The 72,089-nt window shown below is 42.5% G+C and overlaps 4 protein-coding genes across 7 annotated transcripts; 1 reads left to right on the top strand and 3 right to left on the bottom strand.

The window, feature by feature from the left end:
• Nucleotides 1–29,654: 29,654 nt before the first annotated feature.
• On the bottom strand, nucleotides 29,655–32,693 carry LOC133888847 (G-type lectin S-receptor-like serine/threonine-protein kinase SD2-5). Its single transcript, XM_062329219.1, has 2 exons — nucleotides 32,513–32,693; nucleotides 29,655–32,376 (listed from the first exon to the last, which is right to left on the bottom strand). The coding sequence occupies exon 2, from the start codon at nucleotides 32,370–32,372 to the stop codon at nucleotides 29,859–29,861; it is 2,514 nt and encodes an 837-aa protein (XP_062185203.1). The 5' UTR covers nucleotides 32,373–32,376; nucleotides 32,513–32,693; the 3' UTR covers nucleotides 29,655–29,858.
• Nucleotides 32,694–38,365: 5,672 nt separating this feature from the next.
• Nucleotides 38,366–40,898, top strand: LOC133889175 (uncharacterized). The gene is made up of 3 exons (XM_062329646.1): nucleotides 38,366–38,971; nucleotides 39,340–39,546; nucleotides 40,510–40,898. The coding sequence occupies exons 1-3, from the start codon at nucleotides 38,522–38,524 to the stop codon at nucleotides 40,651–40,653; spliced, it is 801 nt and encodes a 266-aa protein (XP_062185630.1). The 5' UTR covers nucleotides 38,366–38,521; the 3' UTR covers nucleotides 40,654–40,898.
• Nucleotides 40,899–41,510: 612 nt separating this feature from the next.
• Nucleotides 41,511–55,345, bottom strand: LOC133888563 (oligoribonuclease-like). Of its 4 annotated transcripts, none has more exons than XM_062328853.1 (9): nucleotides 55,131–55,343; nucleotides 54,903–55,022; nucleotides 54,204–54,314; nucleotides 52,828–52,904; nucleotides 51,988–52,069; nucleotides 51,861–51,916; nucleotides 51,340–51,426; nucleotides 50,447–50,537; nucleotides 41,511–41,960 (listed from the first exon to the last, which is right to left on the bottom strand). In XM_062328853.1, the coding sequence occupies exons 2-9, from the start codon at nucleotides 55,018–55,020 to the stop codon at nucleotides 41,842–41,844; spliced, it is 741 nt and encodes a 246-aa protein (XP_062184837.1). In that variant the 5' UTR covers nucleotides 55,021–55,022; nucleotides 55,131–55,343; the 3' UTR covers nucleotides 41,511–41,841. The 4 variants fall into 4 exon arrangements, with proteins under 4 accessions (XP_062184837.1, XP_062184835.1, XP_062184836.1 ...); XM_062328851.1 differs by having other exon boundaries at nucleotides 55,127–55,343; XM_062328852.1 differs by having other exon boundaries at nucleotides 54,903–55,031; nucleotides 55,127–55,343.
• A 12,223-nt stretch (nucleotides 55,346–67,568) lies between these two features.
• LOC133889851 (uncharacterized) lies at nucleotides 67,569–69,620 on the bottom strand. Its single transcript, XM_062330332.1, has 4 exons — nucleotides 69,351–69,620; nucleotides 68,476–68,664; nucleotides 68,071–68,167; nucleotides 67,569–67,966 (listed from the first exon to the last, which is right to left on the bottom strand). Exons 1-4 carry the CDS (start codon nucleotides 69,396–69,398, stop codon nucleotides 67,710–67,712), a joined length of 591 nt encoding a protein of 196 aa, XP_062186316.1. The 5' UTR covers nucleotides 69,399–69,620; the 3' UTR covers nucleotides 67,569–67,709.
• Nucleotides 69,621–72,089: the final 2,469 nt, after the last annotated feature.

Raw genomic sequence — 72,089 nt, forward strand, 5'->3', positions numbered from 1 at the left:
CGATTACTTTCGTGCGGGTCTCCGCTTTCCATGCGACGAGATGGTCACGAAGGTTTTGAAACTATTTGAAGTCTACTTGCATTAGCTCACGCCCAACGCTATTGTACGGCTTGGCCTATTTGCTTGGGTTGCCCGGTCTGAAGGAGAGAAGGCATCAGCCAGGGCCTTTGCCGCCGCCCACCGACTCCACACCAGCCAAAGCCGGTCTTCGCCCGGAGTGTGCAGAGCGAAGCCCATTATGGATGCTTAAACTTTACTTACCGTGCTGGGCTGACTACGCCAGCCATTGTATATAAGAATAAGTGGCCGAAGGACTGGACATAGTGGTGGTTCTACCACAAAGTGGACTAGGAAGATTTTCTTGTTTCCAAATGTGAAGAAGTGAAGGGGAACCATGCCCTGGATGTGCAGTTGAAGGCCTCTCAACAGCCGGCACTTGAGGCCTTCGCTAGGTGTGCAAAGTACATGTCCGCTCAGGATCTTATAGAAGAATTCATTGCAGCTGGAGTATGGCCCCTTAGCAGGGACTGGAGCATCCCGGAGTTCGGAGACAAGGCGCCAGAGGGACTCTGCTGCCCCCACCCTACTCTGCAAGGTTTCACAGGTATTGTGTTTTTTTTACGTTCCTAGATGCATCTTTGCTGTCATTTGCTTATCCTTCTTGCTCTTTTCCAGACCTAACGGTAGCCGAGGTCGAGGCCAGGGCTATGATGCTTCTTGGGAAGTTCACCCAGGGCGAAGCCCAACTATGCGCTGAGCAGGGTCTCGGCCGAAGGCTCAACCGAATTTTGGAGTTTAGGGATCTTGCCTACAAAGACAGACCGAAAGAGAGCGCGCCCTTACTGGGTCAAGGTGGAGAGGGCTCCCCAGTCGCTGACATCGACGGAGAACCTCCCACTGGTGGCTAGAGGTAACGAAGACATCCAGACCCTTCGCCTCAGGGAGGCAGGAAGAAAAAAGCCCTCACCCTCAGGAAGAGGCCTCGCCAAGTAGCCTTCAATGACCTTCGTGAGGAATTGACTCCCAAGGGTTCAGTGGCCCTCTGGGTTGTACCCCTCTGACAAGAGCCACCAAAGGGCACACAGGGCCCTCGCTCCTCCTAGTCGAAATCATCCTTTTGCATGCGCGTGGATCTTCCCACACTAATCCTTAGCGACGAGGAGGAGGAGCCTTCAGATTTGCGTACAACCGCTAAGCCAGCGGCGGGGGAAGCTGGGGTCGAAGGGGCCGACAATATTGAGGCGGTAGCCGACTCGTCATCCTCCTCTTCGTCCTCGAGTTTGTCCTCTGACAAGTCGTCCGGTAGCCACAGAGCCACAGAGACGAAGGCGGGAAGGGGCTTATGAGTCATGGTGGTTTAATCAACGCGAAGGCTATTGAAGCCGAGGCATTCAAGATTTCATCGTTTGAACCAAGCTCGGGGGAGGTTAGCGATGCGAAGAAAATGTTTAGCACCTTTGTCCTACCCGAGCTTGAGATTTCCCTCACGCGGAAGCCTGCCGCCAAACTCATTTATGCTTCGGACATGGCCATTGCGAAGGTATTTGTATATATTTTATTATGTTTATTTATTTATTACCTTGCTGCATTGTTTATTTTGTTACTCGTTCTCATACCCGTGCGCTGTCGCAGGCCATGCTTATTTCGCGCGCTCAACGCAAAGAGGCAGAAAATTTCGAAGCCCGCACAAGGAATGAGGAGGCGCAGAGGGACATGTTCCAGGCCCAGGCGAAAAAAGCCGAAGCCCAAAAATGTGAATTCATGCACCGAGCGAGGGAAGCTGAGACACGCTTGCAACAGCTTGAAAAGGAAATGAGCTCCCTCCGCTCAGGCAAGCAGAGCACTGAGGAAGAGGTCACGTGCTTCCGGCAAAATCTAAAGGCATCCGAAGCACAAGTTTCGGAGCTGCAAGCACTCTACACCACTGAAACAGCTAAAGCACAGCGGCTGCACGAAGGACAAGGTGAGGCGAAGGCGCTATCCAAAGATGCCCTTAATGTGCTTGGAGAGCTAGAGCCGAAGGCCATTGCAGCCTACAAAGCCATCAGCAATACCTTTGAAGAGATTTGTGCTTCGGCCATGCCTCCAACGCCTAATGTTGTTGGGCTGGGTGGGCTTATAGGATGGATCAACGAAACCGGAAGCCTTCTGCCCGTGACTCAATTATATGACAACTTTTGCGCCATGGTCTCAGCCCGGAGTTTAGTACAGTCAATTGAAATGATCGGCTGTGACCATCATGTTGCACTTCAAAAACACACCTTCCGCTACCCGACGGATATGTCTACTTCGGCCATGTTGAGGGCATCGAAGGCCACCGCACGGTCGTTTACCACTAATTATTGGTGTAGACACGGCCGCGAACTCGCCCTCCGGGAAGCGGAAATCAACCGCCAACGAGTACGTTTTTTTTGGTATAATTAATTTTTTCTTAGATGTCTGCACATTCATCAAACCTTTCTATTGCAGGCGAAGGCGAGGGATGACCCTTCGGCTAAGGCGACGACCACAGCGGCTGAAGAAACCGGGAAGGTGTGACGAAAAAGCGCGAAGCGTTGCATTGGGTCTTGACATTTTGTTATTGACTGAGGCATTCTGTAATATATATTATTTTTGTTTGTTCTTAAATGTTTTGACTATCTTCGCTCCCTGCGCAGGTCCTCCCCTCGGACATTGCGCAGATAGTCGAAGACGCTGTTCCCATCACTATGATGCGAGACAATTTTTTTGTGTCTTGATCTTGCTGGGACTCCTTCGCTGCCGCCATCCAGATATAGATTTTGAGAGGTATTGGAGGGAGAAGTGTAGGGCTTATGACGCGATGAATGCCAAATCTAAAGCGTTTTAGAATCTTTTAGCCCTTCGGTTTTAGATACCTGTAGGGCTAAGCGCAAGTCCCGTCGGATTGCACGTGGAGATGTCGAACCTCCGCATATTCTCATCGACCCAAAGCCCGAGCTGGAGGACGACAACGGCGGGCTCCTGCCCCGCCAATTTCAATTTTGTTACCGCCGAGGGCCCTCTTCGCTAATAGTGCGACATACTGAATGATGAGCAATGTTGGCCTGATCTTCTGATAGGTAGCGATAAGTCGGTGGGTGGAGAACTCGACGTTGATGATCCAAAGACTTCGACCCGAACAGACCGTCTCCCTTACAATCACTACACCACAGCTCCGTTGGTTATCAACCGTGTCGCGCGGTTGACCTCGCTAAGAATGCTCAATCCCTGCAAGCGTACCGAGAACACAAGCAAGAACGTAGAAGATGCAATCTGAAATATTACGTATAGAATTCAAGCACTCGAAGTTGGGGTTCCACAAACACTTGCGGGGCCTAGTCGGTCCGGAACAAGAGCGAAAATCTCACAACTGTGTGAAGATCAATATCTAAGCAAAACCCAACCCTAATTAGGGTGGCGGCTACTGTATATAAAAGACTAGGGTCGGCCAAGGACCTCTGGACGCGTCCCTAATGGACTCCAACACGTTACACGGCCCAACGGCCCAAAAAGATGGTGGCGTAGCACCCTGACAGATTCTGAGCATTCACTTGTTTCGACGATTCCTGTTGACTCATAAAGAATTTGGATATGGAACTAGTCCCGTTGGAAAGCTTATCTCCTTAGCTTTCCAACCATGTGTAGAACGTTGAAAAAGGAGTCCGTATGCATACTGGGCGACGATTTTAGTGCAGACTGGTCCTGGACTCCGAAACGGACTCGAACTTGATTGGACCTCCACCTTGGTTTGGGCGCCCTTGCTGTTCTTCTCCCGTGTTCCTAAGTAATAATACATCACAATTATTCAGTAGCATCCCATCCTTATCAAAATATAAAGGAACACTAAGGAACGAGCTCACCTCATGATTTAGTTGACGTGCACGAGCTCGTGTCAATGGACCTATTGTTGGAGGAATACACACTGTGTGTGTATCTGAAAGAGTGATGTCCTCATCACCGAAGGTGGGAGCACTCCGCATGTATCTTCATCCACCACTTCATCTTCTTACGTTGGATCCCCATTGGACCCAACATTTCCTTTTCATGCTAGTCAAGGCATAGCCTTTCAATTTGGCTTTAGCTGATGGTATAAGAATTTTGTTGATCCTAATATTGATGATTTTGCGGAATAAAAGATGTTGAGACAATTACTATGTTTTGTTATTATACTTGTGCTTATCGAGTTGTCTTCGACAACATCACGCGCAAAGTGTGATCTCAACAACATTGTCCCGCCCTACTATAAAGCCCTAGGGACACTTGGCAACAACGCAAGTGAAGCATCGCTCGGGAAACACCGTCCCCCCTGACTTTAGAGCTGTAGGGACCTTCGGCAGCGATGCAGGCGAAACATTATTCTGAAAATGACGTCCCCCCCCCCGACCTTAGAGCTGTAGGGACCTTCGGTAGTGATTCAAGCGAAGCATCATTCTGGAAACGCCCCCCCCCCCCCCCCCGACCTTGAAGCCGTGGGGACCTTCGGCAGAGGGGACTTTACGCTTAACGGCCCGGTAGTGCATGACTTGATTTCGTGTTGTAATTGCTATTTTTATTCCGAAGGTTTGTTTCTCCTTTGGCACGGGGGTAGGCACTCTTAGCCCCTGACTTAGCCGAGAGGTGCGCCGCCTGCTTTTAGGTCGAGCAGCTCTTCGGCATATTTTTTCTTTGAATGTTTGTTTCTCCTTCGGTGCGGGGGCAGACACTCTTAGCCCTCGACTTAGCCGAGAGGTGTGCCACCTGCTTTTAGGTCGAGCAGCACTTCGACTTTTTTTTCTTCGAAGATTTGTTTCTCCTTCTATGCGGGGGCAAGCACTCTTAGCCCCCAACTTAGCCGAGAGGTGTGCCGCCTTATTTTAGGTCGAGCAGCACTTCGGCTTTTTTTTTTCTCGAAGGTTTGTTTGTCCTTCAATGCGGGGGTAGGCACTCTTAGCCCCCGACTTAGCCGAGAGGTGCACTGCCTTCTTTTAGGTCGAGCAACACTTCGACTTTTTTTCGGTCGAAGGGTAAGGTGTCTTTCTTTGACACTTCGCATCTCAAGTTTTATAGCAGGTTCTCGGTGCACTTCTCATCGATTGATGTACTTGTTTCAAAGGCCTGCAACACTTCGACGATGAGTTATGCATACTCAACCAAAGTACATGCTTTCTTGAGGGTATTTCCATATATATTAATGTTTACAAAGGTCGCTGCCTCGTTAAAAACCTCACACCCTAACGAAGGGTTCCCCATGTGAGGAAAAGAGTACAGCTCTCGTACACTTCTGATTACATGAAAGGAAAACAAATTACATAAGTGTTGCACTGGTTCGTGTGCTTCGCCTAGTGATGCGAAGACTTCCTCCATTACTACACATAGAACTTGCTATGGTTGTCCGCATTCCAAGTATGCAAGAGCTCATCGCCATCTACAATAGCCAAGTGATAGAACTTGCTTTGCAGTTTTCCCATGGCTGAAGCATTGTTGAGTCTTCGTAGTACCAAATCCTCAGGGGCAAAGTCCTTTAAGGACACTTTCTTGTCTCTCCATCTTCTAGTCTCCTCCTGGTATTTAGTCAAGTTTTCGGCGGCATGTATTCTCATTTCCTCAAGCGTATCTTTTGATGTCAATTCTTCACTTTGCGCCAATTCATTTGCGACCCTAAATGATCTATTTTTACACTCTTCTAGAGTTATCGCCTCTTCGCCGAAGATTAGACAAAATGGTGTGAAACTGGTCGTTCTTGTTACTGTTGTTCTTACAGACCATAAGACCTTCGGTAACTCTTCCACCCACTTTGCTTTTGGCAGGCCTTGCAGATGCCTCGCGACACGAGCAAAAACGATGTCATTTGCCCTTTCCACTGCTCCATTTGACTGTGGGTGATACACAGATAAGAAGTGGACTTTGATTCCTAGGCCTTCATATAATTGCTTGAATCCTTCACTATCAAATTGCGTGCCGTTATCAACGGTCACTTCGCGTGGGACTCCGAAGTGGCAAATGATGTTCTGCCACAAGAATTTTTGGATATTTCTTGATGTTATATTGATCAGCGGCATTGTCTCCACCCACTTGAAGAAGTACTCTACTGCGACAACAACGTAACGTAAGTTTCCTGAGGCAACTGGCAACTGGCCGACAATGTCAATTCCCCACCGTGTTAATAGCCAGATTGGTGGTATGAGCTGTGTCTTTGTCGAAGGCCTGTTTGATCCCTTCGTCAAGTACTAGCACTGCATACAACTTCGGACTATATACTCCGCATCACTGACCGCCTTCGGCCAAAAAAATCCTTGCCTGAATACTTTTCCAACGAGGGCTCGAGTGCCTACGTGTGAGCCACACAGTCCTCCATGTATTTCTCTCAGCAATTTTTGCCCTTCTACCTGGGATATACATCACAGCATAGGTGCACAGACTCCAATCTTGTACAAGTCGTACCCCCACAATTTTGTAGTTCCTGGCTCTCTGGGCCCTACGCTTCGCTTCAACATTATCTTCGGGCTCATAGTAGCCGTGAAGATAAACCATTATGGGAGAGCACCAATCTTCACTTTCAATTATAGCAACTGAGCGTGCCTTCTGCGAAGAGACCTCTACAGCTGGCACATTCAACTTCTGGTAGAATGCATCTGGTGGTATTGGCAGATTTTGTGATGCAGCCTTTGCGAGGTCATCTGCTTCAAAGTTGTCATTTCTTGATATACTCTTGACTGTGAATCCTAGGAAGTACTTTTCCATGCTTCAAACTGCTGCCATGTATCTAACAAGCTCTGGTTCTTTTGTCTAAAATGTCTTGTCAATTTGGCTTGCTATTACTTTAGAGTCCGTCTTTATCAATACCCTTCGGGCACCCAAAGCTCTTGCCTTGTGCAGGCAAAGGAGGACTGCTTCGCACTCCGTGATGTTGTTTGTTGATCAAAATTTGAGTCTGGCAGCGTATCTCAACTTTACTCCCGAAGGTGAAGATTGTACTGCCGCCACACCCACTCCCGAAGCCCCCCAGGCCCCGTCACAATATGCGATCCAAACTGGGTCTGATGGTGCTTCTGCTGAGGCTTCGGCTTACGGCGTCCAATCTGCTACAAAGTCCGCTAATGCTTGACTCTTCATCGTTGTTCTTGCAACAAAAACTATCATGAATGGCGCGATCTCTGCAACCCATTTTGCCATCCTCCTTGTAGCTTCACGATTTTCAAACATGTCGTGAAGGGGTAGGGAGGTGGGCACTATAATCTTGTGAGCAGTAAAGTAATGGCGAAGCTTGCACGATGCCATTACTAATGCTTAGGCCACCTTTTCCATTTTGGTGTAGAACCTCTTCGGGCCCGCCAGGCCTCTAACACGTAGTATATCGGAAATTGTTGTAACTTGTTATTTTCTTTCCTTTCCTGCACAAGTATGACACTTACTGTCGAAGGGGATGCTGCTATGTATAGCAATAACTCAGCCTCGAGATCAGGGCTAGACAGGGCCGTGAACTTCGTTAGATATTTCTTCAGCTCGTCGAAGGCTTCTTGCTGCTCCGCGCCCCATTTGAATGGGTCGAAGCCTTTTAGCATTTTGAAGAAAGGTAAGCTTCGCTCGGCTGATTTTGCGATGAACTGATTTAGCGCTGCCAACCTGCCTACTAGGCACTGTGCTTGTTTCTTGCTCTGCGGAGGTCTTATGTCAATTATTGCCTGAATTTTTTGGGGTTCTACTTCGATGCCCCTTTTCGAGACCAAGAAGCCCAACAGCCTTCCAGACTGCACCCCAAAGGCGCATTTTTTGGGGTTTAGCTTTAAGCCCGCGCTTCGCAAATTTTCGAAGGTTTCTCGAAGATCTTCGAGGTGGTGGTCCTTTCTTGCACTTTTGACCACTATGTCATCGACATATGCTAGGAAATTTCGCCTTAGCTGTGAATTCAACACTGTTTGCACTAACCTGGTGAAGGTAGCGCCAGCATTCCGAAGGTAAAAGGGCATCCTTACAAAGCAATATATGCCAAAGGAGGTTCTGAAACTTATTTTTCCTCATCCTCCTTCACCATCCAAACCTGGTGGTACCCAGAGTACGCATCTAGAAAACTCAACATCTCACAACCAGCAGCAGAATCTACCAGTTGATCAATTCTTGGTAGTGGGAAGTCATCCTTCGGACAGGCTCTATTTAGGTCTGTGAAATCTACACACATTCTCCACTTGCCATTACTTTTCTTAACTAGCACTGGGTTTGCCAGCCACTCCGAGTGTAATACTTCGCGTACCACGCCAGCATCAAGCAACTTCTTTACTTCAGCCTTAACTGCTTCTTTGCTCTCTTTCGAAGCCTTCCGAAGCTTTTGCTTCTTTGCCTTCGCATTTGGGTTTACATTTAAAGTGTGTTGAATGATATCTCTACTGAGGCGAAGATATCTTTGTTGCTGCGAAGGAACATTATCAATTTTCGCTGATCTTCCTCTGTGATCTCTGCTCCGAAAATGACTTTTTTGTCTGGCCTGTCTGGACACAGCGGCACTTTCTTGGTCTACCCTTCTGGTACAGCCTTCACCATTTTGTGTACCTTCGGTTGGTCTTCACATTCTCCAAGATCCATCGAAGGTCCCGCCACTACATGGACACTTCACCGACCTGGAGTAATTCCCACTTTGATTCTACGGGCCACTTGTTGATCTCCGAGCACCGTTATGATGCCTCCGAGACTGGACATCTTCATACATAGATATGCATGGTGCGGTATTGCTCCGAATGTATTCTGGGCTCCTCGCCCGAATATTGCATTATAGGGGTAGTTGATATCGACTACATCGAAGGTAATGTCCTCCGTCTGGAAGTTTGACCCTTCGCCAAATGACACCGGGATTGCTATCTTTCCCAAAGCATTGATTGCATTTCCCCAAAGCCTAGTAGTGGGGACCCAACCTGGTTAAGGTCACTTCACCGCAAACCCATTTTGTTGAAGGCATCGGCAAAGATGATATCCGCCGAGCTTCTGCCATCTATCATAATTCTGTGCACTTCATTTCCTGGAATGTTTTCTGTAACCACGAAGGCGTCCGTGTGTGGGTAATCTAGAACCCTCATGTCCTCCTGTGAGAAGGTAATGGACACATTGGACCATCTTGAGTGAACATAAGTTGGCCCTACACCAACGTGGTTAACCCTTCACACATATTCTTTTCGCTGCCTCTTTGAATCTGTTTCCTGATTGGATCCTCCAGAGATTGCCAACACAACATTGTATCCACGATTTACTGTGCTCACCGACTTGTTGGTCTCCAGGGGGGCTTTAATTGCTGGTCTTGGTGGAGGCGGAGGTAGCTCTCCTTGGGAAGCCAACTGGCCAGCCGTCTGGTCTAGCTGGGCCGAAGTTACGGGAATATATTGATGTGTTGGCGCAACCATTGGTTGCCACTGGTTAGCTAATGTTGTGCCTGGGTTGCGGTTCTGATTGTTTTCCCACGCTTCGCCATGCCTGAACTGTGTGGCATGATGCACGATTCTTGCATGATCGAAGGATTGCTTCGCTAAGCTTTCTTTCATGGTCATGACCTGTGGGCACTGCTTAGTTCTATGATCAGTACCTTCGCCATGTAACTCACAGTAGAATGTGGCGGGGTCATGCAGAGCCCGTCCACCTCAGCCTCTGACACTGCGGGCTCCTCGAGTAGCCCCACCTTGCCCTTCACTTACCGCCTGGGCGACTTCGACTGGTCCGGAGTCTATCTGGTTGACTTTTTTTTTGCTTCGTTGTGTACTCGAATTCTTCGGTTTTTCTAACATGCTTCGATCGGTCTCTGAAGTGTCCAGTGCTTGCTTCCCTGGCTGATGTATTTGTTTTTAGCACTTTTGAGGCTACCATTTAATTCTTCCTCCGAAGGTGATCTAGCTTGGACCTCGTGTACTCTTCCATCTTGTTGAGGAGCTCTTGTACGCTCCCTGGCCTCTTTCGTGTAAGCTTTCCTACCAGAACCCTCCTTTGATGCCCTGTATGGCAGCATCAATGATGGTGTCTTCGCTCAGGCCATTCGCTTGACAGCAAATGTGTATGAAGTGACGCATATAGCTCTGCAATGTCTCCGTTGGTTGCTGCTTCAGTGCGAAGAGGTCACTGGCGGTAACCTTGTCCGCTTGATTTCCTTGGAAATTGCTATATAGGGTGTTGCGTAGTTGCTCCCATGAATAAATAGATCATGGAGGCAACGCGGAGTACCACGACCTTGCTATCCCTTTCACGGCCAATACAAAAGCCTTCGCTAGTGTCGTGTCGTCTCCCCCAGTGGATTCGACCACCGCCTCGAAACTTATTACAAATTCTCTCGGATCTAACTCTCCGTCAAACATTACCACTCTAGGCATCTTGAAGCCTGAAGGCCACGGCTGGTTCTGCAACCCAATGGGGAGCGGAGACTCTGGATCACCTGCGCACGACCGTCACCGAAGGTCCTACGTTGGTCGTGTTATGATTTCTGACAGATTCACGTGGTGAGCCGTTTCATCTGCACGATGCAGCATATCAATCTCTTGCATTTTCCCTAGTGTTTTTCTGGCTTCTTCTGCTCAACTGCAATATTTCGCGGCCTTCCGACTTGCTGCCAAGCTATCCAGCATGCACGTTTTCTACGCAATATGCCTCTCCAATTCTTCGGCTTCTAGCCTGGCTATTCTTTCCTCTTCTGTCTCATCTTCGTCTTTGTATTCTGCAAAGTTACCTAGGTCATCCCACTCTTCTTCAACATGTGCCTTTCTTCGCTCTTCTGCTGAAGCCTCAAAGCGGGCACGAACATTAGCTTCTATGCCCCGCACTGCTACTGCATCTTCCTGGGTGGCCACTCTATGGCTGTCTTTGTTATCGCATGGGGGCGCCACATCAACACCATCGTGTTGTTGGCGCTCACTGAAGGCTCCTTCGGTCAAAGTGTTGCTTGTTCCCGGCACCACCGAAGGGGGCATTTAGGCCAAAGCCCCGGCTGCAGCCCGACGCTCCGGCAATGTCTTCGATGCACCGAGGGGCTTCGTCTTCTTTTTAGGTGGCATAGCTTCGGTCTGTTTGATCCCCACGGACGGCGCCAACTGTTGGAACCTAAATCCCCAAACAAGGAAGGCCTTCGCCTGGAGGGGAAGCCGAAGGCTCCAGAGTGTGACATGTGTTTAGAGGGTGAATAATCTTAATTCCTCTGTCACCTCAGTTATAGTATGGCCCTATTTATAGCCCGTACTCAACCACTCCACGCTAGGATTTACAGTTTTACCCCTCAACTGCCACATTCCCGGCATATTCGGGGGTATTATGGTACTATTAAGTACATTTGCATAATTATAACTGTACCCTGAGTGACTATGTGGGCTTCGATGTCCACTGGGCACCTTCGGCCAGTCTCGTGACTGCATCGCGGGTCGCTTTTCGGCCTCTAACCGAAGGATCGCCACGACCTTCGCCCCTCCTGCCCTCTGGCGCCACGGGTCGACCTTCGGCCTCCGGCCGAAGGCACGCCAGAGCCTTCACCTACATGGGCGAGTGAAGTCGCAGATCAACCTTTGGCCTCCGACCGAAGGCCCGCCCAAGCCTTCGCCTATGCAGTCGGGTGAAGTCGCGGATCAACCTTCGGCCTCCATCCAAAGGCCCACCATAGCCTTCGCCTACACGGGCGGGTGAAGTCACGGATCTACCTTCGGCCTCCGACCAAAGACCCGCCATAGCCTTCGCCTACACGGGCGGGTGAAGTCACGGATCTACCTTCGGTCTCCGGCCGAAGACCTGCCATAGCCTTCACCTGCATTTCCTGGAACACAACTGCAACATTCATCAGTGCTCAGCCGTCGACGGACTTCGACTTACCATCCGAAGGGTACGTGAGATCATCCCCCAACTATATATATATATATATATATATATATATATAACTTGTGGGGCGTGGGTTAATTGTCTAATTTAGATGAATGCAGAGTGAGCAGAGATCCTTTTATATCAGTCGTGAGCAAGTTCAGCTTTCTTAACAAAAATAGGCATCAAATAATGAAGGGCGGACCCAGCGTTATAGAGGTGGAGTTCACTCATTTTAATTACTTTAGTGAACTGTTAACGTTTTTTTACCATAGTTTCAGTGTCAATTTTTGGGCTGGATCCATCGGAGAAATGATAGTAGGGGTTCAGCTAAACCACCAACAGGGATCTTACTGTGGTCTGAAAGCAGTCCGTCCCTCACATGTTAGCACAGTTGACGCCGATCCTCTGCATTGATACTTGCTACTGCAGAGATGCACCTTTGTGCATTAGCCTCAATCCTGTCCTTTCATCCAAATCGAACAGCCCTGTTTATTTTCGCATAAAGAAGGCAAAGAGAGGGCAGAAGCCACAGAACTAGATCCTCTGACGTTGTGACATAACGTCTTATATGCACAGTAACATGAGTCTAATGCTATAATGCGAAATGGTGTCTCTAACGTTACTATTTATAAAAATACCGTATAGATTTACTGCTCATCAAAAACACTGAACATATTTATTGTTCATCGATATACTATAGCATCACGTCTAATCCGTCGCTTCTCGATCGTAGGGCTAAGATTGAGCAAAGTTAGAGACACTGTAGCTCTCTGACTTTGCCCCCATATATCATAGCGTGAAGGAGCCATATGTAGCACCGGCAAAGAGGAGCTCATCGCAAATGGAGCCACAGCGGCCGGGGTGGAGGCATCTTCAGGTCCCTCATCACATTGCCGAGGCTGTTAAAGGCAACGGTGCCATCGACAAAGCAGGCTTGGCCGCCTCCAACAAGCCTTTGCAGCTTGACCTTGCGAATGGGAGGGCGTGGATCGCGAAGTAGTCCTTGCGGATGAGGCCAGCAGAGGCGAGGATTAGGATGAAGAGGAGAACGAGCCGGAGGTGTAGGCTGGGTGGAGAGGTTGAGGACATGGCGCTCTGTAGCAAAAAATGAAGCGTGACGAAGGTGGTGGCGACCTTGTCAATCTTGCGGCAGTGGAGAACCTCGACAAGCTCGCTGTAGCGGAAGAACTCGACATGCTCGCCGGCCTTTGAAATTGAAGCGTGTTAGCAATGTTGAAAAAAATAACTCTTTCAGATTTAATTCAATTCAATTCCTAAATATAATATGAATAGGAATATATACAAATAACAAGTTCCCCAAAAAGCTCTGACCAGCCTCGACGAGACCAAGCTAGCTTTCTGAGAAAGATTCTGATAAGATACGATAAGCCTCGATAATGTCTCTAATATAAAATGGATCGTAGTATACATATCTAGCATCAGCGTGGGATGCATAGGCCTCTGTGATGGTGATGTAGCATAAAGACGACAAATAGTGCCTAGAGGAAGCAGACTATGATGACATAGAGAAAGCAGATTGTGAATAGTCATGTCGAGCGCTTTCCAAAAACACCCTCTCTTAGTGCAAGATCCCAAAAGCGATGGTTCTAAAGACATGTTCTCCCGTTCATCAGTGCACGTCAGCGCAACAGAATAAAATAGACTACATGTGATGACGCAGCAGAGAGAAAATAGGTAAAACCCTAATTATGTGTATGCTTTGTGGCAGTGGTTGATAGATATTGCACGGTTAAGACGTGCCATGATCGAATTCTTAATCGATATGATCTCATATCTATATATATATATATATATATATATATATATATATATATATATATATATATATATATATATATAAAGCATATTTGGTACTCTCGGGAGTATGTACTTGAGCATGTGAGTATATAAGATCATCCAAGTGCTATGTATATATTTTTAGGTGGTTTGCACTTTTTTGTGAGTATATTACATTTTTATATATAAATATAAAGGTATTATTAAAAATTATTAAAAATGATTGATTTTTTTTCAATTTTTTTATATAGTTTATATTGGAGCATCTTAGAATGAGTATATAAATATACTCATAGTGATAAAGTAGTATATCCAGTTCATTTATATGGTATATCATAGTAGGAGTATATATTTTCGGAAGTACAAACTAGTTTTCCTCTATATATATATATATATATATATGAACCATTATCTCGACTTAGTTGAGAATTTAAGATTTATTTAGAATTACTCAAATATAATGGGTTGATCCTATATATTCTAACAAGCAACAACAAGAATCGAGAGGGACTGAGGCTACAAGTAGAGGATTGAAGGTAGCAATTGGAAGGTGGAGGCAGAAGAATTGGAGGATAGACGGAGGAATTGCATTAGAAGAATAGTGTGGTTCCAATGTACATTCCTAACAAGTTTCTTCTTTATCTCAACTGCTCTCACGCACACACACACGCTGCACGCCAATGGCTGTGGGCCTAATCCTATTACACGGTCCATCCAGGACACAAACTTCTTGTTGGGTCGTGAAACCCGTTTCTCCTTCTGGAACACAACAACAGCCTAATCACTCTTGGACTCCTGAACTGGTGTGGAGGTGCTGACATCCCCCTCCATAAGTTGTGGCTTGACCCCCAAGCCGGTGCACCAGGAAATCTCTGTTTCAAAGCTACAAAATCTTCCCAGGTTGCTAGTGAATTGAGGTAGTTCGGACCACTTAACCAATACCTGTGTCACTCGAGATGTACCCTTGCGGCGGTGGCGGCTCTGTAGCACCCCTTCAGGAATCTTAAATTCATTTGACAGAGATGGCAGTACTGAGGTTATCGGCTCCATTGTACCAATCACCTTTTTTAGCTACGAGGCATGGAGCACCGGATGCACTTCTGGTAGCTGGATACGATAGGCAACCGATCCAATCTTGGCAATGACATCATAGGGACTAAAGTATCTGAATGATAGTTTGTGACATACCCTTGATGCAACCGATGACTGCACATAAGGCTGAAGCTTCAAGTACACCCAATCGCCTTCCTGGAACACTCGCTCCATTCTCTTCTTGTCGGCCTGGTGTTTCATCCTCTCTTGCGCCCTGAGGAGACGATAATGCAGGAACTTAGACATCAATTCACGGTCCCGTAGCCACTCTTGAATATCAGGCATTGAGCAAGAGTCCGCTGTAACTCCAAAGGAATGAGGCTCCCTGCCATACAAGGAATGACGTTTTGCCCAAAGCCGAATGGAATCACGTATTATACCAATACTCCACTAAGGTCAGCCACTGCAACCACTTCCGAGGACAGGCATGGACGAAGCAACGTAGATAAGTTTTGAGGCACTGGTTCACTCGCTCAGTTTGGCCACCACTCTATGGGTGATACGCTGAGCTGAGCAAGAGTTGGGTGTCCGCCAACTTAAACAACTCTTGCCACAACCGGATTATGAACACACGATCCCGAATCAAGACAACAGATTATGGGATACCATGTAATTTATAAACATTATTCAGAAAATCCATAGCAACAATAGTAGTAGTATAAGGATGTGCGAGTGGAATAAACTATGTGTGCCTTGAAAACTTGTTGACCACTAAAAGAATGCAGTTGTAGTGGCTAGAGCGCGGCAAGTCCCCGATGAAATCCATAGATATCATCTGCAAGGCTTGCGTCGGTATCAGGAGAGGCGGGAGTAGGCCAGGATAGTGAACCCGTTCTGGTTTAGCCTGTTGACACACTACGCAGGACAACACCATGTTCTGCACCACTTGTTTCATGCCTGGCCATGCAAACAACCCCTTGATTTGCTTGTAGGCCACCGGGAAGCCATAATGGCCACCCATCGCACTCACATGCATTGCTTGTAAGATGTTGTTCTGGAGTGGGGTGTTGGAACCCACCCAAATTCAGCCCTTGTATCTGATCACGTCTTTCAGTTGATAGTAACCACGAGCACCTGCTACCAGTGCCAGTTCTGCTAACTGTTGTTTAGTCTTATCATCTTGTTAATACCCCTGCACCAACTCCTCCAACCAAGCCAGTTGACAGACAAAAATTGTTAGCAGTTCGATATCTTCTGTTGCGGGCCGCCGTGACAGAGCATCGGTTGCTCGATTCTCGCTCCCCTTCGACAATAGATCCAGAATGTCTGTTTTTTTATTCCACATTACTAAGTAGAGTTTTTCTTTTTTACTCACTTAGTATGTGTGGATGAAAGAATTAGAAGAACATATGTATGCTCGTTTGTCTCAACGGGCTGGGCCGTGGTCGGGCCGAGGGCGGAGGGCACGGGCGCACGTGTGAGGAACGGTGACCTGTGAATTAGGACACTTAAAGAATAATGACTTCAAAAACTTTACAAGATAAACTTATATCGATTTCTTCTAAATATGCTTTAAATTTCTCTAGTGTGTCTACTCTACTGTTTAAAAAGGTTTGCAACATACTCTAGAAAGGTAAATTGCAAATTTGTAAATACGAAAACGTAAATAAGGTAGAGAGAGAAAAGTCGATATAAGGGATTTTTATCCTGTGGTATTGATGGTACACAAATCACCCCTAATGCACGTTGGAGCTCCACAAAGGATATACTCCCGATCGTCAAGTCTCTTCCGGTCACGGCTCTTGAGCTACCAAGTCACCAAGATAAGGTCTCAAGCACGATGAGACACCAAGACAATGTCTCACCACTAACTTCTCTTCCGGTCACTTGTACGTCATCTCCACTTCAAAGCTTTAGTCACAAAAGCAAAGGCCTTAGCGTCCCCGCACAATCTTCTTGCCGCCGCTCCACACCAAATCAAAGGGTCAACAAGTTACCAGCAAGTCACCAAGACTCCAAGGCACTGGCGTACCTCTCAGTACATGGTTGGATCACTCATTGATCCACTCTCTAGGTTGTAGCACCTAGCAACACTTCCCTTTAGGCCTATGAGCACTGACCACTCTCTAATGGTGTGCTTAATCATCTTAGATGAACACTTTAAGCACTTGTATGGCTTGGATGTCTTCTTAGATGTGTATGAGGTTCTCTGGATTTTAGCACCTTCAAATGACTGAGTGTGTGGGTATTTATAGACTCAAACATGTTAACTAGCCGTTGCTCCAACGGCTTAACTTTAATGTGAACACCAAATAGTCCGGTGTAGACAGATTGTACTCATCAGACCATTTGGTGTGTACACCATCACAAACTAGCCGTTGGAACTCCACTCAGCAACTATTATGAGCACTGGATATTTCGGTGCAACCTTAACTCCATCACTGAACTATCCGGTGTATTCACCTGAGCCTGACTGCACCACTTCTTCTCTATGCGAAAAGCTCTGGTATTCACAATCTTCATCGCTGGACCTTCCGGTGTGTACAACACCTTTTTTTGAGATTTTTCACACACTCTGTTAAATACTCTGGTGAAGCCTCTGGTGTGCATATTTTCATCGCTGGACCTTCCGGCATGTTGATCTTTGGTCTTCCACTATTGCACCCTCTCTACAATAAATGCCCCGGTGTAAGCATCCGGTGTCTTCAACTCCGAGCACCGGACCTTTCAATGTATGAAAACTTGTCTGGCTTCTTCTGATAAGAATGCTCCAGTGTGTATAGCCCTTTTAGGACCGGATCTTCTGGTGTAGTCAATTTTTCTAGGCTTCTTCCAATTCAACTGAACGTTATCTCAGCTACGGTGACTTCTTCGTGTATTGCATCCATGAACCTACTAATATATATTTTTCATGGACATGTTAATCACAATAACTATGTTTTCATTAATCACTAAAATCACAATCATGGTCTAATAGGGCCATTTTCGCTACAGCACATCACTTGTGTGAATGGTCGATAAACGATCGGTAGTCGAGCGAGCTCATGCAATTCAGTGCATTGTAAAAGAATTGAGCTCCTAAAGTGTACCTTACCTAACAAGTTTGTGGCTGGGAGCATCATTGCCATATCGCCTCCCTCGTGGAGGAATTTTACCACTACTCTAAAACACAAGAGACAAGAGATTTCTATTGAGAGTCTGATCGCGTCTCTTGATGTTGAGGAGAAAACTTGAGCTAAGGATGTGCATAACAAAGGAGGTGATCGATAGTATAGCACAAATGCGGCGCAATAATCCTCTAACGGCAAGTACAAAGGAAAAAATAACAAGCCCAAACAAACCACCAACTTCAAGAAGAAGAAGATGAACAAAGATGATAAACATTACTTCATGTGCGGTGAGGTTGGCTATTGGGCCAAAGATTGTTGAGACCGCAAAAGGAAGAAAGGTTAATCAAAAGAAGAACACAAAGTCTGACAACACTGGAGATGGAACTAGTGGGTATGATAATCTACTTATTGTTCTTTTTAGTGAATCAGTATATCAGTTGGTGAATTGATACTAGGGCTAATGTACACGTGTGTACAGACAGTTCAATGTCCTTTTCTTATCAAAGATTCTTCCATCTTAATGGGGAATGAGTTTCATGCTCCTGTTCATGGTGTTGGAACGGTAGATCTAAAATTTACTTCGGGAAAGATCGTATAGCTAAGGAATGTGTAGAATGTTCCTTCAATAAACAAGAATTTAGTTAGCAGTTCCCTTCTCTGTAGAGACGGGTTTAAGGTGGTACTCGAGTCCATAAAATAGTTTTGTCGAAATATAGACTTTTTATTGGTAAAGGATATGAGTGGGGAGGCTTGTTCCACTTTTCTCTTCTAATTTCTGCATTAAATCTGTGAACCATAATTGTGGCAATATTAATGGAGATGAGGCTAGTGTTTGTCGCTCACGGTTACGTCACATAAACTTTGGTTGCATGACTCGGTTTTTCAGCTTAAATTTAATTATGAATGTTTCTATTGTCAAATGTTCTAAGTGCCAAAGTTGTGTACAATCTAAGCAACCTCGTATGCCTCATAAGGCAGTCAATGACAGAAATTTGGTAATATTAGAACTCATACATTCGGATCTTTGCGAGATGAATAATGTGTTGAAGAAGGGTGGAAAAAGATATTTCATGACTTTAATCGATGATGCATGTAGATTTTGTTATGTGTATTTGTTAAAATCTAAATATGAGGCTCTAGACCACTTTGAGATCTATAAAGTAGAAGTTAAAAATCAATTGGAAAGAAAAAGTAAAAGACTTAGGTCGAATTATGGTGGATAGTACTTCTCGAGTGATTTCGACTTATTCTGTAAGGAATATAGAATTATTCATGAGGGAACGCATCTCTATTCGCCCAAATCAAACAGGGTTGCTAAGAGGAAGAACCACACCCTGACTAACCAAGTTAATACAATGTTAGACACTGCGGGTTTATCTAAGACATGGTGGGAGAGGCCTTGTTAACTTCATGTCATGTTCTAAATAGAGTTCCTACTAAGGATAAGGAAAAAACCCCATATGAAGAATGGGAAGGGAGATAACCATCACTTTCTTATTTACACACTTAGGGATGGTTGACGAAAGTCAATGTACTAATAACTAAAAAGAGTTGAGATCTAAGATAATGGATTGTGTCTTTCTGGGATATGCTCATTGAAGCATTGCTTATAGGTTTTTATTAGTTAAATATGAGATATTTGGCATGCTAGTCGATACAATTATGGAGTCTAGATATGCCACTTTCTTTGAGAGCATATTTCCTATGAAGGATATACATAACACTTCTAGTCAAACCTCTAAGATAATTTTTGAACCTATCACACCACTTGAGTATTCTGAATAACCACTTGAGCTAGTTCCTGAGGAGGATGACAGTGAAACTCCAAGAAGGAGTAAGAGATAAAGGACAATAAAATCATTTGGTGATGATTTCAATGTGTACCTTGGGGATGACACTCCCAAGTCGATTTTAGAAACTTATGCATCTCCAGATACAGAATACTAGAAGGAGGCTGCTCGTAGCAAGATGGATTTCATTCTCGCCAATGGGACTTGTGTAAAGGCAAATACTCATGGGATTTTGAGATTTTTTGGGGATTATTAGAATATATGGGTTTAGCCTATTATATTTGTATAATTTCAAATAAATCTTAAAGACTCAACCATTTGAGGAAGATGTGTTTCTTTAGTCTCACCTTGCTAGTGGATGTGGATGGAGACTAACTTAAAAGAGTTTCTCTCCTCCACCCATCTAGCATGTGTGGATGAGAGGATTAGCAGGGGCAGAGGGCACGAGCTCATGGCACCTGCATGAATGGTTCGCTAAAATCGGGTCCAATTGCTTGCACAGGTCTGGCTTTCTTTTGTGGTTTTATTCCTTTTTGCTGCGTGGGAAAACAGATAAATATATGGAAATTGTGCCGGTCAAGACTCCGATCATGGTGTGTCTCAATCGCCCGATTCTCCTTCTATATATAGTTGTCAGCCACCGCACAAAGGGAAGACATGAGTTGCATATTTGCAATTAGGGTTTTACCAATTTCTCTCTGTTGTGTCGTCACACGTAGACTACTCCATCCTGCTGCACCTGCGTGCACCGACGAACGGGAGAGTAGGTCTTCGGAACCTGTCGCTCTTGGGATCCTGCATCGAGAGAGGGCAAATAAAGTTTTTGGGAAGCGCTCATTGCAACTACTCACGGTCTGCTTCTAAAGGGATCAGTGACGCCCTAAGAGGGGGTGAATTAGGACACTTAGAACTATTTTGGCTCCAAAAACAACATAAGATAAATCTATATCAATTTCTATCAAAATGTGCTCTAGGTTTATCTAGTGTGTCTACTCTACCAATCAAAGTACTCGCGACCTATCTAAGAAGGTAAATTGCAAGAATGTAAATGTAGAAACGTAAATAAAGTAGAGAGAGCAAACTTGGCGTAAATTTTTTTTCTCGTGGTATCGATGGCATGAATGCCACCACTAGTCCACGTTGGGAGCTCTACAAAGGATATTCTCCCGGTCGGCACCTGGTCACAGCTAGGGTTCAATTTATCGATGGTAACCGATCAAAATTCGTGGTTACCAACCTTACCGCTCCGGTCTGGTTTTAGAAACCGAACAGTAACCGAATTTGAATTCAAAAAATTCGAAAAAATAAAAACATTCAAAAAACCCTAAATAAAACTAGACACAATTCTAAGACCTTCTGTGAAAAAAAAATCAAAAATAATGTCGTTTGCATCATATTCTATAGGGAGGAAGTTTGAAACAAATGAAAAAAGTTGAAGCGTGCGGCTCAGTTATTAACTTATGTTAAGGAAAAGATTAACATGCAAACACATATTTTTCTTACTTATGATGTATCTTAAGAGGATCTTTAAAATTGATTTCACTTCATTTAGAGTTTTATTAATTTCTCTATGATTTTTACAAAGTTCACAAGCATAAAGTGAATATGTTAAGAAACAACATTGTAATTAACTTTTTCATGTCTACTATTATTTTTCCTACAAAAATCATAATATAAAAAAACTACTAAAACTGGTTTCACTAATTTTAGAGGTGTGATAGGTCACTTATGAATTAATCTAGTCGCAACACATTTACACAATCCTGTATATTACAATAACTAATTCATGAGTTCATGTATTTTTAAAACACATAGGATCATGTAAGAAGACTAACAAAATTAGTTTCATGATTTTTGGATTAGCAAAGAGTAAACTATGCATTTAACTTGGTTTAAAAAATACATTTTCTCACAGAAAATTTTCAACTTTTTTATGAGTATAAATACCTTTTTCATGTAGATAATATTACAAGGAAACCAACAAAATTTGTTTCACTTTATTTGAAGCTCAGATGAATTAGTTATTAATTTTACAAGATTGAACCAATTTTTAGGTTTTTTGTTGAACTTCACTGAAAATCGAGAAAACTGAGCGTTTACCGACAAAACCCAGCGGTTGCCGACAATGCAAAATATTCGAGAAAACCGCTCAATAAATTGAGAAAATCGCTCGGTAACCGGTCCGATTCAACAGATTACAGAGAGGCGATTCTGACAAATTTTTGACTAAATTTCAAATTTTAGCAAATGAATTTTGTCCGAATTTCGAGCGGTCATCGCGATAATCGTGAATTTTCGATAATCGCCCGAGCTCGGTAACCGACGGCTGGTCGGTAAGTTAAATATTCTCTAATGGTGTGCTTAACCGCCTTAAATGATCACTTTAAGCACTTTGGTGGCTTGGATGTCTTCTCAGGTGTACATAAACTTCTCTGGACTCCAGCACATTCAAATGGCGAGTGGGTGAGTATTTATAGCCTTAAATCCACGCACTAGCCGTTAACCCAATGACTCTGAAAAGCTGTTAACACCGGATGATCTGGTGAGAATAATAGTACTAACACTGGATCATCCGGTGAGTATACTCTCACAAACTAGCTGTTGGAACCCCACTCAAGTCTCTGTGAACATCGGACACTCTGGCATACACTTCATCTCCATCACCGGACTATCCGGTGAGTTATCCTGAGCCATCTGAGGCTTTCCTTCTTCTCTGTGTAAATTGCTCCGGTGTAAGCATCCGGTGCACATCACTTCATCACCGGACTATCCGGTGATTTGACTTCAGTTAACCGAACCAATGCAACTTTCTCTGAAAATAATGCTACAGTGTGCACAACCTTCGTCACCGGACCATCATATGCGTTGAACTTAGTTCTGCTTCTTTGCACTATTCATTATCCAGTGTATTATCTGGTGTTCATTTCATTCACACCGGAGCATCCGATGGGTTGAACCTTCGATCTTCAGTAGCTGCATCCTTCTCTAGTAATAATGTTCCGATGCATTCATTCTTCTCAACACCGAACTATCCGGTGGGTTAAGCCTTCTTATCTTTTCTTTTCGGAAATGCTCCGGTGCAACTCCCACTGATCACCAGACTATCCGGTGAGGCTTAATCTTCATTCTTCTTTTCTAGAAGAATTTCTCTAATGAGCACTCTGCTCAAACATTGGACCTTCCGGTGAGGTCTTCGGGCCTCTCTCCTATTTGACAAATATACTCGGGTGAGTTCAAACACCTAGAGCACCGGACTATCCGGTGATGCAAATCTTCTTGGGATTTCTCTAATTCAATCCAACTTTGTCCCGACTACGGTGGCTTCTTCATGCATTGGATCCATGAGACCTACTAACATATATTTTTGACAAACATGTTAATCCCATTAACTATGTTGTCATTAATCATCAAAATCACAATCATGAACTAATAGGGCCATTTTTACTACAATCTCTGTTTTTGGTGATTGATGACAACACAACCAAAGCAAGTGGCAAATAATAAATGATGCCAAATGTAAATATCATAAGCGAGCATAAAGTCTTACCACATTGCGTAGATGCATATTTTTACCACTTAGTACCCCTTTGTTGTGGCTCTCACTTTTTTCATTGTCACTATCTCCCTTGAACTACCTATGTAAGAGCTTCTCTTTTGTCAATCTAGGCCTCTAGCATCTTTTCTTCTCCCCCTTTGTCAACTTCGGTATTCCTAGATGTTTTGGTTGTTGCTATAATCTTCTCGCATTGTTCATCTTATTTTTATCTTGCTTTGGTCGTCAAACTTCTCCCCTTTTGTCAACAATCTACCAAAAAGGACTATAAACACATGTCGAACTTAAGAGAAAAACATTAGAATACATGGAAGAGATCTTCACAAATCATGATACAACAAAAGGATATCAATTGTATGAATATCACTACAAATTAATGATAACAATTGTAGGCTATGAAAGCACATGGATTAAAATTTATGAAACTCACATAATATAGTTTATCCCCCTATATATGTACATACATACGATAAGAAAGAAATATATACACAACTAGATAATATATTAAGATAGGAAGTTTAAGCTATATTATGCATGGAGGTAGTTTAAATAAATAAAAGATTTAACAATAATATTAATTGAAGTATTTAAGCATTGCATACCTCCAGACACATGTTGATTGCTCCATAAGACCACAAAAGATGTCACTAGAAACACATGTTAGTCTGAAAATCACAACCTATAGGATATACTCCCCCTAAATATGTGCATACAAGTATTGAATACTTGTGAGATATATATGCACTTGTTATTAATAACAATGGGTATTTATCCTATAAATTGGATCATGGTACATAAAAGATACCAAATGTAAAAAATAGTACCATGAAATGAATCTACAACTAATAAACCATATATATTGTTCATGGATAAACACAAGCAACCTACCATATGAAAACCTACACTGGGTATTCTAATAAATTGAAATAAACATATGCAATCCTAGACAAGACAAATGAGCTACAACAATTAATTTTTTTTGCATCGAGCTCTATTACCTCTTTTACCTTTGGATGGGGATTTGGGTATGTGATGATTATGATCTTCATCAATGCGCCTATGTTGTATACTTGGCTTATTTGTTTGAATCTTCACTTCATTTTGTAAGCCAAGCCTCTAAATCCCCATAGTTGACTTGTGCTTTGGAACCCAAATTGACTGGGGTCCCTTCATGTTGGTGATGACTTTCTTGCGCACCCAAATAGATTGCTTCCACCTCCGGTCATTTCTCCCAACTATGTGTGTAACCACCTTACTATTATCCTTCTTCTTGAGCTTGTAGTGGTTGCTCTTGGTCTTGATCTTGTAGTTGGGCTTGGTGTAGAGGTTGGAGGTGTTGTTGGAGATGTTTGCCACCTTCTTATTCTTCTTGGTCTCCTTCTTTACTTGTTTGAATTGGAATGACTTATGACCTTCTTGATGGCATTTGAAACATGTCATGGTGGATCCCTCTGCAAGCTTCTTCACTATAAAAGCACGATTATCTTGAGAAGATGGGCATATCATTTGCCCTTTAAACTTGTCAAGTCCTTCTTGAGCTTTTCAACTTCATGCTTTCGCTTATCATTTTATTATGCAATGAGATCATTAGATGGTTCTACAAAAATATTCTCAGTGCATTTCTCATTGCAAAGGGGTGAGCATGATATATCAATTAAATCGTCACAAAAATTAAAAGCATCTACCTTATGATTGAAATTAAATAGAGAGCAAATGGACCTTAGTTTGAGATTCAATGCACTCAAATTTAGCCTTATGCACATCATGCTCCTTGTTTAGCAAATTAAATTTACACAATAATTGTTCATAATTAGAAACAAAGATAGCATGAATGTTATTAAGTGCATTGAATTTCTTAAGCTATTTTGGTTGTTTCTTAAGTGTCCTTTGTTGCTCATTGACCAAATGAAGGAGTTCATCATAGGAGGGACAATCCTCATCGGGTTCATCATCACTTATATCGTTATCCATAAATTTGGCCATAAGGCACTTGTGAGATGACTTGCGCGATGACTACTTATGTGATGACGATCTTAAAGAAGAGCTTTTCTTGTAGGGGAGGATGGTGAAACTTTTATCACTTGAACTTGACTCTTCATTATCGCTCACCCATCTTCCTATGCTTGCGAATATCTTGGCTCTTCTCCTTATGTCCCTCTTCTTGATCTTGGTATTCTTCTCATTCTTGATGTGATCAATTGTGTTGATCAAGTCTTCAATGGAGATAGTATGATCAACTTTGGCATTGATCCTCTTCATATTCTTCTCTATCTTTGCGAAGAGCTTGGTCATCTTAGCATCAATTTCTTCATTACTTGATGTGCTTTGATCATCCTATTCATAGCTCTCTTCATCTTGATCACCATCATCTTCGCTTAAGCTTAACTCTTGCTCTTGTCTCCTCATCCTCGCCTTCATGTGTTGATATTGAGCTTGCTTGCTTGTGAGAGCAAGATTCTTGGTGTCGGATGAGGAAGAAGCTTCCACCCTCATATTCATTGTCATCTCATGGACGATGATTTTACCGAGCACTTGACTTAGAGTCATCTTCTTGATGTCATTGTTGTCGTAGATGATAGAGACTATCAACTTGTACTTTGGAAGAAGAGCTTGAAGTATTCTTCTCACCACTTGATCATCTTTAATTGGCATTAAACCTAACCCATTGATCTCATTCACACATATTCAAACGTGGGTACATGTCATTAACACGTTCATGGAGTAATTGTTTGATACCATTAAGCTTAGTAACAAGCATATGATATTTCTCATTGTGAAAATCATTTGTGCCTTAATGTATTTTAATGAGACTAGCTTAAATATCATGTGCATTGGTGAGAGAATAAACACGATTAAATGTATCAACACATATAGATGATAAAAAAATATTCTTGACCAATGCATCTAATTGTCTATCCTTGTTGGTGATGCGAGGTCTTATTTATTCCTCGGTGACTCTCCAAACATCCAACCATCGGACTTACAAATAACAAGTCATTAGAATTTTCACCGGGGAAGTTTGTGTCATCAAAAAGTGGAATCTATCCCAACCCCGAACGTCACTACTCACTAGGCGGTGAAGCCTAACCAGTCACAGTGAGACTAAGGCTCAAATGCCATTTGAATTGATGAAACCTTGTGAAATGTGTGAAGCTTTAACACAAAAATTAGAGCTAGATGTGAGCACTAGCTCTGATACTAATTGAAGGGATCAGTGACATCCTAAAAGGGGGGTGAATTAGAACACTTAGAACTAATTCGACTTCAAAAATAACACAAGATAAACCTATATCAATTTCTATCTAAATGTTCTCTAGGTTTATCTAGTGTGTCTACTCTACCGATCAAAGCACTTGCAACCTATCTAAGAAGGTAAATTGCAAAAATGTAAATAAGAAAACGTAAATAAGGTAAAGAGAGCAAACTCGGCATAAGTATTTTTTTTCTGTGGTATCGATAGCATCAATGCCACCCCTAGTCCACGTTGGAGCTCCACAAAGGATATGCTACCAGTCGACACCCGGTCACGGCTCTTGAGCTACTAAGTCACAAAGACAAGACCTCCACCCGGATGATCCACCAAACCACCAAGGCAATATCTCACCACTAGCCTCTCTTCTGGTTTCTTGCCGCTGCGATCACTTCGGAGCTTGAGCTACCAAGGCAAGGGTCTCCGCATCCACGCACAATCGCCTTGTCGTAGCTTCACACCAAGTCGGAGGGTCAACAAGCTTGCCAGCGAGTCACCAAGACTCCAAGGTGCCGACGTACCACTTGATACAATATTAGATCACTCATTGATCCACTCTCTAGACATCAATCACCTAGCAACACTCTCTCTATGCCTATAAGCACTAAACATTCTCTAATGGTGTGCTTAATCACCTTGAATGATCACCTTAAACAATTTGGTGGCTTGGATGTCTTCTCAGGTGTACATGAACTTCTCTGGACTCCAGCACCTTCAAATGGCCGAGTGGGTGAGTATTTATAGCCTCAAACCCACGCACTAGCCGTTAACCCAATGACTCTGAAAAGCTGTTAACACCGGATGATCCGGTGAGAATAGTAGTACTAACACTTTATCATCCGGTGAGTACTCTCACAAACTAGCCGTTGGAACCCCACTCAAGCCTCTGTGAACACCGGACACTCTGGTGTATACTTCATCTCCATCACCGGACTATCCAGTGAGTTATCTTGAGCCATTCGAGGCTTTCCTTCTTCTATGTGTAAATTGCTCCGGTGTAAGCATCTAGTGCACATAACTTCATCACCGGACTATCCAGTGAGTTGACTCCAGCTAACCGAGCCAATGCAACTCTCTCTAGAAATAATGCTCCAGTGTGGACAACCTTCGTCACCGGACCATCAGATGTGTTGAACTTCGTTTCGCTTCTTTGCACTATTCATTATCCAGTGTATTATCCGATGTTCATCCCATTCACACCGGAGCATCCGATGGGTTGAACCTTCGATCTTCAGTAGATGCATCCTTCTCTAATAATAATGCTTTGATGCATTCATTCTTCTCAACACCGGACCATCTAGTATGTTGAGCCTTCTTATCTTTTCTCTGGAAATGCTCCGTTGCAACTCCCACTGATCACCGGACTATCTGGTGAGGCTTAACCTTCATTCTTCTTTTCTGGAAGAATTGTTCCGATGAGCACTCTGCTCAAACACTGGACCTTCCGATGAGGTCTTCGAGCCTCTCTCCTATTTGACAAATATACTCAGGTGAGTTCAAACACCCAGAGCACCGGACCATCTGGTGAAGCGAATCTTCCTGAGACTTCTCTAATTTAGTATAACTTTATCCCGGCTGCGGTGACTTCTTTATGTATTGCACCCATGAGATCTACTAACATATATTCTTGATAAACATGTTAGTCTCATTGACTATATTGTCATTAATCACCAAAATCACAATCATGACCTAATAGGGTCATTTTCGCTACACCTTCCTCTACATCATCGCGTGCTACTTCGTCTACATTGCCACCGTCGTCACTGTCTGCTACGTCGAGATAAACTTCGACTACTTCATCTACGCCATTGCCTACTGCATCGACATCATGGGGCTTTTGCATCTCACATCGTCATCGGGTACGTACACTGCAATCCTATTCAAGTGTTTAATCGAGTGAACTAGTTGATATATTATTCGAATGTTTTAGTCGATACATTTCTCGAATGAGCTAGTCAAGATCCTTCTCAAGTATTAGTCAAGACTGATTGGGGTTGGTCGAATTCTAGTCGATTCTACTCGAATCTTATCGGGGCCCGTCCGAGCTAGTCGATAATTGATTATCTGCATCTATTTATATTCATACTATATCAAAAATTAAATTAAATTAAATTTAAAAGTGATATTATTTCCATCATATACGCCTTCAACCTGCCCCGTGAGTGAAGTTTGATTTGAACTTCACTCCGTAACCTTGCCTGGCGGAGCTTCACATGCAGACGAGGCCACTTGTCAGTGTCACAAAATCACATTCATGCAAGTAACTAATCATAATCTCTGCGGAGCTTCTTGAATCATCACCAAGGCGTCAATCTGCTCTCCTAATGTTTGTTATAGCTATGAATATTTGGCAATCTGGCATTTCCGTGTGCGATCAGATGGACCCAATGACCTTGACCTAGATGCAGAGGCGCTGGTGTTTGAAGAACTATAGTGCACCAGGCTCACTTGAGGAAGAGGTTTGATTCGGCGATGAGATGGTCATCTAAGAGGAAGGTGACTAGGATGCTCTGCCAGTGCTACGTGCTTGCTTGCAGAAACTAATGGAATCAAGTGAGCTAAGCAGCTAGACATGCTAACGTGGCCCGGCGTGAATTTTACCATGACTCATATGATTTTGATCCATGTATAAGAGGTTTTGAGTCTTAACGCTTTGGTGGACCACATTTTCTGGGAACTGGCTGAGTTTGCTTGATGGCCGTGCGAAAGGTTGCACTTGTCAAAGTCTTATTCTCCTGAGAAATCTGTACCTAGAGTTAGAGGAGACAGAAACTTCCTTATGTTGCTGGTGGATGTACTGTTCTATACTTATGTCATGATAGCTGCAATGCAGATATGCAGAATTACATTTCCACCGATTGCTTAGCATGTAGCATGTAGCATGTAAGCTCACATTTCCCCCATGTATATATCTTCTGAAATTATGGAAAAATAAAGTACTTTCATTTTTGCATGAACCTTATACATGTTGAGGAATAAAAAAGGTGTGCAGAAAACATAGAATAATCGAGTTTGGTTACCTAATCATACAGCCCATCATTTGAGTGTTAGAACAATTTTTGAAGAAATATGTGAAAAAATTCCCACAAAAAAGAAAGAAATATGCGAAATGGTCAAGTGAAATAAAGTAGAGAAGTTTGTTTAGTCTTTTTTTTTTGTGCATCAAAAGGTTATACAATTAGATATAACATAACTGCATAGAAAGTGAGAAACATTGTGCAACTTATGAAATGATAAGGAGGCTTTCTATCTACAATTCTACTGTGTTCCATCAATAAGCTTTGACTTCAAGCAATGTAGCATATTAAAGTTAACCTTTTGTTACTATAACAATATGTACGATTGGCAGTGACACTACCTTTTATTTTCAGATGTAAAGGTACAGTAATAACTTCACTGAAAAATGTAACATATATGTTGCCTAAAAATTATTCTTCTGGTGCCGTCTAAAACATACATCCAAATTAGAAATCAGATACATTACAAAAGTAGCCAAAGTGTATAATATGGATTTTCCTTCTGACCATTACCAACACGTTTCACCTTGGACCAGATAAGACTGATGCTGGTGGTGGAGCTGAATATGTCGATTGACTTCCTTGAACAGACAATACTGGATCTGCATTGAAAAAGCTGTAATCTATACAAGTTTCTACTGTCATGGCACCTTCCAGTACCTTGGCCACCGTTGACATGGTAGGCCTTCGATTGCTATCATTTTGCAAGCACCACATTGCGAGCTTAATCATCTGAATCACTTCCTCCTGGCGTGAGACCATCTCATCACTTTGCTTGTCAATCATGTCAATAAGCTTGTTGGTTTGAGCCTTTTCTCGTAACAAATTGATCAGCTGAACACTCTCCTCAGGCTGAGAATTATCAATACTTTTTCTTCCACTTATTACTTCCATCATAACAACTCCAAAGCTGTAGATATCTACTTTTTCAGTGATTTGGGATGTTAACCATTCAGGTGCCAGATACCCAGGTGTGCCTCTCATTACAGTCATGACCTTGCTTTGATCCCTATCTATTAGCTTGGATAATCCAAAATCTGCCAATTTGGCGTTGAAGTTCTCATCTAAGAGAATATTTTGTGGTTTAATGTCCAAATGAGCAATTTTTCGCCTGCACTCCTCATGAAGATAGCATAAGCCCTTGGCAATATCCAGAATGATCCTACACCGGGTGCCCCAGTCAAGAGGGGCATTATTATGGCGGTAATAGATCCACCTATCAAGGGAACCTCTAGGCATATATTCATATACTAGAAGCCTATGCGATTTCTCTGCACAGAAGCCTACCAGTCTGACAAGATTTATGTGTTCAATGCTTCCAATCGTCTCGACCTCTGCCAAGAATTCTTTCTTCCCTTGCCTAGCACTTTCCAAGCGTTTCACTGCTACTCTCTCTTCATCTAATTTTCCTTCAAAAACTGATCCAAATCCACCTTCTCCGAGCTTTTTACTGAAGTCTTCGGTGCATTCTCTCAACTTTTCATAAGAAAATCTCGTTGGCATGCCAGACAATTGATCAAAATCAAATTCTTCATCTATCTCTTGGTACTTCCTCCTCCTTCGTACATAAAGAGTGGCAGCAATGATTACTAATAGAATAGTACCAATACCTGCAAGTGTTGCGCCTAAAATTATCTTATTTTTGTTTGCAGTAGGAGTAGATGCAGGAGGGGAGTGGCTAAGCTGCACCTTAAGATAAGCGGAGGAGTTGTAATGAACAATCTCAGGTTGTATCGATTGCAATGAGAAGACCTTCGTTATCCACAAACAATCACCATCAGAATCATTATTGCCATACCTGAAGATAACGGCCCGGCAGGAGCAATTTTTCAGGCATGCTTGCTTACAGTCATCTCTGTTTCTTGCATTTACAAAGGTGTGGCTGGCATCAAAGTATGAAACATCAGTAAGGGTCAAGAGATCATGGTATTGCATTTCTTGACAGGAGATTGGAGTCAGTGGCCCACAACCAAGATTCGCCTTCCGTTCGTCCACTGGCGTGAAGTATCTTAAACTAGAATTACTCTGAGAGGGACAGATGCATTGCCCGCCCGTGCATATCCCGTATTCCCCGCAGACTGTTGGGAAAGCGCAGTCGTCAGGAAACATCTTGATCACATTATACACTACGGCCCACTTTGATTCTGCATCGGACCATTCGTACAGCCTCAGGTGTCCATCAGATTCAAACCTCATGTACTGGGTGGATTTAGCTGCTGGCAATGTGATAGTACTTGGATATGGCAGTGTGGACTGCACGAAGATGCTGAGGCTGCCATTAGTGAAGGTAACCTTTGTCGGATCATTTGCCGTCTTGTTTTTGTTCCCTGAAAGCGAGAAATAGAGCTGTGGAGGTGTGGATTCGACATAGGCATACAGTCCATTTGGGAGAACAGTCATGTATAGCTGATTCTGAGTCCAGTTTGTTGCAGAGGTATTTGCAGTGAGCCTCATGCCTTCCAGCATTGACTGCCCAGGGACCAACGCGTCGGTTGGATGATCAAATGACTGCCAAACTGTTGCATTCTTCTGATCAAACAGCACAAGGTTGCCGAGCTCGGTGATCGCCATGCCGGCGACAGACCGTCCCTTGCTGCCACTTGACCAGACGAGGCTGCTGTCAGCATCACGGAGGACCAGGTTGCCATCCACACCAAGCTCAAGTGTTGCATTCTCCTTGACTGGGCGAACACGATTGGCCGACCAGACCACCTGTGGGATGCCGTTGGTCGGGTTTGTGATCCTGGCACCACTGTTAGTGTAGACGATGAAGACGGCGAAGAGGAACGCGTTGCAGGGGGAGGATGCGCAGAAGAACCCCGCGGCAAAGGATGGGCCGTAAAAAGTTTTCGGTGACCGGAGGACGATGGCGCGCAGGACTGTGCCGTCGGAGTAGGTGACGCTGTGCGAGAGTGCGGCGTTGCTGTTGGTCCACAGCGTCGAGAGGTTGGCCGTCGGGTAGTCGAAACCCTGCCCCGTGGTCAACGGAGCAGCCGTTGCAAGCAGGAGGAGGAGGAAGAGATCTGAAGGAGCCATGGCACTTGAAGGGAAAGTGGAGACGGCAAGAGTCAGTTACGAGATTAGCATTCCTCGAAAAAGAAGTTATTGGCTTGACGAGAAGAAACCAGCAAGAAGCTGGGGGTGTTGCAGAGATGAGCTTGCAGAGAAGACCTCACCTGATGGCAGTGAAGTGCCTGCCCAGTCGCGGGACTCGCCGCCGGCGTGGGGCGCCTGGACGCCGGAGCTAGCAGTCAACCAGACTTCGTCTTCCTCTGTCTCCCTCTCTGTATGAAATAGTTGAGAACCATACCACGCGGTGTTTTGGTAGCTGGATTGGTTTGATTGCTTCCAAAAGATCACTGATTGGCTATGCGGTCTATGCATGTGCCGGCCTAGGCATGGTACTTGCGGGCCGTCGACGTGGAGTCTACGTCGTCAACCAACTCCTCCCTGTGTGAGCGCCCACTGTTTTCGTTGTACTGCTCTGTCTTTAAACAGGAAAATAAGCTTAGGTAAATAGGTATAAACAAAGAATTTTACAGTCTCTAACAATACACGTCAACTAATTATAAAACTGTCCATGTCCCATTTCAATCTACATAGAGGAGAGTTAATATGTGAGTGGAGAGAAAAGTTAGCTTCTAATAAGTAGCATTTCAAAATACATCTAAACTTTTAATAGCTTATTACATATAAACCGTATTAAATTTGCAAGGTATGCTATAGCTAGCCCATGTGCTACTTATAGATGATATGGATATTTTTTATAGCTAATAGTTGACTGTATTGCTGAAATGCCCTAAGGGATTAAGAATAAACAAGGCAAACTTCCGTGGCTAACTTTCCTTTCACAACAATTTAAGTATGCATGCATTTAAGAATTTTGTATGACAGGCATACATCTACATAAGTATTGTCCAAAAAATTTGCACGCATTTTTTGGACCACCATTATTCAACACTTACCTTCATTCACAACTAATGGTAGTGATAGAGCAATGATTTTTTTTTCTCACTGGGGCGTGGGGACCATAGTCAAATCTACACGATACAATCTTCTCAACATACTTAACTTTATAGCCTGTATAATTTTCTTAAGTAATCACACGAATCTGGTCCGTAAATAGCTCAGCTACAAAACTTACTACGCTAGATAATTTTTTCTTGATTTTCGGTTCATATTCAGATGTTGAAGGGCTGATACTTTTTCTCTTGATTTTGATTTCATAGTTTTCTTAAGTTGTCCCTCTTTTAAAACTTGATGAAAAAGTTAAACCGGTAGCTATCTGTTTCAAGAGAGATGTGTGCCACCAAATAATAGCAACATTCTCAATTTGCCATTAGAAAATTGATAATCCATTATATGCCGCTACTTTTATTTTTCCTTCTCCTATGTGCCAGTTCCATCCAAATGGAGTTAACATAGGACAAAAAGACCGCTTTACCTCTCTCCTTCCTTCTTCCTCACAACAATACATGCCTTGTCTTTAGCAAATCAAACAAGCCGTAATGAAAACTCCGATTTGCCACACCATTCAGTGTTACGATTGTGAACAAGTGAGCTGGCCTTTCTGTTTTCTTTCCTCAATCTGCTGAGCGAAGCAGCTGGGCTCAACGGGTTTAGAGTGCGAGTCTGTGAGAGCATGGGAGCCCCAATGTATTTGCTTGCCTAGCTTGAGAGTGTGAGCTTGATGGAGCCATCCTGATCTAGCCAACTACTGGATCTTTTTTTGGAAGATATTTGGCGTGGGTGAACCAGGAGAGGATGGAGGAGGCCTTGTCGTGGGAGTTACAACAGCCTCACCGGTTCCTCACAGCCAACTGCAGCGCCGCTCTTCGACAGATTTTTCGTGCTCATCAATTTCAGCATGGGTCCAATGAGTAAGGCGCAGCGATGACGTCAGGGGACTCTAGCTCCGCTGACTGTCCTCAATCTACCGTTCCATCTGCCGCTCCCACACGTCTAGTCATTCAAATTGCCCAATCCACACTCGCTGCCGCTTGCATCGAGCCGTCTGAGCCTGCCCTACACCCGTCGTCGCTTCCATCATGCCGTCCAAGCTCACCCCACACCCACCATTGAGCATGCCCCCACACCTATCGCTGCTTCCGTCACGTCGTCTAAGCCTGCTCCGCACCCACCGCCAAGCAAGTCCCCACAAAGCCGCCACTTCCATCACGTCGTCTAAGCCCGCCATCCCCGCACCCACCGTCAAGTGTGCTTGAGTGCGACAAGTTCTGGTTCCCCGCGCAGGTGTACAACCGCAAGGTAGTAGCAATCCACCATGTACAGGAGAACTAACACCTTCACAAAGTGCTGGTAGCGGAGATCTTTTGGATGCAATTTTTTGTGATTGTGAGTGGTTTAAACCGGTGATGATGGCTAGTCGGTCTTTTGACAGGTACCCGTGGCACGACCAGAGCTATGATGACAATGAGATGAACTACCACGGCATCTTCCATGCCGTCGGTGAGGGCTCAACAAGTCCCTTGTCTAATACCATGGCAGCACCAGTAGAGGCACCTTGACCGACTAGATGATGCACCAAAGGTGCCAGCAACAGCAAAAAAATAGCAAAAACATATGCTTCCTTCCTATATAGATTGCAAAAATAGTTGCATAGACTATACAGATGTATAGATTGCAAGCTGATAGATACATTTATGAAATTGTAGTGTGATGTACTAATGTACTGATTGCATGTTGCATAAAAAACCACGATATCTCTAAAATGGTTGAATCCAACAAAGACACAAAAATGTATATACTCCTTGTTTGTTCCAAAAGTAATGTCGAATGTAACAACATCACTAAAGTGTTCATAGTCTATGATCATTTTAGCATCAACCCACAAGATGTTTGCTATTTGTTCATCATAGTCCATTTGTAAAGCATATTAGAATGAAGGGTTATTGGCAATTTTATCTTGAAAATACCTCAACATACTTCTAGCTTCACTATATGCCATCTCACATTGACACTTGGTGCGCAAATAGTTTTTGTGATCATGACGAGTGTAGCTGAGATTAAATGATCCACCAACTTGTCAACTAGCCATCTCATGTGCAGCTTTAGGCCCAATTCCAGAGTCATCGGTTGTTTCAATTTCAAAAGCTTGTAATTCTAAAATTTTCCTTTGTGATACCATCAAGTGGAAGGTTTCTGGCAAGTGAAGGATGTGATTGTGATTTAGAACAAGATTAGTCACTTCATAGTTTCCCACCCCTCAATCTAGTACAAGACTCATGCATACTTCACAATTAGTCCTAGTTTAGCTCAAGGACACTTTACCAGATGATCTCTATTATCTTGTTTATGATAACCCTCATTTGCATAAATATACCTATATGATCTAACCTTACCAACAGACTTTCTTTTATTTGTGTACCTCTTTCTGGCCTCAAAACCTATGTGACCTCTATAGACTACCCAAAATTTCCAAGCCTCATCCACATTCTAAAACTTCATCCCAAATTGAGGCACCTAACTAGCTACCATCCTCTCTCTGAAAAAACATGAGCATTTTACTAGTACATCATATAACTCATGTTCATATAACAAGCATGAAAGTGGTATTGTTTATCCATTGGATCCATGGTGCTCTCCACCAATCCTAGTTTGCAGCTCGCCCTCAGAATCTGACCTTGCCACCATCTCCTCGCTCCCAGGCCTAGTTTCATGAATATAGTTATGGCACCAATTATATGTTAAGATTATATGGTACAACAAAGATTAGAATATCCATACCCCCTTTGCAGCCATTGGAGGTGCCCCTATCGTCACACCCAGCACATCCATTCGAAATTGCTCAATTCCCTAACCTCCTTCGTGTGGTTCCTACACCGATTAGTACCCCGCGTGGAGATTTGTCAAAGCGTGGGCTGGAGGGAGGGGTCGTACCCCTATGAAGCATCAATGCATCCCTTCTCGGGATGGCTCGACGCAACGTGGTCCAGTTAGCTGCCTAGACTGAAGCGGGCAGGGGGCGGCGATAGGAAACTGGAGATGCTCATGTAGGTGCAACCGTGTGTCACCTACGTGTTGTTACACCATATCATTTTCTAGCTGGGAGGGTACACAGGCAGCGGTCTGGAAACCTTTCACCTTGCTTCAATCGGGATGGCTGGTCGAGCTGGGTGGGTTTGCAAGCAACAGTCTAGGAATTGTTTGTAGGAGGGGCCAATCGCGAGGATCCTGATCGTGTGCGCGATGATTATTTTCCCATGAAACTGATGTATCACGTGCTGAGGCCGAGGCGAGGCGAGTTAGGCAACTGTCAGATGAAGTGTTCAGGTGCGGACAACGATAGTGCATCCAGGCCCATGCGTGCCACGGTGGATTAGCAGGATGGCCATGTGGGCTCAACATGTGAAGATGGCGGTGCCAGCCCATGTGGCATGATGCACCTTCATCGGCGGACAACACCTGGGTAGTCGGGTGGGAGCATAGAGGAAGGGGAACAAAGAAGCAAAGGGTAATTAGGTCATTAAAAATTCTAACAACAAATTGAAGGCTAACGGAGATGAAAAAAGTGGCACGTAGGAAAAAAAAATAAAATCAGTGGCATAGGAGGGACCATCAATTTTTTTAGTGGTAAATCAAGAATTTCGCAATTATTGGATGGCACACTAGGAATTCTCTCTTATTTCAAATAGTTGATATTTTGTACCAATTACATAATTAATTAATACATTTAATGACAAATCTAAAAAAGTGTTTGTTAGAAGCGTTTGCACCTGCAATGTCAACAAAACTTCAATGATATTGCCCAAACAATCCAGTCGCACAATATTACCAATGTTTTTCATATTCTTCTGCATGTGCATTGTAGACAATGATCCACTTACCAATATTAGAAGTGCGTAGTCAAACCCTTTTTCCATCATTGTATACATGAAACGAACTTAGATTGGAAATGTGAAATTAAAAGGAAATATTTACCACAGATCAATAGTTATATATGATTACTTTTACCTGTTCAAACAGCAGACCCAAGACACATGCAATTTGTTGTATATACGAATGGGCCATGTGCTCCTCAGGCCCCACTTTACTCTGATATATAGGCTGCACAAGCCCACTCCCCACCCCACAAACACACACTTTTTATAATTATATAGACAATGGAAAATATGCTATCGCTTTTAGAGTTAATTTACATTTTTAGATTTTTTTAAAAATTCTATGCTTTTAGAGGCTTCGTTATCACATAATCAACTACATATATTTATGATAACTTTGAGTGATTTAGGTGTGCGACCGCCCACAAATCAATAGTTACAAGAGCAAAAAAGTTCATTTTCTCCCCAAAGGGAAATATTAACCACAAATCAATTCTCAATTCAGGGAATCACTTATATGCAAGAATATAAGAACTACAGTCAAAACAGGCAAGCATATCCAACACAAATAGTTGTTTCAAATAAGCAGTACTCCCTCTATTCCAAAATATAAGGTGTGGTTTGACTTGTTGCGGTTCAAGATCACACTTTGATAGTTAATTTCTCTTATATTATAATGCTCATCACGATAAAATCATGATAGTAGTAAAGTACTTTCAAATATGTATCTAACGGTACCAAATTTAGATAATAAAATCTACAGAATATTAGCCTGATAGTTGGTTAAAAATGAAGAAGTTTGAATTTTGAAATACATGCGCGCCTTATAAAAAGAAATAGAGAGAGTAATACTTTGATTCAATCGATAAATTGCCTACAATCATAATTATGCAGCTGTTTCGTAACCAAATTCCCGGCACGCAAACATCTTTATAAAAGAAGTAACACGCCTGTATGCAGCCATGCTTCATTCTTCTTGTTTCCCATAGATGGTAACTCAATTGCTTCGAGATTTGAACTTTTATAGGGTATGCAAATGAGGGAAGAGAATTGTCAAGCATTTGATTTTTTGCCGTCAATTGGCCAATTATTCGCTATCATTAATATACGAGACCATTTAAATCACTGACATGTAAAACCATGTGAGTTACTGATAGCACACCCTGCCGCACTTGGGCCACCGGCCTTTGTGTGCTGCTGCGTGTAACACTTAGGCCCATTCCTTCCCTTCCATTCCCTGTTCCATCCGATAAAATCTCGGCGCTGCCGGCGGAGACGCACCGACCGACGGCGGCTGAGGCCCCAACCGCACCCGCACCCGCACCCGCACCCGCACGCGACGGGATGATGGCCGCGGCGAGAATGGTGTTCGCCTCCTGCGTCCGCCTCCTCCCTTCCTCGCCGTCGCCCCTCATCCTCGCGAGGACCCGCGCCGGCGCCGGCTCGTTCTTGGCGCTGCCGCCGTCGGCGTCGCCGGCCGCAGGATCCTACCGTAACCTCGCGCTCTTCTGCTCATCCTCCTCCTCGCCGTCTTCGGACGCTGCCGTAGCGCCGCTGCCTCCGCATGCGGTGGAGAAGGGGGCGGCGACTCCGGCGCTGGGCGAGGACGAGAAGGCGGAGCCGACCGTGGAGGAACTGGCGGGGCTGCTGGACATCCGGGTGGGGCGGGTGGTGAAGGCGTGGAGGCACCCGGAGGCGGACACGCTGTACGTGGAGGAGGTGGACGTCGGCGAGGAGCAGCCGCGCACCATCTGCAGCGGACTCGTCAACTACCTTCCCCTCGAGCAACTCCAGGTACAGTGCTACCGTATGCGCCCGTGGTTGCAAGCCATCCCTTCCAGTTTCTCATTATTTTGGTGGGGAGATGTACAGCTACAACCTCGTTGATTGTTGTGCTGCAAAGAAGACATTAGAGAGCAGGACAGGAAAAACTTAGCCCAAAGATCCTGATGGTTCACTCTAGATTTGAACACGATTATGGTCCATTCACACTGGTTCTGGACCTCTATGTCTAACATTTGGGGAATTTGGAGACCATATTAACTTGCTGCCACAAGTAGAGCATATGGAGTTGTTCAGGTTATATCCGTGTTATGAGATTACTTAAAATTGTCTTGTTTCATGGTACTGATGGTGATAACTACAACATATGATCCGTGCAGGACAGCAACGTGATTGTTCTTGCCAACCTCAAACCGAGGAACATGCGTGGCATTAAGTCAAATGGCATGCTCATGGCTGCTTCTGATGCTTCTCACGAGAATGTCGAGCTGCTCACACCGCCGGAAGGTTCTGTTCCTGGTGAAAGGGTATGGTTTGGCTCAGAAGACGAAAAGGATCATCAATCAGAACCTGCATCTCCAAATCAGGTATCACTTAACAACGCAGATTTAAGTAGTTTGTCTACCTTTTGCATGATTTGTTTGATAATTGTGTTAACGCTTGTACAATTGCACTTGATTTCCCTCAGCCTTCCTTGTGCGTTATTGTACTGTGCAATGATTTCTACTATATGTGTCTCCATAAACCCTATCGTTTCTGCTAAAATTCTATTCACTGTTCATGGTGCTCCCCACACCTCGCTCTCCCCGCCCTAGTAGATGTTTCTTGTCATAGATTATCCAGGTACTCACATTTTGTCGACGTCCATGCTACTATCCATGCCCATTTTACCCTCTCTATTTGCTCTACCATAGTAAAGAATTTGCTGGTGCCATATTCATTTTTGACTTTGAAGTAGTGTTGACATTTGCATAGGGTATTACTATAGTTCTATTCAATAATGTAGATACACCACAGGTCAGATCACTGAGTGACTTTCATATACGCCACACTTGTTTAGTGACAACATGTTCCCAGCTGTTGTGATGATCAATGCCATTAACTTCCTGAGCGAGAAGCATGATACATAGATTATAAAACACAGAAGTGTATCATTTTGGGAGGTAGACTGGAAAAAACGCAGTTAAAGTCTATGGTCCATGTGATATATTGATCGCAAAAAACCTTGTGAACACCAATAAGGGAAATAACAAAAACAAAAGATATTATATATCTTCCAAATTTTGTAGCTATTTCCGTGAGACTGAGTTACATCTGTAAGGCACTCCGAGAACAATTTATATCTTCTGGTAGATGTGAAACATGTTTAAATTTGAAAACCTTATATAGGTCCAGAACACGGGCGCTTTTTGTTAATTCCTTTGAATCCAATCAATGTAACTATGAAGCGAAATTCTTCATGCGGAACTAATTAATACTGCAAAAATAGGGGTAGTACTGCTGAACTTATTTGTGAGCAATGAGCTAATGCATCATTTTACTTTTGTCAGGTCCAAAAGAAGAAGATTTGGGAATCTGTTCAGCCTCATCTTAGAACTACGGAGAACTGTGTGGCAGTTCTTGGTGAGCATCCAATGCGCACTTCTGCAGGCACGGTTCTCTGCAAATCGCTGCAGGGTGCTAGAGTGTCGTAAATCTTTATTCAACAACCTTTTTGTCTTACTGAATCCTGTGTCATGTGTCTTCCCTGAAAATAATTATACAAGTAGTTGAACTGTCAGAACTTTGTTTCCAACTTCTGAGGATACTATTGTATTCAGAATTTTGAGATCATTCACGTTCAGTAGTTCGTACTTCTCAATGTTAAAAACTGTGTATTTCCAGGACATTGTATTTACGTTTCTTTTCTTTAACTTCAATCGGGAGATTGACGGATGAATCTCGATGAATTACATGACTAAGAAATTATATGTTTGGTTCGCGGAACGAGATGAGACGAATCTATCTTGTTTTCATCTGTTTAGATAGAGAGTAACGGGATAGAATGATTCAGAATCAAGAAATATTTTTTAAAGATTCAAAACGAAGCACTCAAAAAACAGTACAACGCAGCAATTTCACTTTAAACATGACATTGGTGGTAAATTTAAAATACTAAAATAGGCTTATTCTATCTCACCTACTAAGCATTTATATAAAAATAAAATTATCTTATCCTTAAATATATAATTATAATCATTCCATTCCACGATAACTCTCCAACCGAATACTACCTTACTCATTGGTGATGTTGAATGAGCCATCAGTCGATTTCTTCTGAAAACCCGAAGAATAATTTGATGTCACCAAGTCACCATAGCTGCTATTGCTCCGCGTTTGTGAAACGAAGAATAATTTGATGTCAACATCTCAACACAGCTTGCAGTTTGTAAAGAACGAACCAATCTTTGGAAAAGAATTCATGAGTTGTATAGTTTTACTCTACAAATAGAATTGACTTGATTGTTGACTATTGAGGAAACCTATGTTACTGTGTAAACCAAAAGCATCATCTTAGAAGCTCACAGAGGAGCGGTATTTTGTCAGTGATAAAGAGAATATGACATGCACTCCACAGTTACACCATGGTCAAATGACAGTTCGGAGTCCCAGATACAGTGTTCAGATCAAGTCCATCAAAGGTCCCCTAAAAAATAGTTCCATCAAAGGTCAATAATCATACATAAATCAAACCAAATTTTCAACTGCCCCAAAGTATGGAAAATTTACAATCCAAAACTCTTGAACACGGTTATTTTCTCCCAATTCGCTAAGCAGGCCACCAATTGAATGTGACACAATTAATTGAGGATGCCCTCATACGATCCACCACCATAGGCTAACTACTTAGATCTCCGTGATTTGAAAATGTTCTCCTTGTAGTATTGTAGCTCCTTGATGCTCTCTCTAATATCGTCCATCGCCCTATGGGTGTTCTCCTTTTTTGGAGCTGCCTTCCTTTCTGTGAACAGTCAAGCAAGAGCAAAGTCATGTGACGTGGAAATTTTTGTTTGTATAACAAAAAAAATATATTTAAACAACTTATTATTGCTAGTTCCCTTGGACATTTTGCTACATAATACTAGCAAGTCTCACGCTGATAAAGAAGATAAGGTAAAATTATCACAACACTGTTCAATGATGGTTCACCAAATGGATACCATTACACTTTGTACAAAAATGTGGAGCACTTCAGCAGATCCGAAGATGAATTGTTGATTTGAATCAATTTCAACTTTCAAACTGCTACTGAACAGTGATACTACTCGGACTGACATACATCAGATTTTTCCTAAAAAGGGAAATACATCACGAATGGGATGAATTTCTTGTCTATTCGTCTGTACTTTTCATTTCATTATTTTATCTTTATACTACCCATCCCAATTTAAGCCCTTGTTCCCTGCAACGATGAATACATCCCAACCCGCTACTAAATCATATTACAACCCAATGGGTTGACAATTTTACAAAGATCCACCTATAGTTTCCAAAATGAGCAAGATGTGTTTCAAACTAAAACCAACCAGTATTTTTAAAATGTTGGCATATAAACTACTAGCCAGTAGCTGCCAAATTCTCCATAAATTAAATGAAAATAAAAAAGTGAGTTCATAAAATTGCAGTAAAATGCTTAAGATAAAGATTGTTGTTTCAAGATAGTGATTGCTACATATCTACGTTTTCGAAGTTATTATAGTATATACCGTTGCATAGCAGGTGCAAGTGACATCATATTCTAGTGACTGTTTTTAACTACGTACATGTCATTTATGAAATGTTCTAATTCAACAATAGGATTTTATGATGCAAAATTTATGCTACTGTTTTGTGGACAGCGGAAGATTTAAAATGGAGTGAGTTATTTTCTAAAGAAAATGAATATAAGGTTGGTTTAGTCCAGTAAACAGTTTGCAAAATCTGGTATTCCATGGAGAGAATAAACAGCAATTACGATGGGCAAACGGCAAGTTTAATTTCTTTGCCCAACCCTGCCTAACCTTGCTAGTGGGCAAGGTAAGGAAGTAACACCTTGCTGGTGCAGAAGAGCCAGTTTGGCTCTCCCTAAGGCAAAGAAATCATTGCTCACCTTGCTCAAAAGCAAGTCTAGACTAGGGAACCAAACATGCATGCACACCTCTAGCCTTCCTTCGCAAGGTTAGGCAAAGGATCCTGTTATGGCTGCTGCAGGAGAGTGCTTGCTCGACGGGAAAGTGAGGCCGGTGCAGCCTCGTCACCCCGGAGCTGAAGTAGATGGAACAAAGAAGTAGGAGATGAGGAAATAGCCAAATCTTGCTTGCCTTTATTCATCTGTTGTCCCGCCCTTTAAAGGAGAGCCGAACACCATAACAACTCTGGATTCTCAGCAACCAACTAGGATTTTCCTAACTTAACTAAATTCGAAAATATCTATCGGCAAGCAACTTTACAAAGCTAATCTCTGATCCTAGCCACTTCTATTGCGGCGGCCATAAGTTTGGCCCCACATAACATCTCTCCCCCCCCCCCCCCGACCAGCTGCTCGTCAATGAGCAGGAAGACAGGATAGTCGCGCTGGAACTTGTCTAAATCTTCCCATGAAGCTGTGAACTTGGCGCACACCCCGGGCAAGGCGCACCTTCAAAGACTTCTCTGGAGTAGGCAGCATCGAACCATTGTGAGTTGGCGGCAAGGGAGGTGGAATGGACGGCGGTGTGCCCACAAATTTCTTCAGTAAGCCGACATGAAACTGAAAGTGCATCTAACCTTTATATGTGATTTTGGTAATTAATGATAATACCTATGGACTAACAATGTTATTGAGTTTATTAGTAAATTGTTCCATAGGTAATACATGAAGAAGACATATGCATCAAGATGAATGAGCTCTTAGTAATGCTCATAAGAAAAAAAGAAAAACTCATATAAGATTGGCGATAAGCGTGGATGCTAAATTACTTGTGAAGATCAAGTAACTAAAGGTATACCATTATTAATAGAATTTTAATAGACTAACATATGTGCTTTGTGCTTGAGAGTGAGTAGGGATTAGGTTCCTTAAGAAGGCATGAGTTGAGTTGAAATATTCTTTATACCAAGAGTGAAAAACAAGATTGAATTCCATATATGATAAAGTAAATTTATTGAAGATGTCAGATACAAAATGGTTTTCTATGGCAAGATAGTGAAGAGCAAGCAAGACTCGGCTGGAATAGACCATCTAGTGGTGAAGGACAAGCAAATAGCTTGGCACCAAAGGACTAAGACGGTGGTGAAGAACAAGTGAAGAGTTTACGCTAATACTATGCGAGACCATAGGAAGTTATGGGTGATTCACATCAATCACTTGAAGAATAAAGAAGAGATGGAGTAAATACGATATAGAAGTTGGCAACCCTCAAGGTTTGAAAGAAAGAAGTGGTACTTGAAGGTATTCAAAGACTCAAATTGGTTCAAACGAGTTTACTTTTGAATTTGAGTATAGGTATGCCGCACTATTAAGAGGGATGCAATGTGAATTACTTGTCGTGTCTTAATGCTCAAGAGTTTCTAATTAATCCAAAGTGAGAGTTCGCTTTAGGAATCCAATGCGGTAAGTGTGAAAGTGTTTGAATTGGGTTCGAAAGTGTTAATAGTTTGATCAAATGTGTTTGGGATTATGAATTCAATTGGGATGTATAGTCATCTGAATAAGCTTTCTATAAAGTCCAAAATCATCGAAATCGGACATCGGGATAAAAAGTTATCGCCATTTTTCAGAGAGTCAACTGTGCTGAACTCGGACACTCCAGGCTGACCCCGGATACTCCGGGTTGGCCAGAGTCTCCGGGCTGACCCGAGTCGGGTTGTCTGTTAGGGCCTAAGTGTTTCACCCGGATACTCTAGGTTCTGTTAGTTGTCCGGACCCTCCGAGTCGTACTTTGGCTAGGGCTCTCAGTTATGCATTCTAGTGCCAACCCGGATACTCTGAATCAGTACAAAAAGCTGTATAACTGTTAGTTTTTAAGGAAATGGTATAAATAACCCTTCACCTCCACCCTTATTTGCTGCTGCTTGGGCACGAAAGAAAAAACTTCTAGAGCCAAAAGAACTCCCTCCCACTCCAATATAGTGTGAGATTTGAGAGAAAAAGTGAGTTGGGTTGAGAGATTAAAAGATTGAGTGCAAGTGAGCTAAATCCCGTCTCGAGCAATCGAATTTATCGACAAGAAGTTCGCAAAGCATTTGTTCCTCTTGGAGCGTGAAGCTCCTAGGCGGCTAGGCAGCGTCAGCGAGCACCCAAGGTTGTGGTGTGCCGCAGAAAGTTTGTGAAGTCTTCGATTTTGTCTCCGAAAGGAAAAAAAATATCAAGAGTGGAAACCAAACTCAATTGTGATCGAGCTTAGCGAGGAAAAGGGCTGAGAGACTCGGCTCAAGTGTGACCAAGCCTCTCAACGGAACGTAGGAACCTCTAGTGGAGGTGTCCGAACTTCGGAAAATAAATCATATGTCTCCTCTCTTATTTTCATGTTTTTGTGTTCTTGCTTAATATTTGTGTATTTTGCTTAATCTATTTGTTCGTGTGTATTTGATTGTAGGTTCTCCGTAAATCTACTTGAAATTATCACTTGAAACACACGATTTCACTAGGTTTGAGCTAGAACCCTTTAGACGTTGTTTAATTTCAACTTCGAGTTCATTCTCTGCTGAACCCAGAGGTTCTAGATTAAACCCAGAAGATCCGGATTTTTTACAATCAGATCTGAACCCGGAGTACCCGGGTCAGCCCTCAGTACCCGATGAACAATGTTTTCAAGATTTTTAACTAGAGTTTTCTTGCATATCTTTTGCTAGTTTTGAATAATCTGTCACCCTAGGATTGTAACTTTTACACATATTTAGGGTGATTATGCACTCGTTGAGCCTAACATATTTAGGATTTTCCCTTTTGAAAATTCTATTAGTTTATTTTTCGCTGCAAGTTTAAGCCAACGATAAAAGGGGACAAATTTTTATAAAAACGCATATTCACCCCCCTCTATGCGACATCATTGCCCTTTCGTCTCTTGCTGTAACGACGCTGGCGATCAATGGCGGAGCCATAGCCAAACCCAATCGCCCACATTGAAGGACTGCTCCCTATGGTGCCTATCGTAGCCTTTCTTTGCAAATGACTGAGCCTGCTCAAGCCGGTACCGCACCTCTGCAAGGAATTCCTCCCGTTCTTCCATGGTTTGCGCTACTGCTGGCACTCGGCATTCACCTGCCTCATAAGAATGAAGAGTTGGCGGATCATGCCCATACACCACACGGAATGGAGTGTCTCAGAGAGCAGTGTGGTAGGAAGTGTTGTAGACGAACTCGGCCCAGGGCAACCATCGAACCCAGTTGCGTGGATGGTCGCTCGTAAAGCATCAAAGATACATTGTGATGACCTTATTGACCGCCTCCGACTGCCCATCTGACTGAGGATTGAAAGCAGTGCTCATATTCAGCTTGGTCCACATGGTGCGAAATAAGGACTGCTAGAATGTGGATGTGAACATCGGATCATGGTCCGAGACAATGGAGACCGACAATCCGTACAAACGAACAATTTCAAGGAAGAAGAAGGCTCTGCCACTGATTCCGCTGAGTAGGGGTGCGTGAGTGGAATAAAATGCGCATACTTTGAGAACCTATCCACTACTGTGAGAATCACCGATTTACCTACCACCTTTGGCAATCCTTCGATGAAATCAAGCGCGATGTCCGCCCAGATTGTAGATGGCACAGGAAGAGGAAGCAGAAGGCCGGCAGGGTGGAGATGGTTAGTCTTATTGCGCTGGCATGTGATGCATCCATTGACATGCTCCTAGACTGCAGCTCGAGCATTTGGTGTGTGAAAATCCCAGCGAAACCTGTGTAGCGTTTTCTATATTCCTTCCTAGCCCTCCTCGTGAGCTGCCCCTATCAGCATTGGGAGCAGAGGTGAGGACGCCGACACAAACACCCATCGGTTGAAGATGACGAGCCCGCCCTTTAATTCCCATGGCAATCCCCGTTCACCCTTTTCAATTTTCTCACGCAACACGGATAGGGATGGATCCAGTGCTGCGGCCGACTTGAGTTCCGTCGTGACATTGAAGCTCGGCGCTGAGATCGCCTAAAGGATAGCAGTATCGTTGTAGCGGCGAGAAAGTGCGTCGGCCGCACGGTTGAGGCGCCCTGGCTTGTATTCGACCGTGAAGTCGAATCCTAGCAACTTGCTGACCTAGTGGTGTTGAGGAATTGTTGCTAATCGCTGATCAAGCAAGAGTTTAAGACTGTAGTGGTCCGTCTTGACAACAAATTGACGTCCCCAGAGGTATGGCCTCCAATGTCAGACTGCCCGGACCAACCCTATGAGTTCGCACTCGTACGCCGCCAAAGCACAATGTCGTGGTGCTATGGCACGACTGAAGTATGCAATTAGGCTGCCGTCTTGGTGTAGTATTGCACCAAACCCTGTCCCCGATGCGTCGCACTCAACCGTGAGCGACCGCGAGAAATCTGATAAGGCCAGGACTGGTGCTATTGTTAGGGCGGTTTTGAGTGCCCAGAATGCGTCATCCGCCTAAGAATTCCAACTAAAGCTGTCCTTCTTGAGTAGCTACGTCAATGGTGCTGCAATCTCGCTGAATTCCTTGATGAATTTCCTGTAGCACCCCGCGAGCCTGAGGAAGCCACGAAGAGCTCTTGGAGATTTAGGCGTCAGCCAGTCGACCACCGACTGCACTTTGCTGGCGTCCACTGCCACGCCGACAGCCGAAATCATGTGCCTAAGATATGTGACCGACGGCTTGCCGAAAGAGCACTTGGATCGCTTAACGAAGAGATGGTTGGCACACAGGGTACTGAGAACAACACGAATATGGCGTAGATGATCAAACCATGTAGCGTTGTAGATCAATATGTCAATAAAGAATACGAGCACAAATTGTCGAAGGAACGATCGAAGAACATCATTCATTAGCGCCTCAAATGTTGTCGGGGCGTTGGACAACCCAAATGGCATGACCAAGAACTCGTAGAGTCCCTCGTGGGTGCGGAACGCCATTTTCATCACATCATCCGGGTGCATCTGTACCTGATGGTACCCTGAACGCAAGTCAAGCTTGGTGAAGATGACTGCGCCGTGCAATTCGTCAAGGAGCTCGTCGACCACCGGGATAGGGAAGGTGTCCTTCATTGTACGCTCATTGAGAGCTTGATAGTCCATGCACAGGCGCCATGACCCATCTACCTTCGTTACCAAAAGCACCGGTGATGAAAAAGCCGATGTACTTCGCTGGATAAGGCCTTGGGCTTCCATAAAACGGCATTGCCTCTCTAACTTTGTCTTTCTGCAGCGCCGGGTAGCGATAGGGGCGCATAACCACTGGGTCTGTCCCAGGACGCAGATGAATATGGTGATCATGCAACCTGGTTGGTGGTAGCCCTGTGGGTTCAGCGAATACATCTTGGAACTCGTCGAGGAGCATGTCGAGCATATCACGTCCCGTATAGGAGCATAGTTGTGGACTGGCGGTCCCTGGCACGCCTTGCCATTGAACTCAGCGATCCTGGTGCTAGAAAGACATAGTTAGCCGCCCAAAGTCCCACAAGATTGGACCAAGCATGGCTAGCCATTGTGTGCCAAGCACCATCTCATATCCGCCCAAAGGAATGACATAGAAATCCGCCTCAAAATGCCGGTGTCAATGGCGAAACAAGTGCATCGGAACACGCCAGCACAAGGCACCCGCTCGCCGTCCGCCACCGTGACGAAGAGGTTGCTTCTTGACCGGAATTGCAGCCGTGATTGCGTCGCCACTGACTCCGAGACGAAATTATGTGTGGATCCCGAGTCCAGAAGGGCTGTCACCGTGGCCGCACCGGTGTAGTAGCACACTTGCATCGTGTCTCCTGTTCTGATGCCGATGATAGCATGCAGAGAGATCCGCGGGGCTTCTGTGTCAGGCTCGAGCGGCAAATCCGTGTCCTCGTCGTCGTCCGCCATTTCTAGAAGGAATAGCCGTTTGCAGGAGCGGTTGTGGCCCCGGGCGTAGCACTCTTCACAGTTGAAGTAGAGGCCGAGGTGACGCCGTTCCTCGATCTCTTCCGAGGTAAGACGCTTGATGGTGCGCCTTGCCACAATGACTATCCCGGTTCCAGCATTGGCCACTCCCGTTGCGGTCGTCGGCACTATTGTAGGAGCGATGGCCACAATCGATGGCGGGGTCAGCAGGAGCGGTGGCATGGACCTGAATGACGGCCGATAGGCGCGAGGTGCCATGGCCACAGCTTGTTCGTGCCGTTCAAACGAGCAGGCCAAGTTCATGGCGATCTCCAAGGTGAGAGGCACTTGCATCTGAATGTCGAGGCTCATAGGTTCTTGAAGACCCACGGTGAAAAGCAGAACCTGTTGATACTCAGTGAGAGGCCCTGCCTGAGGGAGGAGGGCCAGGAATCACTCCTGATAGTCGGCCACTGTGCCTGTGCGGCGGCACGCCGCCAATTCACCGAGAGGATTTGAGCATAGTGGAGGTCCGAAGCGCAGGTTGACGAGCTCGGCGAAGCGTGGCCACGACGGAATTCCTTCCTCCCGTTCGACGTGCATATACCTTTGTTGTGCAGTGTCGGTGAGGTGAAAGGCGACGAGCCAAACTTTTTCCTCCTCGACGGTACGTTGGCCACGGAAATAATGTTCACAACGGTTGAGATACGGCAATGGGTTGCCCTGTCCATCAAACTTGGGAAGGTCTAGCTTATGGAAACACGTGTGGTCCATGGGACCGTCACGCGCTCGCTAAAGGGGATCACTGCTGCGGCCAACGAGAACGATCTTGCTTGAGGCGGTTGATGGCGATGTTGTGCGCACGCTGTTGTTGATCAATGTTGCGGATTTGTCCTTCCGGTGTCTCCAGGCGGTCAAGCTTGGCAAGGATGGCCTGCATGAGCGCCTGGGTTCCATCCGTGTCGCCGCTGGAGCCCGAACTGCTGCCCGGCATGTTGGCGACTAGCACAGGAACACCTGATCCTGATACCAAATGTTATGGCTGCTGAAGGAGAGTGCTTGCTCAACGGGAAAGCAAGGCCGATGCAGCCTCGTCGCCCCGGAGTTGAAGTAGATGGAATGGAGAAGAAGGAGATGAGGAAATAGCCAAATCTTGCTTGCCTCTATTCATCTGTTGTCCCGCCCTTTAAAGGAGAGCCGGACACCATAACAACTCTTTCTCAGAAACCAACTAGGATTTTCCTAACAACTTAACTAAATTCGAAAATATCTATCGGCAAGCAACTCTACAGAGCTAATCTCTGATTCTAGCCACTTCTATTGCGGCGGCCATAAGTTTGGCCACATAACAGATCCAAACATAACCCAAATGAACAAACCAATCTGGTGGACAGGAGTGAGAAAGATACAAGCACAGGATGGAAACAAGAGCATCGGCAATGCTATTAGTAAGTATTGGAGAATAGTTCTACCTTTTGGGAACCAGCGGATGCACAAAGCTGTTATACTGCTCACATCAACTATCACATGAGAGAATATGCCTGCAAGTTGTGGCATATACTTCTAGGAAAAGAAAACAGAAATGTCAAGAAAGAAGTGTCTAAATAGTAAATGGAAAAGTTATCCAATAATCCTACCCACTCAAGGATATGTCGATCGACTGTAAGTAATGAACCAACAGACTAATAGACAAGCTACTAGAAAACCATCTATTTTTCTAGAAAAAAAACTATACATTGTAATGAGAGCTAGATAACAGGCAGGCACTGTGCCAGGTATTTCAGAATTGCTTCTCAGATAAATTAATCTTACTACTGTTCCAGATTCAGACAGAGATCACCTTTGTTTGCCTACCACTATTTTTTGTACACAATAGTCTCGATTGAATCACCTTCCATTTGATAATAAGCTATGTACATGTATAGAAACTCAGTTATTGTCATTGACATAGACACTGAATATTATATCAACCGAATTTCTTGTATATCAAATGGAGAAAATAAAATAACCTCTACAGAATGACTAAAGTGAACAATGATAAAATTGGTCTTCAAGCCAATGATATCCATTACATGTACAATTAATATGCAGGCAAGGGTAAATCAGACAAAGTGTAAGATTAACTCGAGTCGTGAGCATATGTTTACTTTTTCCAGTTTTATCTCGCACAATTCTCATTTCCTTGTTCGTTGTAAAAAAAACTGCATCAAAACGGAAACACTATCTTGTCTCACTCCAGGTATCACCAGAACAACCAACTCCATATATCACCAGCTTGTGCCCCAAAATTGCAGTAGCTCAAATCAAATCATAGGAGACCATTTCAGTTTTAGCAGAAAGATAACTGTATTTTTCTCTTACTAACCTTCAAAAATAGAAAATCCATATAGACAGAATTCCCAGCAATCAATGGAGTAGCTGAACCTATATACCTCCTAATAAAGTCTAACACCTGAAAATAGCTAACACAAGAAACCTTGTTAAGAAATGTTTATTGGATAGATGAACACCAAAGAAATGGGAACAGATAAAGGACATTTCTCAGAAGCATAATATTGCAAGTAATAAAAAGAAAACAACAGAAAATACCTTACACAATAGTAGTACTAGTACCAAACAACTAATAGCATCAAACACGTCTCCCACATGAGCACACACACAGGCATACATGCACAGGTGTGCACACACACCAGGATAGGTTTTGGTGCATAAATTAAGATACACAATATAACATGCAATCCTAGCGAACAAAAAAGATTTGAGCAACCAACATGGTGTGGGAAATACAGACAACAAAATGACGAATTAATTTTTTAAACTAATTTAATTATATCAGCACTTTCAGAGAGTTCAGACTTCAGAGATACCGAAGAAGGAGTAGCATACGTGTTTCTCTGCATCATGCTCTGAAATCTCACTATTTAGTACTTGTTCCACCAGTCCTAAATTTGGATTCATGAGCAACAGATTTCAATTCACAAGTAGGCCACTTTGAGAAAGATAAGATATTTACCACTTGCCACATGATGGATTTTACACCATTCATTCATGTTATCTAAGTGTTCCTTACTCTGTCTTATAACCAAGTCTGGACCCTGCAAAACAAAAAAGTATCATTAACTATGTTGAGCAACATGTCTGGGGATGAGATGCCAACAGAAGTTACTCACAATTAATATGGTTGGCAACAAGCAAATGATAAAGCAACACTAATAACTACCACTCAATAAGGTAATCAAATAGCCAATGTCAGTGGTGATCAAATTGCAACGACAATTTCAGATTAACGATTTAGATTGCAATGTGAATTTCCAAAACTTAACATTTAGGATTAAAAGGATTCGTAGAATATTAAAAGATCGAATTAAAAGACTATGCATATTAAACACAACAGCAGGAATATTAAACACTTTCCAATAACCTAATATTGCTATCAAACTGTATTTAAATTCATAATCTAATTGTTCTTTTTTTTTTCTTTCATAGACTCTTAAATTGAAGACTTGTCTGGCTAGTTTGTAAGAAAAAGATCACATTAACACTCACAGAGTCATGATGCGATTGGCAATCTTATTTAACTGGTTTGAACTACTTCAATGGTCATGAGTTTGGATAAAGCAGTTTCAGTATATGCTGTTACGAGTCAACAACAACTCTGCCTGCTGATTAAGCATCAAAGATTGTTCTCCTTCTCCAAATCATCCTTAAATAGATTAGACATAATATCCTAAGAAGGTCCTCACTTGCAAAACTCAAAACCAAGAACCACATACTGCTAAAAACGTGTTTCTAGCAAATCATAACATTGTACATAACATCCAAACTAATTGAAATACTTTGTTTCAATAGCAACCTCTATTTGTTTGGTAAGTTTACCATCTGTTATAATGCAAGCAATCTCCAGTATGCGATCTTTTGTGATATCCAGACCTAAACAATCAGAAACCAGTATGTGGCCAATCAGTCATTGTTTTGACATGGTGTAAAATCAGTACAAATTTGAACAGAAGCAACACAAGTATGGTTTAACATATCTACAAATCAATATAGAGAAAAACAACGAGTGAATTCCCACAAACACCGGAACACGGAAAAAAGCTTTTTCTTCGCTAACTACCAAGGAAAACAGAAATGAGCTGTATATTGTTTAGGTGGTATAGATATCATACACTGTAACAACATGACTCCATACCAACTATTATGCAGAAGTGCAACGGTTAAAGTGTCTTTTTTTTTGTTCAAAAAAATGAAGTGTCTTTTTTTTCTCTTTAGAATGGGTGGCATATGTGGATGCAACATGCTCAGCTTTACTCGCAGTTTCGCACAAATAAAATGAAGTAACTAATAAATTGCGTATACAGTTAAGGGCCAAGCACATATGCCACTAGGGTTTTCGGGTCTTGTTCATTTGCAGTTGAATTCGAGCAAACTCATGCGGTGCTACTGCAAACATTGGAAATAGGGTTTATCATCTACTCTGACAACAGTCTCCTGTGATAAATTATCGTTCTTCCCCTACCAAAAAGTAGAACAAAAAAGGATTTCCATGGTTGTTGTCACCAAGCAGTTGAGGAGCACTGACAAGACCGGCACAGCAAGCGGCTGCATGAGCTCCAGCAACCAAGCCTCGAAGCCAAGATGGGGACGGCTCTGTTAGACACTATTCTAAAGGCGGTCACCTAGTCGTGCAGCGCCTAGGCGCTAGGCGCACCCTGCCGCCACCTAGTGCCTAAGGCTTTTCAGAACCCTGTTGTCGGCGAGCACACACTACCCCTACTCACCGCAAGTTAGTGGCACGAGTTTCCAGTTGGGCGTTGTGGTTTCAGCAATGAATTGCATGCGTGCCACTGATTTGGATTTAGTATTGTAAACCCTGATATCATCCATCCCAGCTTAATAAGTTAATGGGCCTGAATGCTTGATTTGCTAGAAATAAGAAGCATAATTTTGACAATACAGAAAGCAGTATGTCCAAAGCTTTATGGTTCCCAGTTTGTTCAAAAATTGCATCTTCCACTTCAATAAGTTAAATCTATTTACCAACTAAGACTTACCAGTGAAATCTATTACAGCTTTTGCGTATGAAAAATGAGTTAGGACTACAGATTTCAAGTAGTGAAGTATGAAACCTTTACAGTTAAGGACTAAATAGCATTAAGAATGTCATGCCAAATTTTGTGAACTCAATCAGATACATCCGGTTTACAATAGGAGGGATGAAAGACTCACCAGTCATTTCCAAGTCTATCCACACCAATGGCATATTGTAATCACTCGATGATGAAGCAAGGTTTTCTCCATCATAATTTACAACCATTGCTTTATTCTGGCTACCTCTCTCTGCATAATGAATGTGACTATTAAATCTAATCAACCAGAAAATAATTAGCAAAATGTAGCGAGCCAATTTGAAAGAAAAAAAATGTACTTGTCAGTTCTGATTTGAATTAGAACACCCAGACATTTAGTTGTCATTTTACTGCATGGTTCAATTATTCAGTAGAGTACAGGACAGATTCACCTGGACTTTCATGATTCCACACTGACCCCAGCAGGCCAGGATGGAGCCTCCTAGTTGTGAGGATATAACTACCTGTTTATTCTCCTGAAATGTGATTCGTCCAAGTTGTTTTGCCTGATACGGTTATATTGAACTTCTATAGTAAAACTTTGTAAGCAGATTAGATTTCTCCTGAAGGTTTAGCCTATTTGGAGCATGGTGGCTAAGACAATCACTAATAGTTAAACAAATGATGCTGAAGCGATCAAGATTTTTAAACATTATTGGACGAATTCATTTACAAGCTGCGAAACATAGTGAAGAGCAACAAGGCCTCCGATGTTAGACTTACTTATGCTCGCTACAGTGAGTCTTTGTTAGGAGCGTGTTAATCTATGAGCTGAGAAAAGGGGAAACGGCGCTCTTACCAGGCTTTCTTGTAGCAGCGTCAGCTTCTGTTTTGCTGGATGTTAATTCCTCCACTTCCACCCGGTCGTCCTCGGCGTCCAGATTGAGGACAGCAAACATGTTCGCAAGCTTACTCATTTCTACCAAATCTCCCCCGAATCAAGATCATCAGAAAGTGCAGGTAAATCAGTATAAAACTTCTTGGCATCTGGGGAACGAAAAGACAGAGAGATGATGTCCCTACTGACAGCTACAGGGAGGTGGTCAAGACGTTCCACCGCCGCTGCTTCCGCTCCGTGAGATCCGCCGCGGCCGCGGAGGTGGAGGGAGGAAGGCGCCGGAGGTGAAGGCGGCGGCGAGGAGCTGTGACCTGTGAGCTTGAGCCCTACTCCGGAAAGGGAAAACGGGACGCCGTTACGGAAGGAAATTTTACAGAAACCTTCATAAAAAACCTAGAATGCTTCCTTCGTAAGTCCGGGAGTTGACAATTTATCCGGACGTTGTCATCACCGCTGATCATAGAACTAATGATGTTGACTATACTTTATTCAAATGATAAATTTAAACTCTTTCTAAATAAAAATCAATTTACATCTCATATCCAAACTCAACTCAATGAAAAAAAAAATAGACACGACTCTATCCACGTAATGATGTTCCTCCCTCGTAGTCAGCTCCCTCGAGTGACACATATTCACCACTTCGTCGCCTCTCTCTCCCTCTCCTGCATGGAGTTTGATCCCATGGAGAGAAGCTCGATCCTGTAAGGATGAGCATGGATCCGAGTAGTAGGGCCTTCATTTTGGCTGCAAGGAGCTTGATCTCGCTAGTGGAACATCCATTTAAGTATATGTCAAAGAGCTCGATCTGGCTCAGAAGAACTTGAATCATAACAGTAGGATGCTGATCTGGGTGGCAAGGAGCTCGATCCCGGTGATAGGGCATCGATTCTAGTGGCGAGAAGATCGATCCTATGGTAGGGCATCAATTTGCACTACGAGAAGTTCGGTACTAGCAGAAAGACGCCTTTATAGGCGGTAGAGCTTTGATTTAGGTGGTAACTAGTTCATTCCTCACAGGATAGCTCGTGAGATGCTTATTCTGATAGGGCTCTATCACCCCTAATAAGATCCTATTGTAACTTCCAAAAAGCTCGATACTTAAGTCATCGTGCACAACATCTACACCCGAGGTTGGCATGTTACAAATAGTTTTTTGACATGTTGCAATTGGTGTTCTGATTTGTTGCAACAGCGAAGAATGTGGCTGATGACTGTCTCCTCTTTCTTCTGTCCTCTCCTTTTCTTCTGTTGCAATTCGAGCACCCTTTTGCATATATGACTTATTGCAAATATTTCAACTTCTTTTTTGATATGTTGCAATTATAGTTTCTCAATGTTGTCACCTATGTTTTTCTATGTTGCATTATGCTATATTTGTTTCTTGATATTTCTGAATACTACATTTTAATATGTTGCGCTACTATTACCTTTATGTTACATTGGGTATTTCTGAATACTACATTGGGCAGTTTTCATTTATTGTATTTTTATTTTGGTTCTGGCACTTGTTGCACTAAGCCTTTCGATTTATTACAGTATTTATTTATCTCTGTTATGGTTAAAACTTATTGCAAATGTGTAGACAACATTCCATATTTTAGATCAAATAGATATGTATATAAGATATCGAATTTTGATATAGGAATGAAAGTATCCGTTGGATATCAGATATACTAAAATAAAATTGGATATATCCGAAGACTATTCCACAACTATTTAAGTCTATCTGTCAGAACTTATAACTTTTCATACGGAGTTAGATAAAGATGATCTTTATATAAAATTGTAGCTCTCGATAAGATCTACAAGTTTGTAGTTAATACTTTTTTCATTTAAAATTATTAATATATTTAAATAATTAATAGAAGTTTCGACCAGCATATTAGGCACTTGTAGCTTTTCCAATTTCACTCTAACATAACTCCTTCTATAGGAATATATTGTTGATTTACTTATTAGACCTCCAATATAGTTGAGTTTTGAATACGTGGAATGGTCAAACAATTCTAACATATTCGATATGTATGGTTATTTTTACTCAATATCCGAATAAATATTCGTTACCGATATTGTTGTATCTGACTTATCACATATTCGATTCATATTTGTGATAAACTATCCGCATTTGTATCTGCATCCGACTCCATCCGTATTTAGCTCTGATTCTGATGGAAAAAATATGAGAGCATATATGATCATCCATTCGTATCTGATCTGATTACACCCCCTACTAAAGGATCACTGCCTATAGCTTGCATTTCACAATGTAAATAGCATACAACATACATCTGATATTTGTTGCAACCAACAATATTGTTTCTATCACCATTTTGTGCACCAAGTTACTGGACTTCTCAATGAGATGCATATTTGACAAAATCAGAACTGCCAGTGCCACAATATTGTGTTAAAGTTATAATTTGCTGTGGCGATGAAAAGTGGTTAATTACACAACTCTTAACCTTTGAATCATAGCATATAGTTCCCTTACAAAGCAAAATGTTGAAATTCTGGAACTAAAGATAATACAAGGGTGTACAAGACTGCATTCTCTCCATGATCGACTCCACGTAGTCCAAAACTCTGAAAGTTTGCCAAATAGGGCAGACTGCATACTGCAATCTGCATCCCAATTCAATGCCGACAAGTTATAGGCCTAGCTAAAGGGGTATGCTACATAAGATGTTCATACAGTGTATCGGTCTGTCGACATTCCACGTGCCGATAGGTGACGCGTCATGACTTGTCGGCACATGGATTGTCGACAGGTACCACGTTAGGCCTATTAAGTGTTTCTCCGACTAGATCAGACAACCACTGGAGAAATGTGCATTTATTGTGGATATTGATGGTTCATGTTATGAAATTATGACAACTAATCTCGTCGAGGTTTATAATTGGGTAATGAAAGGGAATAGATCACTGCCGTTACTAGCAATTATGGAGGGAGTTATTCGTGTAACACAGCGGTATCTCCGAGAGCATTACAATAAGACCACGCTATATATGGCCAACCCGCGAGGGGTGTATACGGCTGTGAGGAACAATGACATCCTAAGAGGATGATGAATTAGGACACTTTAAAATCTAAAATAAATTGATTCCAAAAACTTTATAAGATAAATCTATATCAATTTCTATCTAAATATGCACATAGGAAAGAGCTTCATAAATCATGATACAATGAAATGATACTAATTGAAAAGATATATCAATTATAAGGATATAATTTATTATACCAATTATGAGGATATGATGCGTTGATATCAATTAAAAAAGAACGAATAATGATCATAATTCATGAAACTCATATGACACAATTTAAACTCCCTCTTTATATGTGCATACGTATAATAAGACCCACTTGTGAATACTACCTGTAGGAATGTAGCAATATATGCGCATCTAGACAATAAGTAGATGTAGAAAGTTTAAGTCATATCATGTATAAAGGTAGCTTAAATGTAGAAATGAATTGACAATGATACCAATTGAAACATTTAAGCATTGCATACCCCGGGGACGTGTTGATTTCTCTATGAGACTACAAAAGATACATCTAGCAACACATATTAATTTCAAAATCACAACCTATAGGATATACTCCCCTTAAATATGTGCAGACAAATTTTAAATACTTATGAGACATATGTACTTGTTATCAATAACAATGGGGAGAGTACCCTATGGATGGTTCATAGCACATAAAAATTATCAATTGTAAAACTAATGTCATGAAAAAACTACAACTAATAAATCATGTATGTTGCTCATAAGAAAGAGAGAAATACAAGCAACCTACCATATAAAAACTAGATATTATAATAAATTAAAATATGCACGTGCAATCCTAAACAAGATAATAGTTCAAAATATGAACAAAAGTCTAGCTACCATTACCTTATGTACTTGGCTTATTCGATTGAACCTTCACTTTATCTTTGCGAGGCAAGTCTTTAAATCCTCATAGCCGCCTCGGGCTTCAAGTATTCTTTGAAATCCAAACCGACTAGACCCCTTCATGTTGGTGATGACTTCCTTGGGTACCCAAATAGGTTGGTTCCACCTTCAATTTTTTTCCCAACCATATGTGCAACCACCTTGCTATTGTTCTTCTTTTTGAGTTTATAGTGGTTGCTCTTGGTCTTGTTCTTGTAGCTAGACTTGGTATAGATGTTGGAGGTATTATTGAAAGGTTCATTGATTTTTTCCTCTCCTTGGTCTCCTTCTTAACTTGCTTACATTAGAAAGACATGTAGCCTTCTAGATGACTTTTGAAGCATATCACGGTGGATCCCTCTGCATGCTTGTGTACCATGATATTATGGTTATCTTGAGGAGGTTGTACATGGTTCTTGTCCTTTAATCTTGCCAAGTTCTTCTTGAGCTTTTCGACTTTTTGCTTAAGCTCATCATTTTCTTACGCAATGAGGTCTTAGATGGTTCTACAAAACATTCTTAATACATATCTTATTTCAAATGGGTGATCTAGATAGATCAGTTAAAGCATCATAAGGAGTGCAAGCATCTATCTTAGGATTAAAATTAAATAGAGAGGTTGATTGCTCCAAAGAGATCTTAAATTGAGATTCAATACACTCAAATTTTGCCTTAAGCTCATCATGTTCCTTGTTTAGCAAATTACATTTGCTCAATAATTATCCATAATTAGAAACAAAGGTAGCATAGATGTCATTAAGTGCATTGGATTTGTTAAACTCTTTTGATTATTTCTTAAGGACCCTTTGTTGCTCATTGATCAAATAAATGAGTTCATCATAGAAAAAAATCCTTATTAGATTCATCATCACTTACATCGCTATCCATACATTTGGCTATAAGACACTTGTGAGATGGCTTGCGTGTTGACTTGCGTGATGATGACATTGAGAAAGAGTTTCTCTTGGAGGAGTGGATGGTGAAGTTCTCATCACTTGAGATTAAATCTTCATCTTCACTCACCCATCTTCCCATGCTTGCAAATGCTTTGTCTCTTCCACTTGTCTTCCTCTTGCTCTTGGTCTTCTTCTCCTTCTTGATACGATCAATAGTTTTGACCAAGTCTTTCATGAAGATTCGATGATTAATCTTGACATTGATCTTCTTGATGTTCTTCTCCACTTGAGAGATGAGCTTGGTGACTTCGGGGTCCATTTCTTCATCATTTGATGTGCTTTGCTCATCATCTTCATTGCTCTCTTCATCTTCATCTCCATCATTTTCACTAGAGCTTGACTCTTACTCTTGCCTCCTCATCTTCGTCTTTATGTGGGGACATGGTGCTTGCTTACTTATGAGAGCAAGATTCTTATTATTGGATGAGGAAGATGTTTTCACCCTCATATTTATGGTTATTTTATGGGCGGTGATCTTACCGAGCATTTAACTTGAAGTCATCTTCTTGATGTCATTGTTGTCGTAGATGATGGAGACTATCAACTTATATTTTGTAAGAAGAGCTTGAAGTATTCTTTTCACCACTTGATCATTGTTAATTGGCATCAAACCTAGCTCATTTATCTTATTGATAAGAATATTCAAATTTGAGTACATGCTATTAGCATTTTCATGGGGTAGTTATTTGATGCCATTGAGCTTAGTAATAAGCACATGATATTTCTTATTGCGTACATTATTTGTGCATTCATGTATTTCAATGAGACTATTCCAAATATCATGTGTATTAGTGAGAGAATAAACATGATTAAATGCATCAACATTTAAAGATGAAAGGGATACTCTTCGACAATGCATCTAATTACCTCTCCTTGTTGGTGATGCGAGATCTCATCCCTTCCTCGATGACTCTCCAAATACCTAGACACTTGGCTTGCAAATAACAAGACATAGAGTTTTTCATCGGAAAAAATTTGTGTCAGCGAAAAGTAAAACACTATGGGTATCCATCCTAACCCCGAACGTCACAATTCTAGGATGTTAAGCCTATCAAGAGCACAAGACTCTTATACCAATTGTGAGGAACGGTGACGTCCTAAGAGGGGATGAATTAGGACATTTAGAAACCTAAAACAAATTGACTCTAAAAATTTCACAAAATAAAATTATATCAATTTCTATCTAAATATGATCTAGGTTTATCTAGTATGTGTGAGGGTTGGTAACGTCATAAGAGGGGGGTGAATTAGGACACTTAGAAACTATTCGACTTCAAAGACTTCACAAGATAAATCTATCTCAATTTCTATCTAAATGTGCTATAAATTTATCTAGTATGTCTACTCTACCGATCAAAGTGCTTACAACCTATCTAAGAAGGTAAATTACAAGTAAGTAAATGCAAAAACATAAACAAGATAGAGAGAGCAAACTTCACACAAGGATTTTTCCCGTGGTCAGCACCCAGTCACGGCTATTAAGCCACCAAGTCACAAAGACAAGGTCTCAACCTGAATGAGCCACCAAGGCACCAAGGCAATACCTCATCATAAGCCTCTCTTCCGATCCCTTGCTGTCATAATCACTTCAGAGCTTGAGCCACAAAGACAAGGGCCTCCGCGTCCCTGAACAATCGCCTTGCCGCCGCTCAAGACCAAGTCAGAGGATCAACAAACTTGCCGGCGAGTCACCAAGACTCCAAGGTGCCGGTGTACCAAGAGATACAAGCTTGGATCACTCCTTGGTCCAATCTCTAGGCAGCAATCACCTAGCAACATACTCTCTAGGCCTATAAGCACTAATCACTCTTTAATGGTATGCTTAATCGCCTTGAATGATCACTTTAAGCACTTTGGTGGCTTAGATGTCTTCTCATGTGTGCATGAACTTCTCAGGACTCCATCAGCATACCACACCTTCAATTGATTTAGTGGAGAGGTATTTATAACCACAAACTCGTGGACTATAGGATATACTCCCCTAAATGTGTGCATATAAGTATTGAATATTTGAGAGATATATGCACTTATTATCAATAACAATGGAAACTTTTTCCTATAAATTGGATGTGTGGCACATAAAGAATATCAATTGTAAACTAATGTCATGTATGGAACTTATCACTAATAAACTATGTAGGTTACCCATTAGATATAGGTAAACGCAAACAGTCTACCATATGAAAACCTACACTAGGCATTGAAATAAATAGAAATAAACGTATACAATCCTAGATAAGGCAAATGAGCTACATCAAATGAAAATATTTTGCATCTGGCTCTATTACCTCTTTTACCTTTAGATGGGAATTTGGGTATATGATGTTCATGATCTTCATCAATGCATCCAAATCTTGTACAGTTGGCTTCTTTACTTGAACTTTCTCTTCTTGTGAGCCAGGTCTTTGAATCCCCATAGCCGCCTCTAGGTTCAAGTCTTCTTTGGATATCAAATCGATTGGGGCCTTTTCATATTGGTGATGACTTCCTTATGCACCCAAATAGGTTACTTTCACCCTAATCTTTTCTCCTAACCTTGTGTACAACCACTTTGCCATTGACCTTCTTCTCTAGCTTGTAGTAGTTGCTTTTGATCTTGTTCTTACAGTTAGACTTGGTGTAGAGATTAGAGGTCTTGTTAGAGATGTTTGTCACATTTTTCTTCTCCTTGCTCTCCTTCTTGACTTACTTGCATTGTAAAGACTTGTGCCATCCTTGATGGCATTTGAACCATGTCATGGTTGATCCATCCATAAGCTTCTTCACCGTGAAAACATGGTTATCTTGAGGAGGTTGGACATATTCCTTGCCCTTTAATCTCGTCAAGTTTTTCTTGAGCTTCTTGACTTATTGCTTAAGCTTATCATTCTCTTGTGCAATGAGGTTGTTTGATGATTCTACAATATTCTTAATACAAATCTCATTGCAAATGGGTGAGCTAGATAAAATAATTAAATCATCACAAGAAGTGTAAGCATCTACCTTAGAATTGAAATTAAATAGAGATATATATCACTTTAAAGGGATCTTAGTTTGAGATTCAATGCACTCAAATTTAGTTTTAAGCTCTTCGTGCTCCTTATTTAGCAAATTAAATTTATACAATAATTATTCATAATTAGAAACAAAAGTAGCATGAGGGTCATTAAGTGCATTGAATTTCTTGAGCTCTTTAGATTATTTCTTAAGGGTCATTTGTTACTCATTGATTAAATAAAGAAGTTCATCGTAGGAGGAGAATCCTCATCGGATTCATCATCACTTACATCGCTATCCATACCTTTGGCCATGAGGCACTTGTATGATGACTTACGCGATAATGACTTGAGGAAGAGCTTCTCTTAGAGGAATAGATAGTGATGCTCTCATTACTTTATCTTAAGTCTTCATCATCAATAACCTATCTTCCTATGCTAGCAAGTGCTTTGGCTCTCCCCTTTGCCTCCCTCTTTTTCGATCTTGATCTTATTTTCCTTCTTGATGTGATCAATTATTTTAACTAAATCCTTCATGGAGATTGAGTGATCAATCTCGACATTGATCTTCTTGATGTTCTTCACTTGTGAGATGAGCATGGTGACTTCGGGATACATCTTTTCATTGCTTGAGGTGCTTTGCTCATTTTCTTCGTAGCTCTCCTCATCTTCACTTGAGTTTGACTTTTACTCTTGTCTGCTCATACTTGTCTTCATGTATTGGCATTAAGCTTGCTTGCTTGTGAGAGTAAGATTCTTAATGTCGGACGAGGAAGAAGCTTCCACCCTCATATTCATTATCATCTCATGGGTGGTAATCTTGCTGAGCACTAGACTTATAGTCATCTTCTTGATGTTATTATTGTCATAGATGATGAAGACTATCAACTTGTACTTTGAAAAAAGAGCTTGAAGTATTCTTCTCACCACTTAACCATCTTTAATTGGCTTCAAACTTAACTTATTGATCTCATTAATAAGAATATTCAAACAAAAATATATATCATTAACATTTTCATGAGGTAGTTGCTTGATATCATTGAGCTTAGTAACAAGCACATGATATTTCTCATTGCACATATCCTTTGTGCCTTCATGTGTTTGAATGAGACTATTCTAAATATCATGTGCATTGGTAAGAGAATAAATACGATTAAATGTATCAACATATATAGATGATAAAAGGATACTTTTATCCAATGCATCTAATTGTCTCTCGTTGTTGGTGATGCGAGGTTTCATACATTCCTTGATGACTCTCCAAACATCCAACCATCAGGCTTGCAAATAACAAGACATTAGAATTTTTCAACATGAGAAATTTGTGCCATCAAAAAGTGAAGCACTATAAAAATCCATCACAACCCCAGACATCACTACTCAATAGGTGGTGAAACCTAATCGATTACAAAGAGACTAAGGCTCAAATACCACTTGTATGGACGAAACCTTATTAAATGTGTAAAGCTCTTAAACAAATTGAAGAGTTAGATGTGAGCCCTAGCTCTGATACCAATTGTGAGGATCAGTACCGCCTAAGATAAGGGTGAATTAGGACACTTAGAAACTATTCAGCTCTAAAGACTTCACAAGATAAACCTATCTCAATTTCTATCTAAATATGCTATAGGTTTATCTAGTATGTCTACTCTACTGATCAAAATTCTTGCAATCTATCTTAGAAGGTAAATTACAAGTAAGTAAATACGAAAACATAAATAATGTAAAGAGAGAAAACTCGGCACAAGGATTTTTCCCGTGGTGTCGATGGCATGAATACTACCCCTAGGCCACGTTGGAGCTCCACCAAGGATATACTCTCGGTCGACACCCGATCACGACTGTTGAGCCACCAAGTTACAAAGACAATGTCTCAACTTGAATGAGCCACCAAACCACCAAGGCAAGACCTCATCATAAGCCTCTCTTCCGATCCCTTGCCGTCGTAATCACTTCGAAGTTTGAGCCACAAAGACAAGGGCCTTACTGCCGCTGAAGACTAAGTCGGAGGATCAACAAGCTTGCTAGCGAGTCACCAAGACTCCAAGATGTTGGTGTACCAAGAGGTACAAACTTAGATCACTCCTTGATCCAATCTTTATGCAGCAATCACCTAGCAACATACTCTCTAGGCCTATAAGCACTAATTATTCTCTAATGGTGTGCTTAATTGCCTTGAATGATCACTTTAAGCACTTTAGTGGCTTGGATGTCTTCTCATGTGTGCATGAACTTCTTATGACTCCAGTAGTATACCACACCTTCAAATGACTGAGTGGAGGGTATTTATAGTCTTAAGCTCATGAACTAGCCGTTGCTCCAACGACTCAACTTTACTATGAACTCCGAATGATCCGGTGACAACAATAGTATAAGCACCAGACCATTCAGTGTGTACATCAGTGGATACTAGCTGTTGGAACTCCACTCAAACTTCTTCTAAACACCAGATTCTCCAGTGTATACTTAAATCCATCACCGAACCTTCCGGTGAGTTTATCTTGAGCCATTTGATCCTTTACATCTTCTTTGTGTAAATTGCTCCGGTGAAGCCTCTGATATGCATCTCTTCATCACCGAACCATCCAGTGAGTTATCCTGAGTCAAACCACGCCTTTGTAGCCTCTCTGTGTAGAATGCTCCGGTGCATTCATCTGGTGTTCATTCCATTCACACTAAACCATCCGGTGAGTTAAACATTCTCTTCTTTCCCTGAAAATGTTTCGGTGCAACTATCTCTGTGATCACAAGACTATTCGGTGACTTCATCCTTCTTCTTCAATAGCTGCATCCTCTGTGGTAGGAATGCTCCGATGAGATCATCCGACCATCTGATGGATTGTTCCATTTTGCCTTTTGAGCATAAACACTCCGGTGAGCACACGAGTCTTAATATTGTACTATGCGGTGCCTTCTTTCTCCTCTACTGAGAATACTCCAGTGATTATAGCTTTTAGTATACTAAACCATCCGGTGAGAGCAAATCTCTTAGGACTTCTCCAATTCAACCAAACTTTGTTCCAGCTGTGATAACTTCTTTATGTATTATATCCATGAGACATACTAACATATATTCTTGACAAACATGTTAATCCCAATGACTATGTTGTCATTAATCACCAAAATAATAATTATGGCATAATATGGCCATTTTCGTTACAGTGTGTCTACTCTACCTACTCTAGCAAGGTAAATTGTAAGTATGTAAATGTGAAAACGTAAATAAGGATAGAGAGACAAACTCGGTACATGAGATTTTTATCCCGTGGTATCGATGGCATAAATGTCACCCCTAATCCACGTTAGAGCTCCGCAAAAGATACACTCTTAGTCGTCAAGTCTCTTTCGATCATGACTCTGGAGCTACCAAGTCACCAAGACAAGGTATCAAGCACGATGAGCCACCAAACCACCAAGGCAAGGTCTCATCACTAGCCTCTCTTTCGGCACTTGCCGCCGTGATCACTTTAGAGCTTGAGCTACTAAGACAGGAGTCTCTGTATCCCTGTAGACGTGTCTTGCCATAGCTCCACACTAAGTTGAAGAGTCCACAAACTTGAGCCATCAAGCTCCAAGATGTCGGTGAGTCACCAAGATTCCAAGGCGCCGACGTACCACTTGGTACAAGCTAGGATCACTCCTTGATCCTTTCTCAGCAAGAAATACTCTAGTGTTACCCAGTGCAGATCACTGGACTATACGGTGAGATCCTCAGCCTTCCCCACTTCGTCAGAAATATTCCAGTGAGTTCAACACACACAGCACCGGACTATCCGGTGAGGTCAATTCTCCTGGAACTTCTCGAATTCAATCAAACTTTATCCTGACTATGATAACTTTTTAATGTATTATATCCATAAGACTTACTAACATATATTTTTGACAAACATATTAGTCCCAATGACTATGTTATCATTAATCAACAAAATCAAAATTATGACCTAATAGTGCTATTTTCACTACAACGGCGAAGATAACGTTTTACATAAAAGAAAAGAGCGAAAATGATCAATCACACAAAGTTCATATTGTTGATAACCGTCAACACGTCTTCGAGATGAAGATAAACCATATATCCCATGTAATATTTACTAACATATGTAACCTTCGCGTCGGGTACTATAATAATTGTGCTTCACAACTACTATTATTTAAAAATTTAAATTTTATATCCTTCTAACGCTACTTCACTAAAAAAAATTAGTCACACAATTTTACATCAACTAAATAAAGAAATGTCAACAAAAATACATCGAATCAATATTAACAAAAAATGAATCAATCTGTGATGCTATTTGGACAACTCTTTTAACTTCTTTGATATGATCCACATTGAGTTCTGACAGTGCCTCATTAAATATATGATATTATCCTCATTATTAATAAAAACCTTTCAATAAATACATTATATTGTCCTAATTATTAATAAAAATCAATTAAAAAAGATAGTTATCAGGTTATCGGCAAATAAAGCGCCGACAGACCTATCGGCTATCCACTATCGCGACATTCTTGTCGGTGTCTACCTGGATGCCCGTCGATACGCAAAATGTCGACATGTGCCTAGAATACCGACATATCCTGTCGGTATTTCACGTACTGATATGTATCTATTTTTGCAATTTTTTGAATTTAGCTATTATTTTACATTTTTCCAATAAATTAATATTATTTAAAAAAATTCTTCTCCTAAATGGTTTCTCACGCTAAACATCATACTAGTTCTTTGGTCACTTCATTTCCGCATTGCATGATTGGATGGAAACAATATGCTGTTCAATGCCCTTGGCTTAGTGGTGACATTTTCCTGTATAACCGCTGTTCGTGTGTATGCTTCATTACTAGCATTTCTGATCTCTCTGTTTTTCAAAAAGAGTGAACAAGAATGAAGACAATCAGTCGACGGGGAAGCCGAGAAATTTGTTGATCAGTGTGGCAACTTGCTTGGCATCTCCTGGGATGTAAGGTAGGAGAGTATTCAGGTCCATCGCCTCGATAGTCTCTTGCAGTGTTTGTGGACGGGCACACAAAAGGTGCTTCCTGTCAGCTAGTTCCTCCGCTAACTCGCTCTGGTGATTATCCATAAGATCTTCATTCACGACAACAATAAGAGGTTTGCTGAGTCGTAGTGTCTCAAATATGCTTCCGGAACCTAACAGAATAAAGCTTGTTACCAACCAATATATATAGGTTAAGAATTCACAATCAAATAATACATCTGCTTCAAGTGCTACCATTGTACTACTTGACCATTACCTGCATGACTGATGACTAAGGATGCTTCTCTTATGTAGTCAGCAATGCTTGGTGAAAAGGTCAAATAATCAACTTGAAGAGTTGAATTTCCTGAGACCTGAATTCAATAAGAACAAATGAAATTCATTACTTTTTCACAAAGTTAGGACTAAAAGAACAATTTGTCAAGACTTCTGAGCCTAGAGTAACAAATTTGTCAAGAAGAACATACACCAAACCTTCATCCTGCCTTCATGAAACCACTACTGAAAAATAAATATATGAATTGTACAAACACAAAATGTAAGAACAATATACCATCTAGGGTACCAACTACAAGATCTCTAATCTCAACTCAACTGATACAGTTGATCAGTACTCCTTAGATCCGCAGAACTTATCAAGAGTACAGAGAGGAACTGTTACCTTGGATGGGATGTATGTCCCTTTGCCCATTTGAATCAGAAGATGAGTGTATCCCTTCTGCAGTAATGCTTCTTTCACTTCTTCAGAATCTACTGCCTTGACAAGAGCATCGAAACATGTAGTCCCTACGGTGACAAACACCATACACCTTTCTCTACCTCCCATTTCTCTCAAAGTACACAATGAACTCTGTTAAAAAGTGTATATGTTAGCATGCAACATAGCACCTACAAGGAAATCAATATGATCTCATGGTGCTAAGCCTCAAAGAAGGCAAGCAGTTTATTTGATATGCAAATGGAGTAGTTAGAAGAAATTGAAGGTTCAACATTCCACAAATGTTAGTCCAACTGATGAGCATGAAATGGCCAACGATTTTCTTGCATAATTAGTCAAACTGTCTACCAAGGAAAAAAACTGGAAAAAAATGAAGAACTTCAATGCTGGTACAAGTTGACCTACAATTCTTAGCACAAGTTTACATCTGTGATAATGGCTCAAATGTTGTAAATAAAATGCATAGTGAAGTATATACTGAATCGGCTGGATCGAACACGAATAAACTAAAAGTAGCAGAGATAATTGCTCAATGTCTATGAGTCTATCCAATTGCACCTTCAGGTATTAATCCGCATGGAAGCAAAGACATTTCCCTTGGTGCCAGAAACTTGGACAGAAACCTCGTAATCGCTCTACACAGATCAACATACAATATGTACCAACACGTCTAATACATCAAAATTAAATACATAGAGGGGAAGGCAGCAGCGAGCGGCGGCTGTGTGCGGGGGAGCAGTGGGAGGGGAAGACAGCGGCGAGCGGCGGAGGTGTGAGGCGGATGGGGATGGAGGTGTTGGGGCTGATGGCGCACTCACCCTCTCGTCTCCCGAATCTGGAGGGATCGGGGTCGGCGTCGGCCGCATCGGCGACGGGGACGGGCGATGCGTCAGCGGATGCAGCGAGCGTGCGTAGCGAAATGCGGGAGCGACCGTGCGCACGTGGGGCCAGGCGAGGCGGGATCGGTGTTGGGGGCGGACGCACAGGTCGGGCAGACGCAGACCTCCTCACGCGACAGCCGAGGGGATCGGCCACTGAGGCACCAGGGGGGTGGACCGGAGCCGCGACGACCGGCCAAGGCCAGAGAGGGGGGGGGGGGGGGGGTCGACGGCGAGCTTAGGACCGGAGCCGCGACGACCGGCCAAGGCCAGAGAGGGGGGGGGGGGGGTCGACGGCGAGCTTAGGATTGTCTTTTGTGGAAGCTGGTGGTTTGGTTTGGCGATTCAGTCGAGCATTTGATGGGCACGGTTTGTTGGGCCGAGCCTTCTTAACAGGCCTTCCTCTTCATTGACCTCCCGGCCCATGAGTCTTCAGGAATCCGATAAATCCTAACTCTAATTAGAGGTTAACGTCTAGGGGTGGAAACGGATCGAATACGTATGGAATTAAATTTGGATAGTACGATTTATCATATTTTAATTTGAATACGAATACGGATCCAGATACTTCGAATGCAAATACAAAATGGATAGTCCGAATTCGAATTCGCATTCGGATATCTACTCAATCTTCGAAATTCATGTTTGGAATTTAAATTTTTGATAAAATTTGAATGAAATTTGGTAAAAATTGACTAAATTTGTTCTAATTTGATTGGGATAGAATTTTAGAAATTTGGTTAGAAATTCATGTCAAAAATTTAAACTTTTGGCCAAATTTGACTTGAATTTGATCAAATTTGACTGAAATTTGATCAAATCTGACTAAAATTTGTTCCAATTTGATTGGGCCAAAATTTCGCTTACCTCTAAAATTTTTAAAACTTTAGCAAAATTTGGTTCCCTGGTTGGCGGATACGGATACGAATCGAATATATCTCGAATTCGGATATCCACATTTGAATCTAAATCTCGAAAACGAATTCGGATGTATCCATTTTAGTATCCATTTCAGAAACAAATACGAATACGGATATCAATATTCGTGTTTTAACAGATACGGATATCGGATAATTCGGATACACAGCCATCCATTTCCACCCCTATTAACGTCTAGTATGGCAAATGGCGGACACCCTCTTTGGGTGACACATGTCCCTCCCCTGCCGTGCACCCGACTGCCTGTGAGTGACACGTGGTGACACCGGATGGCTCCTCGTTGAGGGGAAAATTCTATTATGGCACGAGGGCGCATGGCTTATCAGGATTGTTCATTTGCATTGAAATTCATACAAGAGGGTAGATGATCGAGATAGATTGTGCGTGTGCAAGAGCATACGAAGTTGCATCTCTCTCCTCCTGGCTGAAAGTTGGCGATGTTGAGCACTACCATTATTTGGTTAGGATTAGGGGTTCGAATGGGATCCTTTGGCTGGCAAGCTCTAGAGAGATGGTCGCAGATAGTGAGCCACCTTGTAGTGGTGGCAGGAAGCGGGGTGGCTATGCAAGGCAGCGGAGGCTCCACCGGATGGGTGGTGGAGGACCGCTAGTCGGTGGGGTCGACGGCGGGGGCAAGGATTCACTATGATCTGGGGAGGGTAGGATTAAATCAGAGGTGGAGAGAGGAGGGTAGTGTGGCGAGGTGGAGTGTTCGTGGTCGGCCATCAGCAACAGATGCAGTGGTGGCAGCTTCACGAGGTCCCCATAGCACTGTAGTAGGGTGGGTTCATGCGGCAGAGGACAAATAGGTGGCGTTGGGGTGCCATGGCGTTAGGGAGGAAGAGGGGAGAGAGAAAGAAGATGACCCATGTGCTGACACGTGGTAGACGGTGAGACTGGCCACGAGATTGACTTGTGGAGGCCGGCCTCAGAATAATAGTAGTAAACATTCTTTAAAGAATTCAGGCACTTATAAGGTATGGTTGCCTAGCATTCACTTGAACATGAGGGTTGGCCGGGATCATCACGCATGCCATCACAGGAAGAACGCCCAAACATACAGTTTCTTGTAAGAGCTATAATATGGATCTTGCGACAAAATGGCGTTTACAGGCCCTTACAAAATAACGACCTTGCGACTCAAACCATTTCTAGTAATCGCAGAGATGCAAAGCTTGAGTTTGTGCTTCGACTCTTCCCCTTCCACGCTGGGCAAAGACAATCCAGGACAAAAGGAGACAGCAGGCTATACACAGCTACATCTGGAAGGCATGAGTTGCCCGAAGCCCCAAACACATACGTAACTATGCGCGTGACCATTTCATCTCCAGTGCCATTGGCTGTAGGGTATCCATCCTCTCCAGTAAATGGTGCATACAGATCACACATCAACGACGTAGCTGCAGCGAATTCAAGCAGACAAATCCATCCTAGGCTATTCCTCACCTTCACTCAGTAATCAGTATAGGTTGGTCAAGAATCATTCAGTAATCAGTATAGGTTGTAATATAATTTGGGGTAGTTTGACAAATACATCTGACATTCTTGCGAGGGTATGTTTTATTAAGTCATCACGAAATATATGATTTGAACTGCACATATTGTTGTAGCAGGAACAGGAAGAAGACTCAGTGAACACTCAGGATTTTGGCGCTGCGCAAATACGTTACAGCTTTTCTGTTCTGTTCTCTTCTTTATTTAAACAGCTCATTAGCTCAACTGACTAACCGAACGATCCTA

The sequence above is a fragment of the Phragmites australis genome, chromosome 13 (assembly GCF_958298935.1).
Source record: "Phragmites australis chromosome 13, lpPhrAust1.1, whole genome shotgun sequence".
In the NCBI taxonomy this organism is placed as follows: domain Eukaryota; kingdom Viridiplantae; phylum Streptophyta; class Magnoliopsida; order Poales; family Poaceae; genus Phragmites; species Phragmites australis.

Coding starts and splice junctions, on each gene's coding strand:
- LOC133888847 (XM_062329219.1), bottom strand. CDS start 32,372: ATGGCTCCTTCAGATCTCTTCCTCCTCCTCCTGCTTGCAACGGCTGCT.
- LOC133889175 (XM_062329646.1), top strand. CDS start 38,522: ATGATGGCCGCGGCGAGAATGGTGTTCGCCTCCTGCGTCCGCCTCCTC. Junction 38,972..39,339: donor TTCCCCTCGAGCAACTCCAG/GTACAGTGCTAC, acceptor TGATCCGTGCAG/GACAGCAACGTGATTGTTCT. Junction 39,547..40,509: donor AACCTGCATCTCCAAATCAG/GTATCACTTAAC, acceptor TACTTTTGTCAG/GTCCAAAAGAAGAAGATTTG.
- LOC133888563 (XM_062328853.1), bottom strand. CDS start 55,020: ATGAGTAAGCTTGCGAACATGTTTGCTGTCCTCAATCTGGACGCCGAG. Junction 54,315..54,902: donor CGCTGCTACAAGAAAGCCTG/GTAAGAGCGCCG, acceptor TTCATTATGCAG/AGAGAGGTAGCCAGAATAAA. Junction 51,917..51,987: donor AATCCATCATGTGGCAAGTG/GTAAATATCTTA, acceptor ATCCAAATTTAG/GACTGGTGGAACAAGTACTA.
- LOC133889851 (XM_062330332.1), bottom strand. CDS start 69,398: ATGCGGCCGACGCCGACCCCGATCCCTCCAGATTCGGGAGACGAGAGG. Junction 68,665..69,350: donor CAGATTCGGGAGACGAGAGG/GTGAGTGCGCCA, acceptor ACTTTTTAACAG/AGTTCATTGTGTACTTTGAG. Junction 68,168..68,475: donor GGACATACATCCCATCCAAG/GTAACAGTTCCT, acceptor TATTGAATTCAG/GTCTCAGGAAATTCAACTCT.